This window comes from Gossypium arboreum, chromosome 8 (assembly GCF_025698485.1).
Source record: "Gossypium arboreum isolate Shixiya-1 chromosome 8, ASM2569848v2, whole genome shotgun sequence".
NCBI classification, from domain to species: Eukaryota; Viridiplantae; Streptophyta; class Magnoliopsida; order Malvales; family Malvaceae; genus Gossypium; species Gossypium arboreum.
This window is the reverse complement of record NC_069077.1, coordinates 136,011,957-136,084,045: the sequence shown is the minus strand read 5'-3', so window position 1 is coordinate 136,084,045 and position 72,089 is coordinate 136,011,957. Positions and strand designations below refer to the sequence as shown.

At 33.7% G+C, this 72,089-nt stretch overlaps 5 protein-coding genes and 1 long non-coding RNA gene across 8 annotated transcripts; 3 read left to right on the top strand and 3 right to left on the bottom strand.

Moving 5' to 3' along the window:
* The first annotated feature begins 9,626 nt into the window (after positions 1-9,626).
* LOC108470070 (xyloglucan 6-xylosyltransferase 2-like) lies at positions 9,627-13,399 on the top strand. 2 transcript variants are annotated; one of them, XM_017771269.2, is made up of 2 exons: positions 9,627-11,326; positions 12,960-13,399. In XM_017771269.2, the coding sequence occupies exons 1-2, from the start codon at positions 9,962-9,964 to the stop codon at positions 12,984-12,986; spliced, it is 1,392 nt and encodes a 463-aa protein (XP_017626758.1). In that variant the 5' UTR covers positions 9,627-9,961; the 3' UTR covers positions 12,987-13,399. The 2 variants fall into 2 exon arrangements, with proteins under 2 accessions (XP_017626758.1, XP_017626759.1); XM_017771270.2 differs by lacking the exon at positions 12,960-13,399 and adding an exon at positions 12,004-12,244.
* Positions 13,400-15,212: 1,813 nt separating this feature from the next.
* On the top strand, positions 15,213-17,291 carry LOC108467400 (xyloglucan 6-xylosyltransferase 2). Its single transcript, XM_017767999.2, has 2 exons — positions 15,213-16,729; positions 16,986-17,291. The coding sequence occupies exons 1-2, from the start codon at positions 15,365-15,367 to the stop codon at positions 16,986-16,988; spliced, it is 1,368 nt and encodes a 455-aa protein (XP_017623488.1). The 5' UTR covers positions 15,213-15,364; the 3' UTR covers positions 16,989-17,291.
* Positions 17,292-18,932: 1,641 nt separating this feature from the next.
* On the bottom strand, positions 18,933-19,638 carry LOC108469385 (rapid alkalinization factor-like). Its single transcript, XM_017770274.2, has one exon. It carries the CDS (start codon positions 19,490-19,492, stop codon positions 19,121-19,123), a length of 372 nt encoding a protein of 123 aa, XP_017625763.1. The 5' UTR covers positions 19,493-19,638; the 3' UTR covers positions 18,933-19,120.
* Positions 19,639-24,645: 5,007 nt separating this feature from the next.
* On the bottom strand, positions 24,646-25,446 carry LOC108468600 (ferritin-like catalase Nec2). Its single transcript, XM_017769481.1, has 2 exons — positions 25,422-25,446; positions 24,646-25,028 (listed from the first exon to the last, which is right to left on the bottom strand). Exons 1-2 carry the CDS (start codon positions 25,444-25,446, stop codon positions 24,646-24,648), a joined length of 408 nt encoding a protein of 135 aa, XP_017624970.1.
* A 4,535-nt stretch (positions 25,447-29,981) lies between these two features.
* LOC128296548 (uncharacterized) lies at positions 29,982-30,862 on the top strand. The gene is made up of 2 exons (XR_008287172.1): positions 29,982-30,035; positions 30,670-30,862. It is a non-coding gene; the product is annotated as an uncharacterized LOC128296548 (long non-coding RNA).
* A 13,247-nt stretch (positions 30,863-44,109) lies between these two features.
* LOC108467905 (ferritin-like catalase Nec2) lies at positions 44,110-46,544 on the bottom strand. 2 transcript variants are annotated; one of them, XM_017768722.2, is made up of 3 exons: positions 46,148-46,544; positions 45,852-46,077; positions 44,110-44,619 (listed from the first exon to the last, which is right to left on the bottom strand). In XM_017768722.2, exons 1-3 carry the CDS (start codon positions 46,516-46,518, stop codon positions 44,227-44,229), a joined length of 990 nt encoding a protein of 329 aa, XP_017624211.1. In that variant the 5' UTR covers positions 46,519-46,544; the 3' UTR covers positions 44,110-44,226. The 2 variants fall into 2 exon arrangements, with proteins under 2 accessions (XP_017624211.1, XP_052887861.1); XM_053031901.1 differs by having other exon boundaries at positions 45,852-46,062.
* Positions 46,545-72,089: the final 25,545 nt, after the last annotated feature.

Below are 72,089 nucleotides of genomic sequence, written 5' to 3'. Positions count from 1 at the left end.
TCACTTTGTTTGTGTCACATTACTTATTCACTTTGAATTATATAACCACATGCACTACATCCCCACTTTATACATTAACTCACTTTCATATAACACTTTGCTTTCATAAAACACTTCAATTAAATATTTATTTCACTCTTTTAGCACACTTGGTAATTTTTTAAGATTTTACAATTTAATCCCTAAATTCATGAAAATCCAATATTTACTTTTATAACACTTAGTATCACTTTTCACTCCATTTAAATCTTTAATCACAATATTTATTTCACAAATCAAAATTTACACTTTTTACAATTCAGTCATCTCTATAGTAATTTCACTATTCTACATCTATTCACTTATAAAAATGACAAATAAATAACTTTTCACTTTTTATAATTTAATCCTTAGTTTCATAAAATTCACTAATCACTAAATTATCACTTTATCATTTCTTACATTACTAACATACCTTTAATTACATATTCAAGACTAAATTCAATAATCTTAATTATGTCTTATTTAATTATTTCATATTAAAATTTAAATACTCAAACAATCAAATTAAAATAAACTAACTCGAATTTATTTAAGTACTTACCTATATTTTTACTTGAAATTTTTTCACTTGAAATTAATCATTCTCTTCGCTTTTCAAGCATTCCCTTCACTTTCATCTTTATCTAAGTTGTTTCTGTAACGCCCCTTTACCCGAGACCGTCGCCGGAGTCGAGCATGAGACATTACTAAACTTATTTTAGCATTTAAACAAGTTCAAACAATTTTTGTAGTAAACTGTCCATCTGCATCACAGTCGCTAAAAAAATCATATCTCGAGTTACGAAACTCGAAATCAAATTCCGTAAATTTTCCCTAAAACTAGACTCATATATCTACTTACTATTTTTTTCTATCTCGAATTTGTAGTCCCGAAACCACTATTCTGATTAGGCCGTAATTCAGGATATCACAACTCTCCTCCCCTTTAGGGATTTTCATCCCCGAAAATCTTACCAGTCAACAGGTGTGGGTATTGATTCCTTATAGTTTCCTCGGGCTCCCATGTAGCCTTTTCTACCCCGTGCTTTTGCCACAGTACTTTCACGAGAGCTATACTTTTGTTTCTTAGTTGTTTGACCTCCCGAGATAAAATTTTAACCGGTTCTTCATTGTAAGTCATATCCGGTTGCAACTTGATTTCCGTTGGTGAAATCATATATGAAGGATTCGAACGATACCGACGTAACATAGATACATGGAACACATCATGAATCTTCTCTAATTCCGGTGGTAGTGCTAACCGATATGCTACCGGTCCAATTATTTCAATTATCTCATACAGTCCAATAAAATGTGGACTCAATTTACCTTTCCGACCGAATCTGAGCACCTTCTTCCACGGAGACACTTTTAAAAACACTCTATCACCAACTTGGAACTCAATCTCTTTTCGTTTCAAATCCGCGTAGGATTTCTGTCTGTCCGAATCAGCTTTCAAATAATCTCGAACCACTTTAACTTTTTCTTCGATTTTCTTAATTAGATCAACTCTGTAGATTTGATTTTCTTTAAGTTCGGTCCAATATAGTGGCATCCGACACTTACGACCGTACAATGCTTCATAAGGTGCCATTTTCAAACTTGTTTGATAACTGTTATTGTAAGCAAATTCTACCAACGGTAAGTACCTTTCCCAACTACCTTGGAATTCTAATACACAAAATCTGAGCATGTCTTCAAGAATCTGAATTGCTCTCTCTGATTATCCACCAGTCTGTGGATAGAAAGCAGTGCTGAAATTTAACTTCGTACCTAATGCCTCTTGTAACTTTTGCCAAAACCGCGAGGTAAACTTTGGATCTCTATCTGAAATGATCGAAAAAGGTACTCCGTGAAGTCTAACAATCTCACTGATATACAATTCAGCCAACTTATCAAAAGAATAATCAGAACGTACCTGAATAAAATGAGTTGATTTAGTCAATCTATCAACTATTACCCAGCTGGCATCTTTCTTCCTTGGAGTTAACGGCAACCCTGACATAAAGTCTACGGTAACTCGATCCCACTTTCATTCGGGAATCATGATAGGCTGAAGTAGACCCGAAGGCACCTGGTGTTCAGCTTTTACTTGCTGACAAATCAAGCATCATGATATAAACTCAGAAATATCTCTTTTTATTCCGTTCCACCAATATATTTTCTTCAAATCATTGTACATTTTTGTATTACCCGGATGCATTGACAAACAACCACTGTGTGCTTCGTGCAAAATCTTCCGAATCAACTTATCATTCTTCGATACACAAATTCGATCTTTAAACATCAAGCAACCATCAGAACCGATTCTGAAATCTGATCCCGTATCAGCCTCACATTGCTTTCTCTTGGCTTGCAAATCTTGGTCACTTTTCTGAGCTTCACAAATCTCTTGTAAAAACATCGGTCTTGCTCTCAACTCTGCTAGAATCGAACCATCGTTAGATACCGTTAACTGAGTATTCATAGCTCTCAAATCAAATAACGACTTTCTACTCAAGGCATCGACAACCATATTCGCTTTCCCCGGATGATAGTCAATCCCAAGCTCGTAATCTTTCAATAATTCTAACCATCTCCGCTGTCTCAAATTCAAGTCTTTTTGTGATATCAAGTACTTGAGACTTTTATGGTCGGTATATACTCGGCACTTTTCACCATATAGATAATGTCGCCAAATCTTCAAAGTAAACACTACAACAGCCAGTTCCAAATCATTAGTCGGGTAAGTCTTTTCGTGAGGTTTCAGCTGCCTTGAAGCATAAGCCACAACTTTTCTTTCTTGCATAAGTACACATCCCAAGTCATTTAGAGAAGTATCACTATATACCACAAATTTTTTACCTGACTCGAGTTGTACCAACACTGGTGCTTCAGTCAGTAACTTTTTCAATTTCTCAAAGATCTGTTGACATTCTTCCGTCCACTCGAATTTAACATCCTTTTGGAGCAGTTTAGTCATAGGAGTAGCAATCATAGAAAATCCATTCACAAATCATCGATAATAACCAGCTAGACCCAAGAAACTTCTAACCTCAGTCACATTCTTCAGTGGTTTCCAATCAACAATAGCTGAAATTTTACTGGGATCAACTCGTATACCATCACCCAAAACTATATGACCCAAGAATCTGACTTCTCGAAGCCAAAACTCACTTTTACTGAACTTAACAACAACTGCTTGTCTCTCAAAGTTGCAAAACTATTTTCAAGTGCTCAGCATGCTCTGTCTTATCTTTCGAATAAATCAAGATATCATCAATAAATACCACCACAAACCTGTCCAAGTATGGCCAGAATATTTGGTTCATTAAATCCATAAACACAGCAGGAGCATTTGTCAAACCGAATGGCATAACTAAAAATTCATAATGGCCATACCTTGTTCTAAAAGCAGTTTTAGGCACATCTAACTCTTTTACTCGCAACTGGTAGTACACAGACCTCAAGTCAATCTTTAAAAACCATGTCGCTCCTTTCAACTGGTCGAATAAATCATCAATTCTCGGCAACGGATACTTGTTCTTGACTGTCACTTTATTTAACTACTGATAGTCTACACATAATCTCATTGAACTATCCTTCTTTTTCACAAATAATACGGGAGCACCCCAAGGCGAAAAACTCGGTCTCAAAACCTTTGTCAGTCAACTCTTGCAACTATGACTTCAATTCTTTCAACTCTATTGGTGCCATTCTATACGGAGCAATCAAGATCAGAGTTGTTCCCGGTATCAACTCAATACCAAATTCTACTTCTCTGACAGGAGGCAAACCCGGCAACTCTTATGGAAATACATCCGCGAATTCACACACAATCGGCACTGATTCAACTTTCTTCTCAGATTCTTTTGTATTCAACACATACGGCAAATAAGCTTCATAACCCTTTTTCAAATATCTCTTAGCAGACATCGAAGTAATCACATTAGGCAATGCCTCTGATTCGTCTGGTTCAACCCGCAGATTTTCACCATTTTCACATTTCAATTCAATAACTTTCTGTCTACAATTCACTATAGCATCATGCAATGTTAACCAATCCATACCCAAAATGACATCGAATTTATCAAACAGCAACAATATCAAGTCGGCAGGAAAATAATGACCTCTAATCATCAAAGGGCATTTCTTGCATACTTTATCAACTATAACACATTTGCCTAACGAGTTCGACACTTTAATTATAAATTCCGTAGACTCAATAGGTATACTCATAGTAGACACAAATTTCATGCACACATATGAATGAGTAGAATCGGGGTCAATTAAAGCAATAACATTAACATCATAAAGAGAGAAAATACCAGTGATCACGTCAGGAGATGAAGCATCTTCACGCGCCTTTATGGCATAAGTTCTAGCCGAAGCTCTAGCTTCAGATTTAATCGCTGAATCTCTGACTATATTCTTGTTGCTTGCCTTATTCTCAACTCTTCTCAAAAATCTTCCTCTCGAAACTGCACTACTAGGTTTTGCACTCTAAAATTTTTCTTTCTCATTTATCTCCGGACAATCTTTAATGAAATGATCTGGAGAACCGCACTGGTAACATGATCTATCATTAATTCTACATCGACCAAAATGACTTCTACCACATCTTTGGCACTCGGGTCCAACAAGTCTAGAATTTCCCACACTAGCCATAGAGGTAGCTTGAAATCTGGAATCCATATTTTGCTTCTTACGATCCCCATATGAATGTCCTGTCAAAGCATAAGAACGAGAATACATATCTCTGGATTTTCTAGATTGCAGTGGAAATGTGCTACTCATTGGTCTTTTCTTCAAGTTTCTAGTCTCAGCCTCTGCCTTTCTCTTCTCTTTAACTAGTTCTTCAGCCTTGCAAGCCCGATCAACAAGTACTACAAACTCTTTCAATTCAAGAATACCTACAAATACTTTGATGTCTTCATTAAGTCCTTCTTCTAATCGTCTGCACATTTTAGCCTCTGAAGGAATATATTCTCTAGCATACTTACTCAACCGGACGAACTCCCTTTTATATTCAGTAACTGTCATGTTGTCTTGCTTCAACTCGAGAAACTCTTTATGCTTTTGTTCCACAAATCTTTCACTGATGTATTTCTCCCGAAATACTTCTTGAAAGAATTCCCAAGTCACTTTCTCTTTCGGCACCACTGAAATCAATGTCTTCCACCAATAATAAGCCGAATCTCTCAACAAGGATATGGCACATTTCAAGCACTCTTTAGGTGTACAAGACAATTCATCAAATACCCGAATAGAATTCTCAAGCCAAAATTCTGCTTTCTCAGCATCATCATCAACATTTGCCCTGAATTCTTCAGCCCCTTGCTTGCGAATTCTATCAATTGGGGTTCTATGAAATTTCATCATATCCATAACTTGAGGCATCGGGGGTACTGGTTGAGGAATCGGGGGAGGTGGGGGAGGTTGTTGAGCATTCGGGTTCTTAGGAACGAACTTGGTGTACCATGTATTCATCATCTGGAGAAAGACTTCTCGAGCCCCTTCTCTTCCTCCTTGACCAACAGTAGGAGATGGTTTTCAGTCGGCACCGCCCCTTCATCAGTAGTTGGCGCATTACTCTCTACATCATTGGCCACAGCTGGATCGGGATTCATTTACTATAAAAAAAATTATTTAAAAAGTTAGGAGTCGTCACACTATCACAAAATATATATATGACATGTATAGCAATATTGTACATCCGCCATCTTAGTCTGAGAATCGACTAAACCATAGCTCTGATACCACCAAATGCTTAGTAAGTTCTAGTGAAATGGAAAAATTCTCGAGATAAAAGTGACTAGTTGGTAAGTGTTGTGGAACGGATACTTTGTACAGGTATGTACTTAACCCTCGGGTTGAGACTTCAATATAACAATAATATGGTAAGATCATAAATGAGAAATATGATGTGAATGCTTTGGTGATATTATGCAAATGTGGATTTCGTATTATTGCATGGTTGTTACTTGCTATTTACATGTGAACTGACTAAGCAATTATGCTTACTCCCTCCTCTCTATTCCTCGTAGTTTTGTCAAGCCGGCTAGGAGATCGAGAATGGTCGGAGGCGCGCTCACACTATCAACAAACTATTTCGGTATAATGACTTGTATATTTTGAGAATATGGCATGTATAGCATTATAATAATTTTGTGTATATAATCTTATTATATGGCTCATGGATGGCATGGAAATGTTTGAGAATGATTAGCTATTGGAGTGACTAATCAAGATTATATTTGATAACACGTATGCTTTATGTGCTAATTAATCTATGGAAATCCATAAAATGGTGAAATTGACTATAAAACAGAATCACACAGCAGCAGTGACGTGAGTTTTAAAAATCACTAAAAATAGTAGAGATAGAATTAGATGATGAATAAAATATGGAATTGAAGCTAATGAATTTATTTTCATGTGGAAGAAACAAAATAGGTAAAAGAGTTTTATTTTATGAGATATTTACGTTTTGGTGAAATAGGGTCAGAGCGGTTTCTGGATCCCCTATTCTGACTTTATAAATTCACCATAAATTATGTAAAAATAATTATGACTCACACTTTATATGTATGGATTCCTTATTGAGTTTATTTTTAAGAGAAACAAACGGCATGGTCATTGGATCTCTATACAGCAAGAAATTTTATTCGTAGTGCATAGGGGTCAGAGTAGCCGAACCCTGAAACAGGGGAAACTTTAACTAATAAACTGTACTAATTGCCTTGACCAAAAATTCTATAAAAAAATTAGTAAGTAGATATATGAGTCTAGTTTTAGGGAAAATTTATGGAATTTGATTTCGAGTTTCATAACTCAAGATATTATTTTTTTAGCGACTATGACGCAGATTGACAGTTTGCTACGAGAATTGTTTGAACTTGTTTAAATGCTAAAATAAGTTTAGTAATGTCTCATGCTCGACTCCGGCGATAGTCTCGGGTAAGGGTGCATTACATTTTCCATGATTGAAATATTTTCATATCACTCTAGGATATGAAATTAAGTTTGGTTTTAAGGAAAAACTCAAGAAAAATGTATGGGAGTTTTTCCTTTTCTTTCTTTCCTCCCTTTCTTTCTTTCCCTTCTATTTTTGCTGCCCCAAGCTATTGTTGTTTAGCCTCCCAATTGTGTAGAAAATTCTACACTTTTTCCCTTTTCTTTTTTAATTTAGTCCATTTATTCCATTATCGAATCAAATTTCAACTCTTTTTAACCTCAATTTCCATAAATTTCCGCAAACTTTCCACCTCATCAGCTATGGGATTTTAATGTCGTCATTATGACTCTAAATATCAATTAAAGTTGGAAAATAACATTTAGGTCTATCCTCTATGAAATGGGAAAATTGCATTTTAGTACTCATACTTTTCCACTTTATTCAATTTGATCCCTATCTCAATTTTCCAACTCCACATATCAATACATATCCATATCTATATCACATTCATAACAATATTTATTCAATTTCACCTCATTTTCAAAAATGTTCAATTTGCACTTGTAGTCCTTCAACTTTTTAAAAAATGCAATTTAGTCCTTAATAAATTTCATTATTCATACTTTCTCTCCAAATACTTAATTCACCTTTAAAATACTTTTTAGCTTTGGGGAATTACAACAATTTTATCTAAAATTTCAAATTTTGCCTAGAATATTAGATAACCTCTTTTTGTTCAACAAGAATATTAAATAACTTAAGAAAAGATTGTGATAAGATTACATCTTATATTACGACATCTAGATGTTGTTTAAGAATGTGAAATTATAAGATAACCGACACTGTCATTATAATTTCATTTACTTAATATAACATTACAAGTAATATAAGATTCAATGTAACATTATATTATTATATAATTAATTATTTTCATCGTGCACCATGATGTAAATTAAACCATTTTAATAAATTTTTGAAGGTGTTGTTTGTAAAATGTAATATAATAATTAAAATATGATGTTAATAAAATTTTTAAATTTGTTGTTATTTCTTTCCAATTATTGATATATCATGAATTTGTTAAACATGATTAAAATTAAAGCGATAATAGTAAATAAAAGAAAAATGAGATTATGGCAGCAATCATATCTACTTTTCTCATACATGGAGGAGTAAATAATCCCAATATAATAATATTTTTGAGAAAATAAAACTAATATTATTTGAATAAAAATTGGAGAACATGCAAGAATTCCAGATTTCGAGCAAATAATTTTTTTTTAATTTTAAAATGTCTTATTTTTAAATTTTATTTTAAAAATTAAAAGCGGCAATACAAATAGACATCATGTTAGTGCTAACATGCAAAATAATAATAACACCATGTGTCATGTTGTTTACAACTTGTTATTTGCTAAAGATAACAACCCATTGTTTTTCTTTTGGGGTTAATATAAATTTTTCCTTAGTGAAACTATTTTTTATTTACTTTAATTTTTATATATTTACTACTTAGGTCCTTAAAAATATCACAAAGTTTCTTGTACCATATTCTAGATATATTTTAATCATCTATTAAAAAATAGACAAATTAGTCCAGATATCGTTAGAAGAGTGAGTAAAATCATCACCCAATTAAAATTGCACCATTAAAAATTTATTTTGGTGTTTCTATATAAAGTATAATAACAAATTTAGCTCTCAAAATTTGTACATTTATTTAATTTAACTCTTACTCTTTTATTAAAAGTAAATTAAATTTTTTAAACTAATGAGGCTAAAAGGTAAAAATACATTATCTTAAAAATAACAATATCAACCCATTAAATTCTAATAGTTATAAAATTTAAAAGAAAATTCACCTGTACTCTTTTATTAGGTAAAATAAAACCAATTTAATACAATTTTTCAACTTCTCCTCTTAAAATTTTTTAATTTTATATCAACCATATCACATAATTCTTGACCACTTTCTCTATCATGTTTTCTCAACTTTCATTTTTTATATGGTAATAAATAATCATCTCTGTTAAAATGCTAAATATATAATCAATAAATTAGATGTGAAAGTAGCTTGTAAAATATTGGATGTGGATGAAATATTATAAAATAATAAAAAATTTTAATATAAGATATCGATAAAGGAGAAGATGATAGTGATGTAAAAAAGAGTGATTTACTTGAACAAGTGGAGAGTTAAAAGGTACAAGTAATTGAAGAAGAGGAAAGACAAACTGTAAAGAATTTAAAGTTGTTAAAAGAGTGAGAAATTTGACCCTTACTCATCGTTCTTCATGGTATTTATAGAAAAATTATCTTTTAACCTATAAAGTTATATTAACAATTATGGAATATGGTGAATATGTGATCGGGTTAGGTAACAAGACTATTATAGGTGTGTTATCATAGTTTGAGATGAGAGTATTCTCACCATAAGTGGATGGCCTAATTGCAGGTGATTTATTTGGGTAATGACTAGTTGTGGTGAGAAAGGAAAATTGTCGGGGATGGTGTTTAGATAGCTTCTCATGATACCATGTGTTGAAATTAAATTAAAGTATAATAAGAATAAAATGATAATCAATCGGTGATTATTCAAAGAAAAAGTGAAAACCATAATGGAGGAAGCTTAATTGGTATGTTTAGGTGTCGGTCGTCGACTTTATAAATTTAATTTATGATTCTCTACTAACTTAAGCTCATATTTTTGAAACAGTAGTGGAAGTATGTGAAATCCATTTGTAGTTAGAACTAAAGAAATCTGGAAAAGACAAAAGCAACCCTCCCTTCCCCGACACATCGCATCGGTTCTCCACAGCTGTCTACAACTCTCCCCGTCGGAAATTAAATCACACCCACACTTAACAACGCCATTTTCATCAGAGAAATCTAAATATCTCGCCCCCCCACCCCAATTCCTAGGGTTCTCTCTCAACTCCTTGCTTTCCAATTACGTATTGTTAGTGATTTGAAGCTAGTCCGGATCGGGTAACGAACCGGAAGATGATAGACAATTGCTTGGGAGCTCAAAGATCTAGAAAGATCCAGAGAGCTCTCCGTCATTGCAAGGTCACCATCCTCTGCCTCGTCCTCACCCTCGTCGTCCTACGTGGCACTATCGGAGCCGGTAAATTCGGGACTCCGGGCCAGGACCTCGCCGAGATCCGCGACCACCTCTATTCCCGGAAACGTGGCGAGCCGCATCGCGTCCTCGAAGAAGTCCAAACGATTTCCTTAGATAAACACGACGGCGCCGACACCAACGCCGGCACCAATAACTACAACGAGTTCGACATAAATAAGGTCTTAATTGATGAGGAACCAGACGTCCCGAAACGCGATCCCAACGCGCCCTATTCGCTCGGGCCCAGAATCTCCGATTGGGACGAGCAACGCTCTAGATGGCTTCAAGAAAACCCTAATTACCCGAATTTCATCGGTCCAAACAAGCCGAGGGTTCTCTTAGTCACTGGTTCATCTCCCAAACCTTGTGAGAACCCTGTCGGTGATCATTACTTATTGAAATCGATCAAGAACAAGATCGATTATTGTAGATTACACGGGATCGAGATATTTTACAACATGGCGCTGTTGGATGCTGAAATGGCAGGGTTTTGGGCGAAATTACCGTTGATTCGAAAGCTTTTGCTCTCGCATCCGGAGGTGGAATTCTTGTGGTGGATGGATAGTGACGCCATGTTTACTGATATGGCATTTGAGGTTCCTTGGGAAAGGTATAAAGACTCCAACTTTGTTATGCACGGTTGGAATGAAATGGTTTATGATCAGAAGAATTGGATTGGGCTAAACACTGGGAGTTTTTTGTTGAGGAATGGGCAATGGGCACTTGACATTCTTGATGCTTGGGCTCCAATGGGTCCTAAAGGCAAGATTAGGGAAGAAGCAGGGAAGGTTTTGACCCGGGAGCTTAAGAATAGACCCGTTTTCGAAGCCGATGATCAGTCTGCAATGGTGTATTTGTTGGCTACTCAAAGGGAGAAGTGGGGTGATAAGGTTTACTTAGAGAATTCTTATTATTTGCACGGTTATTGGGGGATCTTGGTTGATAGATATGAGGAAATGATTGAGAATTATCACCCAGGTTTAGGGGATCATCGTTGGCCGTTGGTGACCCACTTTGTGGGGTGCAAACCTTGTGGTAAGTTTGGGGATTACTCGGTGGAGAGGTGCTTGAAGCAGATGGATAGAGCATTCAATTTTGGGGATAATCAGATTCTTCAGATTTATGGGTTCACTCACAAGTCATTGGCTAGTAGAAGGGTTAAGAGAGTACGAAATGAGACGGGTAATCCGCTTGAGGTGAAAGATGAGCTTGGACTGCTTCATCCGGCTTTTAAAGCCGTTAAGGTATCCTCTTCTTGATGATATAGGCTTTGTATGATATCTTATGCTGTTAAATTATAGGTTACAATATTCAAATGTTGTGTATGCAGTGCGAATTTTGTGTTTACGGTCTGGATAAATAGTATTCTTTTGTTCCTCGTCTTGAAATTATGAGTTCTTTATATGCTTTCCGAATGAAAACCTAGCTCCTTGTTCTTTCCACAGCTATTCATTTTTTGTAGCTAATAAGCAAACTTGATTCTGTCAATGTTTTAACATGGTGATATATGTTACTGCATTTGTAATTCAATCATTAGTCTGCAATGTTTATCGATGTTGGGAGCTGGTATACTTTCATACTGCTAGGGTAAGCCAGTGAAACTAGGCCGCTGCAGGTACTCTGTTCTTTGAAACTTTAGCTGGATGAATATATAGTCGGGTTGAAACTTAATTGTTGTGGTTAATTGCTTGTTTTCGTGGTTCAAAAGAAAGTGAGAAACATCTCACTGAATGAGGTAAGCATTGATTATCATTAGTCTCGTTCTCTGTTTCTTGTTTCTTTGATTCGAACTCTTTAGATCCCCATGGAGGAAAAGAGTCGAGGCTTGCTAGGAATAGGATGATAGCGAGCTGCAGTTTCCTGCTTTTATCATTTTAATGGCTGATATTTATGTTGCTCCGAATGTTATTGTCTAACACAGATCCGTATATGAGTGCCGGATATGATCTTCTAAATACATGGAAGAACTTAAAATAGTTGGGACATATATTTGACACACTACTAAAAGCTGTCGATACTCATTTACTCCATAACTGAGTTCACTAGTATTGATGAATCTGTTCAGCAATGGATTCATCTTTACAATAACTTTTAAGTATCAATTTTTGACATCTATGTTATATGCTTGTTGAAATATGAATATAGAGATATGATCATTAAAACTTTGTGTTAACCACGTACCCATGTCCGAATTTATATTCGACACTTGTTTTCAACTGCAATAGCTCTAGATGTCCTAAACAGGGTTATGAATTTCCTAGACACTTAATGACTAAATTGTAATTTTTTTTACTTAAATAATTAAATTAAAAGCTTACCTATATAAATTCATGATTTACCCCTAAACCAAAACATGTCGGACCAGTCAACCTTCTATAATATGGATAGCACAAAATGTCAATATAATATAATAATAAAAATAGAAACAATAAAAATGGGATTGAGCGACTTTTTTTTTTCTTAAAAAGGAAAGACTTTATTAACATTTTCTGGATTTTAAAAAAATGGTCTTAAGTAACACCTTATAATTAAATTTGGTAAGTGCACTGGGCCCCGACCTCTCATGACAAACTCGTGGTCTTCTCCCTCTTTGTGGATGGCGTGGGGTTACCATTTTTTGGAAATTTAACCAATAATGGAGCTATCCATTTTTCATTCTAATGATAAAAATAAATAATAAAAATTATAAATCAGTGCAATTGATTCAATTATTGATTTTTTTTTTGAGTTTTTTGATTTTTATCTATTCACAAGCCATTAATTTATGGTTTAACCGATTTAATCAGTTGATTTAGTCTAATTCTAACATCACTGAGATTACTACTCTATTTTTAAGTTCTGTTTGTATTACTTGAGCTTTTTTTACCATTGTTTCAGGTAAGGGCGTTCAGAGATGAATCATGAAATTTGGGGACTCAAAATATAATTTTACCAATTATATTAATTTGTAATTTCGTAAATTTGTAAAGGATTAAAAAATATATTTACCATTTTGGGGGCAAGGTTACAACCTTCCCCTGTATCTATGCGTTGGTTTCAGGGTGTTGCAGTAAGTCCATCGCCAAAAAGAGCGAGGGACTCAACCCAAACTCTTATCCATCATGTTTTTGCTTTACCCTAATGCTTGCTCCTCAAGGTTATCGACATAAATCTCCCTCTCTTTGCTTTCATGTTGATCTATGTGTAGAAGGGGGAATTGCTCGTCGCCTTCCTAGGTTAGGATTAAGGTTTTTAGTATCTTTTATGTTCGTTTTTATAGTTTATGTTTGAGGTTTATGATTATATTTTTTATAATGTTGTTTCCAATATTTCAACAAGCATTCAACTGCCCAACATTTATTTGTTTTTTTCTTTTGGCTTTTATCTTTTATGGTATTCAACATTTGCTTATTCATGTTCATGTCTATAACCAAAGAAAGTAAATAAATCTAGATAATTTCTTCAACAACATAATGATACATATAAATATACATACATATATTCATCACACTAAAGGGTAAATAATTATAACTCTCACATTAACTTATTGCTGCTATAAAAAAAAATCTAAAATTGGTTAACCTGCTAATCGATGTGTGAACTGATTGAACTAGGTTAAAAAATCAATTGAATTGGTAGTTGAACTTATTTTTATAATTATTTATTTTTAATAATTTATTTGCTTTGAATTGATATCGATTGTTCTGGAAACTAATTGATTGGATTAGTTCAGAATTGATTCAACTAGTTTTTTAACTCAATTCAACTAGTCTGTACTATTTCATGGGTTAATCGATTTTTACCTATCACCAAATTGATACCCCAATCGATTTTTGGTCCGATTGGTCAATCTAGTCCAATTTAAATAATATTGAATTTTGACATTTTTATATTTTAAATTCATTTTATTTTTTCATATTTTTATTTTAAAAATTATAAATTCTTAATTTTTATTTAAAATTTAAAAATAATTTTAAAATTTCTATATACTTTTAATGGGTAATGACCAAATTAATAAAAAATGTAAATCTAAAGTTAAAAATATTATTTTACATTTGACATCATTAACTTTAGTGGCAAATTAGACGGAATGCAAGATTTTTAAAGGGTAAACTATCTATTTAGTCACTGAGTTTACCTATATTCCTATTTTGGTTACTCATTTCAAAATTTTGTTATTTTAGTCAGTATTGTTAGATAAGTTGTCAATTTTAGTCACTTTACCATTAAAATAGGTTTCATCACCAAACATAATACTGATGTGGCCTACTATAATAATAAAATTAGCCCTTAGTATTTACCCATTTAATTAATTTATTCTTAATTTTAAAAAAATAAATTTAACTATTAATATTTACACATTATATAAATTCAGTCATGATTCTAAAAATTAAGAAATATAAAATAAAATTCAAAAATTTTAAAATTAATAAAATATACAAAATACTCAAAAAATTTAAAAATAGTTTTACTTCCCACCTTGTGGCTTTGATGGTTCCCACAGCTGTCGCTTGTGCTGCCTTCTTCGTCAACTTTGGTCATTGGATACAACTTGCAAAATCACAAGTAAAAAACGAAGATGCAAAATTCACACGATAAAAAGGAATTAAAAAGAAAGAGGGAACCTTTCATGGAGCTGCCCAAGGTTACCGCCTATTTTTTTTCTTTATAATTTTCTAGTATTTTATATATTTTCTAAATTTTAATAATTTTTAATTTTATGTTAATTTTAATTTTTTAATTTTCAGAATCATGACTAAATTAGAATATTGTGTAAATATTAAGGGTTAATTTTATTATTTTTTAAATAAAGATCAAATTAATAAAATGGGTAAATATTGAGAATTAATTTTTTATTATACCAGCTCACTTCAACATTCCGTTGTAATCAAATCCACTTTAATGATAAAGTGACTAAAATTAATAACTTATCTAACAGGAGTAACATCTTACTAAATAGAAGTGACTGAAATAATAAATTTTTGAAATGAGTCACCAAAATAGGAACGCGGGTAAACTCAAGTGACTAGGAAGTGTACCCATTTTTAAATATAAAAAAAGTCTCAAAGTTAAAATTATAAGGACTAAATTTTTAATTTTATAAGAGTACAGGGACTATAACATATTTAAACCAAAATAAATCACACCGACACATAACGCCATTTTTATCAGAGAAAAGAGTATCTAAAATCTCCCCAAATCTTCGAAATTTCATTTCCTAGGGTTCTCTCTGGATTCCCTATTTTCCAAATCGGTATTGTTAGGGATTTGACGCTAATCCGGATCGGGTAACGAACCGGAAGATGATAGACAATTGCTTGGGAGCTCAAAGATCTAGAAAGATCCAGAGAACTCTCCGTCATTGCAAGGTCACCATCCTCTGCCTCGTCCTCACCGTCGTCGTCTTACGTGGCACTATCGGAGCCGGTAAATTCGGGACTCCGGGCCAGGACTTCGTCGAGATCCGGGACCACCTCTATTCCCGGAAACAAGGCGAACCGCATCGCGTCCTCAAAGAAGTCCAAACGACGTCGTCAGATAACCACGACGGCGCCGACACCAACGCCGGCACCAATAACTACAACGAGTTCGACATAAATAAGATCTTAATCGACGAGGAACCAGACGTCTCGAAACGCGATCCCAACGCGCCCTATTCGCTCGGGCCCAAAATCTCCGATTGGGACGAGCAACGCTCTAGATGGCTGCAAGACAACCCTAATTACCCAAATTTCATCGGTCCAAACAAGCCGAGGGTTCTCTTAGTCACTGGTTCATCTCCCAAACCTTGTGAGAACCCTGTCGGCGATCATTACTTATTGAAATCGATCAAGAACAAAATCGATTATTGTAGATTACACGGGATCGAGATATTTTACAACATGGCGCTGTTGGATGCTGAAATGGCAGGGTTTTGGGCGAAATTGCCGTTGATTCGAAAGCTTTTGCTCTCGCATCCGGAGGTGGAATTCTTGTGGTGGATGGATAGTGACGCCATGTTTACTGATATGGCATTTGAGGTTCCTTGGGAAAGGTATAAAGACTCCAACTTTGTTATGCATGGTTGGAATGAAATGGTTTATGATCAGAAGAATTGGATTGGGCTAAACACTGGGAGTTTTTTGTTGAGGAATGGGCAATGGGCACTTGACATTCTTGATGCTTGGGCTCCAATGGGTCCTAAAGGCGAGATTAGGGAAGAAGCAGGGAAGGTTTTGACCCGGGAGCTTAAGAATAGACCCGTTTTCGAAGCCGATGATCAGTCTGCAATGGTATATTTGTTGGCTACTCAAAGGGAGAAGTGGGGTGATAAGGTTTACTTAGAGAATTCTTATTATTTGCACGGTTATTGGGGGATCTTGGTTGATAGATATGAGGAAATGATTGAGAATTATCACCCAGGTTTAGGGGATCATCGTTGGCCGTTGGTGACCCACTTTGTGGGGTGCAAACCTTGTGGTAAGTTTGGGGATTACTCGGTGGAGAGGTGCTTGAAGCAGATGGATAGAGCATTCAATTTTGGGGATAATCAGATTCTTCAGATTTATGGGTTCACTCACAAGTCATTGGCCAGTAGAAGGGTTAAGAGAGTTCGAAACGAGACCAGTAATCCGCTCGAGGTGAAAGATGAGCTTGGATTGCTTCATCCGGCTTTTAAAGCCGTTAAGGTATCCGCATCTTGATGATATAGGCTTTCTATGAGATCTTATGCCTACTAAATGATAGGTTACAATATTCAAATGTTGGGTATGCAGTGGGAATTTTATGATTTAGGTCTGGATAAATAGTATTCTTTTGTTCCTTGCCTTTAAATTAGTTAATGCTTTCCGAAGGAGAACTTAGCTCATTGTTTTGTCTTCAGCTATTCATTTTTTTTTTTTGTAGCTAATAAGCAAAATCCTTTCTGTCAATGTTTTAACACAGTGATACCTTATTGCTCGAATATGTTGCTGCATTTGTAATTCGATCGTTGGTGGTAGCTGGTATACTTTCATACTGCTAGGGTAAGCGAGTGAAACTAGGTCGCTGCAGGGATTCCGTTCTTAGAAAGTTTAGCCGGATGAATATAGTTGGGTTGAAACGATTATCATTAGTCTCGGACTAGTTGCGACGAGGTGCTCTCGCTCTGTTGAATCCACTGTTTTTTGGATTTTTTGAATCATTTGTGATAATTGGATTCGTTCCGATTCTTCAGTACTAGTCTAAACAAAATGTAAGTTTTTTCAAAAATATTTTTAAATATTCAAATAAATAAAGATAATGAATACATGTAGTATTTTTCAAAAATAGCTTTTTTATATATAGTATTTTAAGTTATTTTTATTCCATTATAAAAATAGAATTTAATTATAAATTAAATAAAATATAAAATATAAAATTTTAATTTTAATTCATAGATAAATAAATAAATAAATAAATCTATACATCATCGATGCGTATGGATTTTAGTTTCTCAATATTTTGCTTGCTCAGCCCGAATTGAATCAACTACAGTAAATTAAATGGGTGAAATCATAAATTAAATTGATTTAAACAATTTTTCTCTGATATATATATATATATATATATAGTTGAGAAAATACGAGCTCAATAAAATTGAAGTCCGAGAAATCGATCTAACCCAAGTCGGATATAAATCTGATCAATCATAATAGTCCTTAATAATTAGTATAGTTATATGATATTATTTAAAATATAAATAAATGGCAAAGATTTATTTTATAAATATGTATTCGTAAGTACTTTAATTATTTTATTTAAAAAATTCTATTAAATATGTATAACTTATGCTTTTATAAGGCAAATTAAAATTGAATATTTATAACATAAAAATTTAAAATCATTTGAATTTGTTAAAGATCGTCGGTTCGATCTGATTCCAAATCTTAAAAAATCTAAATTTGAGGGTGAGTTTAAATGGACGGTACATTTACGTGCAATTAGTATAAAAATAATAGTGACAGTGATATTAAATATTGTAGCGATAGTGTAATGTGTGATAAAAAAATAAACTAAATATACCGCACCATCCATCCAAACTCATGCTAAGAAAATTGAAGCTTAAACAAATTGTATGAACAAAAAAATCTAACCTAAATTCATCCAATCTAAAAAATTCCAAATCCTACAAGTTATTTTAACTGTTATTTTGGTTGGACCATATATTTTTACTTTGTAGTATTGATGTTTTTTTACCTTCTTTTATTCATAATTTGCCATTGCGTGCTGCAGTTACCAAACACAAAACAGGGTTGACCTCAGTCTCTTCCCCGATCAACCAAAACATGTCCGATCAGTCAACCTTCTATGATATAGAATATAGATAGCACCAAATTTTATTAATAATAATAATAATAATAATAATAATAATAATAATAATAGAAACTATAAAATGAAACGAGATGAGAATTAAAAAAATTATAAACATTTTTGGATTTTAAAAATGGTTTTAAACAACTTATTAGAATTAAAATATTTATTATTGATTTATCACTTAAATCATTAAGTTTCAGTTTAATTAGATCAATCCGCCATTTTAACAATAAATAAATATATTAATAATTCATATAAATGAGTAATTTTAAAAATACATATTAAAATTTATCAACCGGATTAATGATTTTCAATTTTAACAATTTATAAATGATTTGGTTTATATTTGATTTTACATTATCGGTTTAACCAATGATATCATTAGTTAGTTTGGGCCTCCTTTAGATGGATGGTGATTGTAGTGTGATGAAATATTTTATCTCGTAATTATAATAATTAATCTTATCTTTACTGTTATTTTTAACTTTACTGAAAGTAAATATACCGCGTACATCACTGAGTTACTACAGATGGTAAGAAAATCTAAAAGCACGGAAATTAACCAACGACAACATATCTGGATAATTTCTTCAGCAACATATATACACATACATACATACATATATATACATATATATTCATCACGCCAGAGGGGAAGCTACATAATTCTAACACGTCCACTTATTGCTGCTACATACCTATATCTTACAAATTTTTTTAAAAAAAAAGGACGTCGGCGAACAACCTTAACGACGGCAGCGAGTAATGGTGCTGCAACCTCGGGTGTAAGGGTTAGCTTCGGCTCCTGGCCGACAGTTATAATACGAAGCGCCCCTTCGAGAACACGGCACGGTGTCCCTCTGAAGTGCTTTGTAGCTTATGTAAGTGGTGGTTTGCAATATGCGCCTCTTGATCTCGGACCCTATGTCGAACTCATCCTCGTCCACGTTAGCCATGCACTCCGCCGTTGAGTCCTTGCAGCCACCGGACTTGTTCACCGTCGTCGGCACCCAGCTCAAGTGATGCACACCACTTGATTCGGCGGCCAACACGGCGATGATCAGGGTTGTTGTAAGGAGTAAGGAAATGGCGAGCAGAAAACCCGAGGGATTAGCCATTTTTTTTCTTTCTTTTGTTTTGGTTTATTAATGTCGGGACAAAACAAGAATGGAGGTGCCAACTTATTTTTAAGGCTACTGGTAAAAAGAGTCGGAAGAATGACATTGGCTATCTCTTTATTTACTATAATGCCACTTTGCTTTCAATGGAGGTAAAAAAAAAAAACCCTCAATTTTACAGTTTGGTAACTTTATTATTATTATTATTATTAATGTCACTTTATTTACCTTAGTCAATAGATAAATCTGATTTTTAATCATTCTTTCTTACAAATGAAGAAGACTTTTATTTATATTTTTCAATTCACCTTATTTTTTTAGTTTAAAAACATTTTTATCTAAATTCTTTTAAATATTTAATAGTTTCGATCCTTAAATCAATCTATAAACACTTCGCTTATTATGTTTTTTCTTTGTTTAATTTGATACTTATGTTTCGTTTTCATTACGAAATATTACCTAAGATTGATAATGTTAATTTTTCATATTGTCCAATAAATATTTGAAATATGATAAATCCGATATTTAATACATGGCGATAATGTTTGTCATAACGGCACTATCATCTGAATTTTTTTAAAATCTAAAAAATAAATATATATTAAAAATTTTAAAAAACTTAAAAGTTGATATTAATTTTCATAAAATATAAAAAATTTTAATAAAAATAAAATTTATATATTTTTATCAAAATAAAATTCTTTCCTTTTTTTTTCTATTTTTTATTAAAAGTTTGTATTTTTCATCATTTCAACCATTCCACGAGAATAGACTAATGGTTTGAATTTAAATTATTAAATTTTAAAAGTTTTTATTTTTATTTAAAGCTACATAGTTCAAATAAATAAATAAAAAAAGCTTCTATGCAAATGCATTTATCTTCGATTCAATATTTAATTCGAAAATTTTCTTACACAAATTATAAACTTTCCTAAATATAAATTTTCTATTTGAAAAATGGTCGCCACAAATTTTAAAAATAGAATATATTTAAAAAAACATCGTAAATTTAAACATAAAAATTAAATTATCGATTGAGTTTTAACTCGATTGACATGAGATTATTACTAATATAGAAGGACGTGGATTCGAGTATGCTAAAGCGCATTATCCTCCTGTTTATGAGTTGGAGAGATTATAGATAATTTTAGACATTTTATCAAAAATAAGATATATGACAAAAACATATAATAAAATTATTAAAAAAATAAAATCAAATTCGCATTCGAATGTGGCATCCGAATATAAAATAAATAGCATTCTGATACCTAAATAGGTATCCTTTTGAAAAATATTGTACACTTTTTAAAAGAGTAAATTAATTTTAGAAATATTTTGTTTTGTTAAATAAAATTGGTAAACAAAATAGACTCTAAATTTTTAGATAATTATTTTCTGTAAATATAATATATTTTTAATAATTATTAAAATTTCAAATTTTGTTATTATGATGATGTCATAATATTCGTATGATAAATATTCACTGGACCACAAAAAAAGTTAGCATCGTTTGCCCCAAATATTATTTAGTATAATAAAACCAAATATAGATACCAATTTGAACAAAAAAAAACATAAGTACCAAAATAAATATTGATGCCAAACATAGGTACTGAAAAGTATATTTACCCTTCAAAATATTGTAACTTAAAAATGTTCTCATTTTTAATATAATTTAAATTCAGGATTAAAAGTGCGTTTGTTTTGCAGAAAATGAACTATTAAAATGTTTTTTATGTTTGTTTTATGGAAAATAAATTGATGAATAAAAATTAACTTTTTTTAATTAAAAGTGTAAAACATTTTTAAAAAAAACTCTTTTGTGACTAATATGATTTTTAGATAAAATTAACTTGAATCTAACCAAATATTATTATATTAATAATAAGTTTTCAATTTTAATTTTATTTAAAAACATTAAAATATTGATTTCAAATATTATTAAAACAAATATATATTTAATAATATATAATAAGTTATTAATATAATTTATCATTTTCATAAAACTATTCAGTATTACAAATTTATTTTAATAATAAAATTTAACATTAATAATTTTAAATTTTAAGTGATGTTTTAATATTTTATTGACAATACCAACAAGTGTTGGGTGCAGTGAGAAGGTAAATTGCACTCCCATGTTAAGTTTAAATTTTGAAGACGACATTGTTGGAAATGATAACCCTGAAAATAGACCATAAATTTGACATAAAGAATAAGAAATATTTTATTAGAAATATTTTCTATTATTATTTTAATAATAAATATGGAAAATCATTTGATACACCACTAGTAAAAATTGTTTTAGACTTCTCCACAAATGGGTTGAGAGTTTGACAAGTGTTGTAAAAAAATAAATTAAAAACAACTATACAAATAATTGTGACATTCATCACACTCTCAACTTACCCGTAGAGTCTAAAAACTTCATTGACGGTGTATTAAATAATAACCTTAATAAATATATAGATTAGAATTTATAAATATTTATTCATAAGTTTTAAAATATAAAATATAAAATATAAAAACTTTAACAATATAATAATGTGACTATTTGTTTAAATTTTACTTAGGTTGATTTATCCTTCCATCTCCAATATTTAAATTTTTTTCTAGAAAATCAACTATTTTCTAAAAATTCCTTTTCGAATTCTTTTTCCTTTTCAAACTATCACAACATGTATCAATTGATGACTTGGCTACTTATTTTCTTAAGAAAAATCAGATAATGTTAAAATTTATGACAAATCCTCCATGGGCAGTTTTTATGTGAAGTGATATTAAGAAATCCTAGTTGAACCAACAACCTTAAATAGTTTGGCTGTCCTAATCCTTTTCACTATTAACAATAATAATGACAAAGAATAATCACAAGGCTTAACCTAACCCACCAATGGAAGAAAAATGAATTTTTTTTAGTGATATGGTTTACTCCTTTTTTATTATTTCTTTGATAAATCTCATTAGTTCAATTGACTCTTTTGCAAGTTCAAAAACCCCTAGATAGCTATTTAGAAAGTTTAGTTTTTTTTTATAAGAATTTCTAGGAGAATCTTTTAAACCTAATTCAAGAAAATGATTGAAATGGTGACGTGAAGAAACCCTAATTAAGGGTTTCACACAAGAGATCATCAATTGAAATTTCAGTTTTTACATTCTTTTTAATTACAAAGAATGTAATAGTTTGTGAATTTCAGAACAGAAGAATAGGTTGTGGATAATAATATTTGAGATATCATCTTTTAAAAATATTTGTATGAATAAACTGAATTAGGCGCGGCTCAACATTTTTTTGTAGAGCACTATAAAAGGATTAATCGTTACTGTTGACAATGAATACTTAAATTTCGGTGAAAAAATTCAAATTCTTTTATATATTTTTTATTGATTCTAGATGTCTAAACAAATAAATATTATTATATTTGCAATTAAATTTATCCAAAAGTTGATTTTTTTTTGAATAATCTCGTTACAGGTTTTGATTATATTTGCTTTTTTTGATACAATATCTAAAATTATACATAACCCTTCCTCAACTCATAAATAGGAGGATAATGTGCTTCAGTGCAGTCGAATCCACATTCGCCTGCATTGACAATAATATCGATATCAATCGAGCTAATATTCAATCGGTAAAGTTGAATTATTCTTACATTTATTGGATTGGATTCAACCAGTAAAGCTGAATGTGAAATGTTTAGGAACACCAATTTTTTATTTTCAAACTTGTGATGATGTTAACATTAAGCTGATAGATGGTTTGACCAGATTCAGGGTTTGTAGTTTTAAGGATCAATACATGCATTAATGGATGCATTGACTGTGGTCTCAAATAATTATTTTAATCTTATCAAATTCTTGGAAATGATCTTCTTATATTTGAGTTTCAAATATTTATATTAATAAATTTTGTTTAATATCTTTTAATATATTCGTATTTTATATTATCTTCACGTTATTATTTTTCAAAAGGGTTTATTTTAACATAAAAATATATATATCTTGATATTATAATATTAGGTCTATATAAATTACGAGAATATTTTTATTTTATTTTTACATTTTATATAGAATCTTATAAAATAATTTAAATATATATATTTTAAAAAATATATAAACATTTTATGAAACTTGAACTTAGGATAATTTAATTTTAAAAATTCGATCTTACCATTTCAAATAAAAATTTATTTATTTTTATATTAATTTTAAAAATATAATTTTTACATAATTTATTTTACCCATAAGTGTAGTTATAAGTTTGTGTGAATTTAAATTGGAATAATTTTATTTTATTAGATAGAATTGGATTTTCTTTTGTAGATTTATGTCCACATTGGATAGAATTTGAGTCGTTTTACTTTTTGGGCCATTTAACCATTGACAACGAGGGTTGTTTCCTCATGCTTTTGGGCTTCAACAAAAACCGAGTTACTTAAGACGTGGGTTAATTCATCAAACATCCTCAAACTATCACTTAAATTTTATATTAGTCCTTAAACTTTAAAATATTATAATTGAGTCCTCAAAGGTTATGTTAACCTACCTATCCATTTAAGCATTTATTTGGATCTAACTCTTCTATTAACCTACCTATTAATTTAGGCATTAAATGCCACTTTGGATTTAATAGGAAAAATCTTTAAAACACTTATGTAACCTGTCACAAAGATAATTTTTGGATCTAACGTGTTAAAATAATAGGTAGCATAAATAAAATTTAGAACAAATACAATATAATTATAATACATGTACAAATATACGTCGAACTAATTACAATGTAAAATCCAACTAGTATAACGCAAAATGGACGAAGAATTGGATAAAACTAAATCAATTTAGAAAGAATTGGACAAAACTCATCATGATACATAATATATGCACATGATAGGAGCGACAATGACATATTAGTTAGATTAGTTAACTCACCTTAAATGTGAAAAAAAATAATATAAAATGACAAGGGAAAAGAAAAGAAAAACAAATCATGCAAAACAAATGGTAAAATTTAAGATGAAATACAAACCAATACTAGTTTCATGCAAGCAATACATTAAGCCTCCTCCGGAGGCCATTATTTAGATAAATTATAAACAAAACACCCATCTTAAACCATATTATAACATTATCTTAGAGCTTTCAAATAAATCAATTCATAGCCCTCTGAATTTATTATTATTGAGGCATTCTCTAGCAATTCTCCCATTAGCTCCCTTAGGGAAGAACCCATCCGGCCTATGCTCATCACCGGTACCGTACATGATCCTCATAATCTCCTTCGGTGTTCTCGAGTAAGAGAGCGAATCTGGGTCGGCCAGCAACACGTTGCTGGTGGTTTGACTCTCGGCACTATGCTTCAAAGGTACAATTAGGCCTTCATCCTTGACACCACACTTGTCTAGCTCGTTCCTTAGCCTTGAGATCATGTTTGTGAATTCAAACACCATTATGTCGTACGGGTCCACTTTTTCTTCACCTTTCTCATATAACATTGTTCTTAGAACTGCATCTTGTCTAGCTTCCACTCCCAACAACCCTGCAACCAACTATATGACATCGAAAAAATATCTATTAAGCATCTAATTTAAAATTAAAGAGATTTGGCTTGAATATAAGATCTCATAAGTAATTTAAGGTTAAATCGATTTATGATCATTTTGATGAATCTCAAACTTTCAATCATTCGTAGGTAGAGATAGAGTAGCCAATTACGTGACAAACTTGATTATAACATTTAGGCAAAATTCAAAAATAATATTTTCTTTACCCCAATGAAGTCAAAATTAACCTCAATTATTTAATTAATTAAATTTTATAATATATATTTAAAAGGTACTTTATTGAAAAACATCAATAGGCTCACAATCATGGGAGCAAAAAGGGGTTGGTGTCATGAATGGTAAGGAAAATAGGAAGAGAAGTATAGCACAGCAAAGCGACGATGGAGTAGCCATTTTACTAGGTATGTAAGATAAATTTAGTCATTAAAGTTTATATATTTTGTTAATTTAGTTTTTATTTTTTAAATTAAATTTTATCTTCAATCTTTTAAAAAGAATCAATTTTGACTACCAATCTTTCAAAAAGAGTCGAATGGAAATACTAACCATTAAACTTAACAAAATGCATGCAATTCATGTGTATTTCATGTTTTATTTTAAAAACATTCATGAACTTTTTATAATTTTATGAAATATGATTTTTTTAATTTTAAATTATTTGTTGACATGACATATAAGATAAATAGTGTCATGTCAACATAAAGTATCGTTGACTATCATGTAGATTGTAACACCAATATCGTTAAAAATTAATGTTTTATTCAAAATATCTGTACAAAATGATTTGATTCTTTTGAAAATTTAAAAATTTAATTAAGAAATGAATAAAGACTAAATTAAAAAATTGTAAACGTTATTAACTAAATTTATCATTATACTTAAATTTTAAAACTTTAATTTATATCGAAACAAACCCTAAATTTAAATAAAAGAAATATATTTTAAGGCTTTTTAGATAAATAATCTAATAATATTAAAAAATTATGAAAATTGACCTTAATTCTAGATTATTTAGGAAAATGACCTTGTTTCTACCGTGTTAATGAGCACCACCACTTCCTAAGGTAGCATCACCTCAAAATGTGCTAGCATCATTGCCTTTAATTTACAAAAATCATTAGATATAAAAAAATTCTTTTTTTTTTTAGAAGCCTGTCACTTCCTAAGGCGGCACCCATGTAAGTTTTCTAAATACATTGTATTTTCATGGGTATTTCTGGAGGTAAATGAAAAAATATATATTTTATTAATTTTTGGTGTCATCCCCTTTAATGGAGGCACCAAATTGGATTAAAAAAATATTTGTTGGTGCCGCCTCCTTCAATAGAGGCACCAATACCAATAACTTTTTTTCTTTCTAGTGTCACGGGCCAAAGTTCCAAACCCGTGACCATGGCACAAGATGCGCCCCATGGAGGTCAATCGATTAGATGGGGATCATTCAGCTCACAAGAACTGGCCCGATTCAAAGAATTGTTGGAGAAGCCTGTCAAATTGAAGCCTGGGTGGCCCAATAGCAAAGATATGGCAACTTAGGCTATTTTGGGCAACTAATCTTAAAAGATAGAGAGAATCATATCTTGTAAAGATTAGATTAGATTTGATAAGGTATATCTTGTAAATCCCTTAAATCATGGGATATCGTTAATCTCGTCCGTCGATTTAAATGTATCTTGACCGTCGGTTCTGGGGGAGCTCAACTATAAATAGAGAGCCTCCCCCTCATTTGTAAATCATCCATTGTATGTTGAATTCTTAAGAGTAATAGAATTCTTGGACATTTACTCAAACACCTTGTGTGCATTCTTTCTTGGGCTTTCTTTTGCTTATTTGTAGCTTTTTTTGGCACAATCGCTTCCGCTATACAAATTGGTGCCTTGGAGAAGTTCTTAAGGAACCCTCATCTTTGGGTGTAAAGGCTGACTTGGGCGAGTTTGGACGAGCAAATTGCCTAAGGCAGCAAAGATTGCGAGATGAAAGATCCATCCCCGTGACAAGTGGTATCCGAGCTATTGGTTCCAAGGCACTGTTGGGATGTCAAAAGAAGTTGTAGCGACGTAAAAATTTTAGCTTAGCTTGGTCGCTAATTGTGGCGATTTATTGAAAAAAAAGTGTGAAATTTGACGTTTGATTTTTGAAATAAACAGGGAGTCGCCACCGATCCTTTTTCCTAGGTGTGATCGGACACCTGTTAGATCTCTTATTAAAACAAATAAAAGCTGAGTTTAGGTCTACGTTAAAATCCAGAGAAAATTTAGGGTTCGGGAGTCGGTTACGCGCGAGGAAGGTATTAGCACCTTCGCAACGCCCAAAATTGGTATCTTATAAACAAGTGTTGTCTTAATTTTCAAAATTGCGAGTTCAAAGTAACATTGAATCGTGACCGAGTAAAACACGAGAAATTTCAAGCTTCGTTTTCTTTTGAGAAGGATATACCGTTTTAACACGATTCGATTGATATTCACCCAACATAGCGATGAAATCGATGACATAGTGTTTAAATCGGTACGTTGCCTTGCTTATTGAAATAAAAACACGAATAAGTATGTTCGAAACAATGTAAAGCAAATTAATAAATAAAAATAAGCAAAAAGACAGATCTAGAAGCGTATTGAAGCAAATATAAGTGTGACAATAATATTACAAACAATGAAGATACATGTGATGCTAGAATAAAACATGAAATAGAAGTAATGAATATATACTCATGATATTAAGAGTATGTATGTAAACTATATATAATGTTTGGAGTGTATACCTAAGATAGTAAAAATATAACTAGTAACAATAAAATATTTACATAATATATACATATATATATATATATATATATATATATAAAAACAATATTTAAAAGGTATATATATACGTATGATAAAACAAATGTATTAATATTAATAATAAATATAATAGGGTAAAAATAAATATATACACATAATATATAATAATATAGTACTAAGAATATATATATACATATACAATATAGTATTTAAAATATATACATAATATTTACATATATATAAAATAAATATTGAAAAATGTATGCACATAAGAAATATATACACCAATATATAATAATATAAAAAAGAAACAAATAATACAAAATATTGGAATGAAATGATGAAAACTACTATATATACATATACACGTATGTAATAATAGTATTAATAACAATAATAAGGATTATATAAAAATACATACCTGAGATAGCATGAGAAATGTAACGCCCCAATTTTTGGGAATTCTGTGAATGTTGACAAAATTTCATGCTTTAATTTTTGTCATTTGTGAGTGAAATTATGAAATAGGAGCTATGTGAAAATGTTTGAAAATGCTATAGGCTAAATTGAAGTGACCAAATAAATAGGAGTGCAAAATAGGAGGATTTGCATGACAAACCTCCCATTTTACATGAAGTGGCCAGCCATCATGTTGTTGTAGACAAAATGTACACTTGATATCCATAATTTATGGTACAAATTGATACAAATTGATAATAGGTTAAGTAAATGTTCAATGATAATAGGTTAGGTAAATGTTCCATGATAATGGGTTAGGTAAATGTTTCATGATAATGGGTTAGGTAAATGTTTCATGATAAGAATTTCATGTCTTTTGTATTAAAGAATTAAATGGATGAAATATGAAGTTTTATTAAAAGAAAAAGGGGTGAAAAGAACAAAGTTTTGTCCATCTTTGTTCATCATAGCTGAAAGTTAGAGAAGAGAAAGGAGAGGAGAAAACTCTTGAGTATTTGGTCATTAGGAGGAGGAAAATTGAAGGTAAGTTCTTGGTACCTTGCTTCTATTTTGAGGTTCATGAGTTCTTCTTGATTCTACCTTAACTCTTGAAGTATATTTTGATTTTTAGTTGTGTTGTGAGCATTTAGTCATGAATTAAAATGAAGGAAATGGTTGTTGTTTCATGTTCTTTTGATGAAAAATGGAAGATAGGTGAAGTTGAGCCAAACAAATGAGCATGCATGTGCCTTAGATGTTAAAGGAAAAATCAGCTAACATGTTGTGCTTTAAAATGATGAAATGGAGATTATACTTAAGTAAAATCATAGATATGTGATGATTGATTGGTGATATACATGTTTAAATAACATGCATGCAAGGTATGTGTGAAAGAGTGATTTGGTAATAAATCTGCTTGGGACAGCAGCAGTAACGTGACTTTGGAAAATCACCATAAATTGTGGGAGATGAATTAGAAGCTGAATAAATTATGTAATTAAAGCTTATTGAGTCTAGTTTCTAATGAAATAAACAAGAACATATTTTGAATTCTGTACAATGAGAAATTTGATTCGTAATGAAGAGTGGTCAGATTAGTCAAACAGTGAAACATGGGAAATTTTAAGAAAAATCTGGTATTGATTGGCGATACCAAAAATTCTGAAAATTTTATGGATAAAAGATATATGAGTCTATTTTCAGGGAAAATTAACGGCACTTGATTTGGAGTTTCGTAGCTCCAGTTATAAATAATTTAGTGACTGTTGCTCAGGAAGACAGCTTGCAGTGAAATTATGATTATGTGGTAAACATTGACAAAAATTTGTTAATGAGTTGCTTATTGATTTCTTATAAGCTTACTATGATCTGTAGGTGTGGTTGGCCGAATATTGTAAGGGGTTAATACATAGTTTGTATTTGAATAGTTAGATTAACGTGTTAGTAATCCAATTGTAGGCGGTTCGTGTGTGGATCTCGTCAAGATATCGTCAAAGCAAATGTGTAAATCGACACCCTTTCATAGACTAGATTGGCAAAAGCCGAAAAGCCGAAATGCCGAAAAGTCGATATTTTGGGAATTTGCGAGTGTGCGAATGCTCGTAAGATAGTTGGGTTTGTATATTTGGTAATCTAAAGTAATAAACTGCAGACGCTGCGATTTCAGACATTTTGATAATTTGGGCTTAATGGGCCAAAGATCGAGTTCATGGGCCAACGGGCCCAATTCGGTAAGTATGCGCGGTAAGTGTTCTGATAGTACGTAAATAGTTAGGATATGCATGAAAACGCTAAAAGTAGCTAAATTACTATAATACCCCTATGTATGAAAATTACCGTTATACCCCTAGGTGTAAAATTACCGTTATACCCCTAGGGTTAATTTTGACTGAAAAGCATGACGATCTGATTCTGTATGATGTATGCCATGATTATATATCTGTTGCATGGGGACATGGGTTATATTATGGAGGAAGCGTTCTGGTGGCTATGCCACAAATATCGATCCGGTGGCTCGCCACATATATTTGTTCTGGTGGCTCTGCCACGATTATCTCAGATCTGTGACTCGTCACATTATCTGTTCTGGTAGCCATGCTGCAACTTCTGTGCTGTGTAGCGGTTGGGTAGGTCGAGTTGTCTCCCCACATGGTGTAAGGTTGGTATGGGGGTGTATACGGTTGGATATGGTTGGGTTTCTGCATAAACATGTAATATCATTACGTTACGCTATGGGCCTATGGGCTTTATTCTCAATTACTTGCGGGCTAAGGCCAACTTATTCTATTTCTGTGGTTTGAGCTAATTTAGACTATGGTTGGGTTATTTTACACACTGAGTTTCCCCAAACTCACCCATTTTATTTTCATCCACGCAGGTAATCCCCAACCATAGTGGGCTTGGAGTTGTGAGAGAATTCGGAGTGGCCACCCATTCTGAAAGTTTGATTTTCTTCTGGTGAACTGGACATCCTTTTATTTACGTTTGAAGTTTTGGGTTTTTAAATGTAATAAGGCCGCTTAATTATTTTTGATGGTTTTAATATGTATTACTAAGATAGGTATTACTTATTTTAACTGTTGAAATTGGATAGCTTTAGGCACGTTTTCAAAAACAACAATTGATTTCAAAATAACACGACAACAAGCAAAGCTTCCGAATGAAAGTATTTTCCAAAATTAATCACTTTTCCTAAAATGACTTAATCAAATCGGTTTCCTAGAAATATCCATGACGTTAAGGTGTGGCAATGGTGGTATGCATGTCTAGGATTGGATTGAAGGAGCTTGGTACTTATGCGGTCCGATGGACTCACCACCTCTTTTCCGCTTTCCTACGGTGCATGACTTCCATTCACTTTAACCCTTAATGAATTATTCTTTTGAACATCAAGTACGACTTTCTGGACTTAGAATGAAATTTTTTTTTTTATATTTTTGATGTGGCATGCCGGATCTGGCCATAACTTTTGGGCCGGGTTTGGGGTGCTACATTTTATGGTATCAGAGCCTAGGTTACAACAACTCGGCTGTGGAATGGGTTTACAAAATTTAGATCTTTGAAAACAAAAATTTTATAAAGAAATGCGAAAAACTCGATTTTCAAAATCTAGATTTTAGAAAGTGGCATTCCGAATCTCCGACTCAAGCCTGTAAATATTACTCTGAACTCTTCTGAATATTTTTCTGAATTATCTGTCTGTACTGAAACCCTACTAGGATACTCTAGATAGGATGATTCTGAAACCATAGGAAAATCTGATAAGAGACTGAAACTGTAGCTAGACTTCGATTTTGCGAAAACAAACTTTGAAATTACTGTCTGATTCATAAAACATCTGTAATAAACACTGGAATATTGAATTGATGCATAAAAATTCGTAATCAAGATAAATCGATATGAGTACGAGAGCTACTCAGGGAAGAGGCCGTGGTCGAGGCCGAGGTAGTACTCAAGCTGGATCTTCGTCTTCTGAACACATACCCACTGGAGTAGCACGACCACTACCGACGGATGAGAATGGGCCGTATGATAGAGCCGCCGAGGATGATGCCCTGTCACAGGCAATGCTTCGTGTTCTGGAAAGGGTTGCCGGAGCAAGTTCGGGCAACGAAATTTATGGATCTATTTTTGAATGACTTCGGGACTAACGGAACAGAGATCTTTAGGGGTGTGTCTGGTATCGCCTCTAATGTGGCAGAATATTAGTTGGAGGCCACAGAACGAATTATGGATGACTTGGATTGCTCTGTGGAGCAGAAGCTGAAGGGAGCCGTATCGTTGCTACGGGACGAGGCTTACCAGTGGTGGCTCACTGTGAGAGAAGGAACCCCAACTGATAGGGTAACTTGGGAACTGTTTAAGATGGCCTTTAAAGGGAAGTATGTTGGGGCGAGTTATGTGGACGCCCGCAGAAAGAAATTCTTGAATCTGATGCAAGGAGGTAAAATAGTTACTGAGTACGAGGCCGAGTTTCTGAGGCTGAGCCGGTATGCCGTGGGCATAGTCGCTATGGAATATGAACGAAGTGTACGTTTCGAGGATGGTCTTAGAGTTGATCTTAAGGTGTTGATTGCTCCGTAGAGGGAGCGAGACTTTGCGGTTTTGGTGGAGAAGGCTAAGATAGCTGAAGAGGTAAAGCGTACTGAAAAGCAGAATCGGGAGAAGGATCGAAATCGTTTCCAGAGGGATTCAGGACCCTCGGATGGTGCAAACAAGATTATTAAGAGAGTAAGAGTGGAGGAACCAGTTCGAGCAGTGCCGATGAATGTGGACAGACCATCAATTTGTAGAGACTGTGGTAAGGTACATTTGGGCGAGTGTAGGAAACGCTCTGGTGCTTGTTTCCAATGTGGATCTATGGAGAATAGAGTACGGATCGCCTCGAAAGTCGATCGGTTTCAAGTTGCTGAACAGAGGATTGTTCAACCCGTAAGGGGTAGACCCCAACCACCGAGAGGATGTGGACAAGGTAGGGGTGGAAATGGAAACGGTCGAGGTCGGGGGGCACCTGGTAGGGGTGTCGAAAATCTTTGAAGCTCGACGACCACTTTGGTGTATCTGCAATGTCGTCGAGAGGAGGCGACATATCGGCGTCATAACTGGTACGTTCTTGGTTTCTGGTACGCCATATACTACTTTGGTGGATATTGGATCTACTCATTCCTATGTTGCATGTGCCATATCTGGGTTGTTGGGTGTGCACTCGAGAAGATGGTGAGTGGGGTATCGTGTTAAGTCCTTTAGGTCGTTCGGTTAGGGTAGACAAACTATATAGGATGTACCTTAGAAACTCAAGGCAAGGTTTTCCACGGAGATCGATGGAGTTACTGTTCAAGAGTTTGACCTCATTCGGGAATGGACCGGCTTGTTAAGCATAGGCGACTTTGGATTGTGCTGCAAAACGAATGGTGTTAAGGACCACAGAGAGTGAGGAGGTTATGATGATAGGCGAGCGAAGGGATTATTTGTCCAATGTGGTGTCAGCATTAAGAGTCGAAAAGTGGATTCGGAAAGGTTATGAGACCTATTTGGCATTTGTAAGTCAGTCGGAAGGGGAGGGATTGTCAATGGATAAGGTTAGGACCGTAAAGGAGTTCCAAGATGTTTTTCCGGAGGAGCTTCCAAGATTGCCTCCGAATCGAGAAGTTGAGTTTGGAATAGACTTGTTGCCTGGAATGGCGCCTGTGTCTATCGCACCGTATAGGATGGCACCGAAGGAGTTAGTAGAGTTAAATGCTCAAATTCAAGAGTTGTTGGATAGGGGCTTTATTAGGCCAAGCGTGTCTCCATGGGGAGCACCGGTGCTATTCGTGAAGAAGAAGGATGGTACAATGCGGATGTGCATTGATTATCGCCAGTTGAACAAACTGATAATTAAGAATAAGTATCCACTGCCAAGGATTGACGATCTATTTGACCAGATTAGAGGAGCTTCTGTATTTTCCAAGATCGACCTTCGATCTGGATATCATCAGTTAAGGGTCAAGGAGGCAGATATCCAAAAGACGACATTCAGGACTCGGTATGGTCATTACGAGTTTCGGTTATGCCATTTGGATCGATTTAACGCTCTGCGGCATTTATGGATCGATGAATCGTGTGTTCCAACCATTTTAGATCGGTTCGTAGTCGTCTTTATTGACGATATCCTGGTATATTCTGAAACTGAAGCGAAACATGATGAGCATCTCCGTATAGTGCTGCGAGTGTTAAGGGAGAAGGAACTCTTTGCCAAGTTCAGCAAGTGTGAATTTTGGTTGAGGGAGGTAACCTTCTTAGGACATGTGGTCTCTGCCGAAGGGATTAAGGTGGACCCTTGAAAGATTGAAGCAATTTTGGAGTGGAAGCCACCTAGGACGGTGTCAGAAATTCAAAGTTTCCTAGGACTGGCAGGATACTACAGAAGGTTTGTGGAAGGTTTTTTCTGTGATGCCAGCACCTCTGACAAAACACATAAGGAAAGGAGTACCATTTGTATGGACTAAGAAACAGCAGGAAGCTTTTGAGAAGTTGAAGAAAGTTCTAACTGAAGCACTTGTGTTAATTCAGCCGGAGTCTGGGAATGATTTTATTGTGTATAGTGACGCATCACACGTGGGTTTGGGCTGCGTGTTAATGCAAGAGGGCAAGGTGGTTGCATGTGCATCACGATAGCTTAAGCCTCATGAAGGAAACTATTTGACTCATGATTTAGAGTTGTCAGCAGTGATATTTGCACTTAAGATTTGGAGACATTACTTGTACGGAGAAAGGTGTATTATATACACTGACCATAAGAGTCTTAAGTATTTGTTGACTCAGAAGGAGCTGAACCTTAGGCAAAGGAGATGGATTGAGTTGCTTAAGGATTATGACTGTTCGATCGAGTATCACCCAAGCAAGGCTAGTGTGGTAGCCGATGCTCTAAGTCGTAAAGCTGTATCTGATCTGAGAGCAATGTTTGCTCGTCTGAGTCTGTATGATGATGGAAGTCTATTGGCTGAGTTGCAAGTGAGGCCAACCTGGGTGGATCAGATTAAGGAAAAATAGTTGAACGATGAGTTTTTGGTCGCTCATTTTCAACAAGTTAAGGAAGGGGAAACTTCTGAGTTTGGGAGCCAGAAGAGACGATGCAACAGCAATACCCTCATCTGTTTGGATTAGGTAAATTTCGAGGACGAAATTTCTTTAAGGAGGGTAGAGTTGTAACGCCCCAATTTTCGGGAATTCTGTGAATGTTGACAAAATTTCATGCTTTAATTTTTGTCATTTGTGAGTGAAATTATGAAATAGGAGCTATGTGAAAATGTTTGAAAATGCTATAGGCTAAATTGAAGTGACCAAATAAATAGGAGTGCAAAATAGGAGGATTTGCATGACAAACCTCCCATTTTACATGAAGTGGCCAGCCATCATGTTGTTGTAGACAAAATGTACACTTGATATCCATAATTTATGGTACAAATTGATACAAATTGATAATAGGTTAAGTAAATGTTCAATGATAATAGGTTAGGTAAATGTTCCATGATAATGGGTTAGGTAAATGTTTCATGATAATGGGTTAGGTAAATGTTTCATGATAAGAATTTCATGTCTTTTGTATTAAAGAATTAAATGGATGAAATATGAAGTTTTATTAAAAGAAAAAGGGGTGAAAAGAACAAAATTTTGTCCATCTTTGTTCATCATAGCTGAAAGTTAGAGAAGAGAAAGGAGAGGAGAAAACTCTTGAGTATTTGGTCATTAGGAGGAGGAAAATTGAAGGTAAGTTCTTGGTACCTTGCTTCTATTTTGAGGTTCATGAGTTCTTCTTGATTCTACCTTAACTCTTGAAGTATATTTTGATTTTTAGTTGTGTTGTGAGCATTTAGTCATGAATTAAAATGAAGGAAATGGTTGTTGTTTCATGTTCTTTTGATGAAAAATGGAAGATAGGTGAAGTTGAGCCAAACAAATGAGCATGCATGTGCCTTAGATGTTAAAGGAAAAATCAGCTAACATGTTGTGCTTTAAAATGATGAAATGGAGATTATACTTAAGTAAAATCATAGATATGTGATGATTGATTGGTGATATACATGTTTAAATAACATGTATGCAAGGTATGTGAAAGAGTGATTTGGTAATAAATCTGCTTGGGATAGCAGCAGTAACGTGACTTTGGAAAATCACCATAAATTGTGGGAGATGAATTAGAAGCTGAATAAATTATGTAATTAAAGCTTATTGAGTCTAGTTTCTAATGAAATAAACAAGAACATATTTTGAATTCTGTACAATGAGAAATTTGATTCGTAATGAAGAGTGTTCAGATTAGTCAAACAGTGAAACATGGGAAACTTTAAGAAAAATCTGGTATTGATTGGCCATACCAAAAATTCTGAAAATTTTATGGATAAAATATATATGAGTCTATTTTCAGGGAAAATTAACGGCACTTGATTTGGAGTTTCGTAGCTCCAGTTATAAATAATTTAGTGACTGTTGCTCAGGAAGACAGCTTGCAGTGAAATTATGATTATGTGGTAAACATTGACAAAAATTTGTTAATGAGTTGCTTATTGATTTCTTATAAGCTTACTATGATCTGTAGGTGTGGTTGGCCGAATATTGTAAGGGGTTAATACATAGTTTGTATTTGAATAGTTAGATTAACGTGTTAGTAATCCAATTGTAGGCGGTTCGTGTGTGGATCTCGTCAAGATATCGTCATAAAAATGTGTAAATCGACACCCTCTCATAGACTAGATTGGCAAAAGCGAAAAGTCGAAATGCCGAAAAGTCGATTATTTTGGGAATTTGCGAGTGTCTGAATGCTCTTAAGATAGTTGGGTTTGTATATTTGGTAATCTAAAGTAATAAACTGCGATGCGCGATTTCAGACATTTTGATAATTTGGGCTTAATGGGCCAAAGATCGAGTTCATAGGCCAACGCCCAATTCGTAAGTATCTTGTGATAAGTGTTCGATAGTACGTAAATAGTTAGGATATGCATGAAAACGTTAAAAGTAGCTAAATTACTATAATACCCCTATGTATGAAAATTATTTTATACCCCTAGGTGTAAAATTACCGTTATACCCCTAGGGTTAATTTTGACCAAAAGCATGACGATCGATTACGTATGATGTATGCCATGATTATATATCTGCTGCATGGGGACATGGGTTATATTATGGAGGAAGCGTTCGGTGGCTATGCCACAAATATTCGATCCGGTGGCTCGCCACATATATCTCTGATTCGGTGGCTCGCCACGATTATTCATATCTGTGACTCTGTCACATTATTCGCTCGCAGCCATGCTGCAAATTCGTGGTGTGTAGCGGTTGGGTGGGTCGAGTTGTCTCCCCACGGTGTAAGGTTGGTATGGGGTGTATACGGTTGGATATGGTTGGGTTTCGCATAAACATGTAATATCATTACGTTACGCTATGGGCCTATGGGCTTTATTCAATTACATTGCGGCTAAGGCCAACTTATTCTATTTCGTGGTTTGAGCTAATTTAGACTATGGTTGGGTTATTTTACACACTGAGTTTCCCCAAACTCACCCATTTTATTTTCATCCATGTAGGTAATCCCCAACCATAGTGGGCTTGGAGTTGTGAGGGAATTGAGTGGCCACCCATTCGAAAGTTTGATTTTCTTCCGTGAACTGGACATCCTTTTATTTACGTTTGAAGTTTTGGGTTTTAAATGTAATAAGGCCGCTTAATTATTTTTGATGGTTTTAATATGTATTACTAAGATAGGTATTACTTATTTTAACTGTTGAAATTGGATAGCTTTAGGCACGTTTTCAAAAACAACAATTGATTTCAAAATAACACGACAACAAGCAAAGCTTCCGCAATGAAAGTATTTTCCAAAATTAATCACTTTTCCTAAAATGACTTAATCAAATCGGTTTCCTAGAAATATCCATGACGTTAAGGTGTGGCAATGGCGTATGCATGTCAGGATTGGATCCGAAGGAGCTTGGTATAGCATCCGATGGACTCACCACCTCTTTTCCGGTTTCCTACCGGTGCACGACTTCCATTCACTCTAACCTTTAATGAATTTTTTTGAACATCAAGTACGATTTTCGGACTTAGAATGAAATTTTTTTTTACGCTTTTGATGTGGCATGCGGATCCGCCATAACTTCGGCGGGTTTGGGGTGCTACAAGAAATGTACACATAAATTAGCATATGAAACTAACTAATAGAGTATAGACATATACATATATATAATAAAAATGTATGTACCCAATAAAATAAGAAAATGATACATTTATGATAAGTACATGAAAACATCTATACATATATGTAAACTATAACAATAACATTAAAAGTAAGTAATAATAGTGAAAATAATAAGAATAATATGGTATTAAGAGTATAAGAATATAATATTGAGAGTATATGTACATATAATAAAACACACTAAAATTAATACTAATAATAAGGATAATATAGAAAAATATATATATGAAATAGTACAAAATGTATAACTAATGGTATTGAAATATATACATAATAATAGTATTACAAAGTGTACACATAGCATTAAAAATATATACATAATATGGCGATGAAAAATACATACGTAATATAGTATTAAAATATTTACATAACATTTACATATTAGAGATAATAATGTTGAAAGTACCTATTAATAATATTATACAAATATAATAATAATTAATAATAATAATAACAATAATAGCAATAATAATAAAGATACAAGAGAAATTATGACATAATAATAAGGTAAGGAAAGTAAAATATAATATATTAAATATAATAAGTATAATAGTAAATATAATAATGTTAAAAAATATCATACATAAAGAGTATATATATACATATATAATAAAATATACACTAATATTTATAAATGATAATCAAATAATATTTAAAATGAAACAAAATAACGAAAATAATACGAAAATAAACTAAAATCTAAAAAAGGACTAAATTTTGAACAAAAACAAAGTTCTGGGGCAATTTTAAAGAGAAATAAAGAAAAAGGATCGAAATGTCATATGCGCATAACCTAGGAGGACTAAAATAGAAAATATTCCTTCCCATTAAAACACAACATATCAGTGGGGACTAAATTGAAAAGTGCGACAACTTCCTGGGGCAAATTTAAAAATAATAAAAAACTTGATTGCAAAGGCTTGAAAAAACGGAGGGGCTAAAAGTGCAATTAGCCCCTCCAATGAAAAACATGACGATCCTTGGAGCGGGTCGGGTCAACAAACGGGTTAGGCTGAAACGTCGTTTTAGGGCTTAAGTGTAGCCCTCAAAACGACGTCGTTTTGGAGGGCTATAAATAGGCCCATTTTCAGAAAAAAAAATCATTTGAAGGGAGAAAAGAAAAAAAAAGAAAGGAGAGGAAGAGAGAGGAGGGAGAGGGGAAAGGAGAGAGGGGGGCTGTCGGCCAAGGTCGGTCATCCGGTCCGATCACGGACCGTCACGGCGTCGGCAAGACCGCCACCGCTGCAGTGGTGGAAAAAGGTAATTTTTTTTTGTACGTTTTATAATATTATTCCTTTATTTATTTTTATGTATTTACAGATACAGAAGAACTGATTTCGAAAATAAAATGAAAAAAATAAAAAATTCACCTTAGGTTTTAGTTTGATTTGATGCTATTCTACTGCTTTGATGTTTGGAATTATTCTTGTATTTGTTCTGCTAGTGTTTAAAACAAAGAAAAATCCTTTGTATTCATAGCAAAAATTCCCCCCTTTTGTTTTGATTTCTTCTCGGCTTTATACCCGATTACAACAGTAGAAAAATATTATTTTTCTTTGTCATTCTCTATTTGTCTGCTTCTGTCTTGGTGCTTGCTTCACTTTGCAGGTGTCAGATGACCCTCAGAGGCGTGGTGGCATGCATGGTGGCTCCGCATGCGAGGGGCGTGGTGGCCGACATGGTGGCATGGAGAGCTGGGGCGCCAGGGTATGGGGTTGATGGCTGGTATCAGAACAAGTGGAAGCCGAAAATGGGGCTAGGGTTTCGGTTGTAAATGGGCTAGTTTAGGTAGGCTTGGGTAGGTTTAGTTTGGGTTAATTTGTATTGCGTTTTAAGGGGTTTGAGTAATTGGGTTGTATTTGGGCCAAAATTGGCCTGCAATTGAAGTTATTGATCAGAATAAGCCAATGCAGACCCGTAGGAGGGGTAGAAAAGCAAGTTGCTCAAGGGACATGCTGTCAGTGTTGGAAAATCGAGTTGTTAATCTCGAGGAGTCTTTCGGGAACATGAAGGAGACGCTTGAGTTGGTCGAGGGACGTACAGATGGGTTTGACTCAATAGAGGAGCAACTCAGAGATTTTGTGTTGGATTCTCTCAGTGCCAATGTAGAAAAGCTGAATGAGTTAGTGAACTCCACTACGGAAAAGCTGGCAAAGAGGGATGAGAATCTCGAGGATATGATGTTAGCCATGAAGAAAGAAATCGAAGAGCTTAAAAGGGAGCTCACGATTTATAAAGCTGCTTTGATTAATGGGATGTTATCTTCAAAGCCGAAGCAACAAGCAATGGATGTTCCCAAACTGAAGTTTAAAGGTGCAACGTCCGCAAGAGACGTGGACAACTTTTTGTGGGAAATAGAGCAATACTTCCGAGCGATGGGCATCGAAGATGATACAATTAAGGTAAACACAGCCTCAATCTATTTTACTGATGTGGCTCTCTTGTGGTGGCGTCGTAGGTCCACGGATGAGAAACGTGGAGGGAACGCAATTGGGACTTGGGAGGAGTTCCAAAGAGAGTTGAAGAAGCAGTTTTACCCACAGTATGCCGATAATGAGGCTCAGGCTAAATTGCACCGTCTTACGCAACAAGGCACTGTTCGGGAGTATGTTCCGGCATTTAGTGAGTAGATGCTTCAAATCTCCGACTTGAGTGAGAAAGAAGCGTTCTATTGGTTCGAGGATGGGTTAAAACCGTAGGCAAAACAAGAGTTGCGTAGGTAAGGGATCACCGAACTTACTGTAGCCATGGCTGAAGCAGAGTCCTTTGTTGAACTTGGTCTAACGAAAGACAAGTTTGAATCATCTCAGCTCAATGGAAAAGGCAATAGTGAGAGAAACCATGAGGAAGATGAAGAGGGACATAGCAATGATGGCCACAGTAATGATAGCACAAGTGGCAATGAGAAACCGCGATGTGCGAATCGGGGAACTGATAGCACAAGTGGCAATGAGAGACCACGAGATACGAAGCGGGAATCCAACAACCCAAGGGACAAAGGGAAGAGAATAAAATACTTCCTTTGTCAAGGACCACACATGTTGCGAAAATGTTCGAAGAGATCAATGATGTCGACTATCCAAATGAAAGTTGAGCCGAAAGAAGAGGAGAAGCCTATGGAGGGAAGAACATCGAGGGTTGGTTCGATGGTTCTTATTCCCAAAAAAAAAAAAGAATAATAGAGAGGGGTTGATGTTTGTGGACATCAACATTGCGGGTCAGAAGCGGAGTGCTCTTATTGATACGGGAGCGTCGGACTTGTTCATATCAGAAAAGGCTGCCAAGAAGCTTGGTCTATCGATTAGGAAATTGAATAAGAAGATCAAGACAGTAAATTCTGAGGAGGCCCTAACTGTGGGAGTAGCTCGTAATGTGGAGCTACAAATCGGCGAATGGAAAGGCAATGAAGATTTTGAGGTAATCCAATTAGATGATTTCGATTATGTGCTTGGTTTAAACTTCTTTGATAGGATTCAGATAGTTTTGTTTCCATGGGCCGATAAAATCCATATTGTCATTGGGCCGTCATCAAAGATTGTTGTGCCAGTGCATCGAGATATGAAAGTTAGGACCAAGGTGTTGTCGTCAATCCAACTAATCGAAGATGTTTTGTATAGGAGAAGCGTTAACTCGATAGAGCGGAAAGCTACAAAAGCCCCTTCGAAAAAGTTAGTGGAGCGTGAGTTTGATATGAGACCTGTGGAGTCGACTGTGAAGACGTCACTTTTGGGGAAGGTGGATTGTGCATCAGACTTCGATGAGAAAGAAGAAATACAAAAGCAGTCGAGAAGAGTGAATGTCGTGAGTAAGGTACATTGCAAACACACTGATAGTGTTTTGATTCCTGACTTGTTGGCTTAGCAAGATCATAAGAGCCCTTTCAAAGTTCGTAAGCAAAAAGGCCGAGGGACTGTGGGCGGAACAAAGCCAAGATGTGCGAATCGAAGGGATTCCAATGGGACCAAGTCAGAATTGGGGCAAGTTAAAGTGGAGACTTCTTGCCAAAGAGAGGTACCCACGAGTGCAACGGTTCAAGTTAAGAGGTGACGAAAGCCGAGGCAAAGGTTCCGAAGAAAGGAACAACCTGATTGCAAGGCAAGTCGGGAAGAAGTTAAGGCAACGAGAGAGTTTCGAGATGAATCAAGTCAGTGCCATTCGGAAGTCGCAACGAGGGCGTTGCAAGAATGGGTGGGGGAGAATGTCACGGACCAAAGTTCCAAGCTCGTGACCATGACACAAGATGCGCTCCATGGAGGTCGATCGATTAGATGGGGATCATTCAGCCCACAAGAACTAGCCCGATTCAAAGAATTGTTAGAGAAGCCTAGGTGGCCCAATAGCGAAGATATGGAAACTTAGGCTATTTTGGGCAACTAATATTAAAAGATAGAGAGAATCATATCTCGTAAAGATTAGATTAGATTTGATAAGGCATATCTTGTAAATCCTTTAAATCATGGGATATCATTAATCTCATCCGTCGATGTAAATGTATCTTGACCGTCGGTTCTGGGGAAGCTCAACTATAAATAGAGAGCCTCCCCCTCATTTGTAAACCATCCATTGTATGTTGAATTCTTAAGAGTAATAGAATTCTTGGGCATTTACTCAAACACCTTGTGTGCATTCTTTCTTTGGCTTTCTTTTACTTATTTGTAGCTTTTTTTGGCACAATCGCTTCCGCTATATAAATTGGTGTCTTGGAGGAGTTCTTAAGGAACCCTCATCTTTGGGTGTAAAGACTAACTTGGGCGAGTTTGGATGAGCAAATTGCCTAAGGCCGCACGGATTGCGAGACGAAAGGTCTATTCTCGTGACACTAGTGCTTACTCCATATGTGACGGCACTATAAATTATTTTTAGAATTTTTTGGTGCCGCCACTTTACATCGAGTCACCAAAAAAGGTTAGAAAAAATTCTTGGTCCCTACTTTGGATGTGGCGGCACAAGGATTTTTTTTTGAATTTTTTGGTCCCCGAGTCACCAAAAATAGTAAAAAAAAATTCCCTCGGTCCTTACTCCAGATGTCTTTTGAAACTTTCAGTCCCATCACTTCATATAGAGTCCCCAGAATAAGTAACTCAATATTTTGGCACCAGAATTTATCGGCATGAGTATCAGATTATATGGAACAATACATTTTTCTCATCAACTAAACATTTTTTCCTTCCACTGATTGTATTTTATATATATAACTAACAGATTAAATATTGCTTAACACAATAACATTTCAAATATTGTTTAACACAATTAAAATTCAATTAAAAAAATTATTGGTGTCACCACATCTAGACCAGGGACCAAGAAATTTTATTTTTTACTTTTTTGGTGACTCTATGTGAAGTGGCAGCACAAAATATTCCAAAAAAAAAAAAAATGGTACAACAACATCTAGAGTAGGCACTAGAGAGAATTTTTTTTATTGGTATTGGTCCCTATATTGAAGGAGGTGGCACCAACATATATATTTTTAATCCAATTTAGTGTCTCCATTGAAGAAGGCGAAATCAAAAATTAATAATATATATTTTTTTCATTTATATTCGAAAATATTAGTGAAAATACAATGTATTTAGAAAACATATATAGGTACCGTGCCGCCTTGAGAATTGGCAGCACAAAAAAAATAATTTTTTACATCTAATAATTTTTGTAATTATGAGACAATAATTTTGTCACATTTTGATGTGGTGCAGCCTTAAGAAATGGCTGCACTCATTGATACCTTAAAAATAAGGTCATTTTATAAATAAATTGATACTAAAATCATTTTCATAAATTTTTTATATTATTGGGTTATTTATCTAAAAAAGCCATATTTTAAATAAGGATAAAGTAGTTTTCTAGAATGTCTTGGTGATACACGTTTATGCTCTGTCTCTATATATATTGGGTAATTAAGTAATTTTCTTTTTGTTTTTTTTTTATTTTCCTTAGTAGTGAAAGCAATCGTACGTTAAACCAAAAAATGAAAAATGAAGTGAATGGTTAAAAATGGGTTGCGTTTAGAATTAGATTAAAGTAAAATGGAAAATATGCTTCATATATATATATATATATATATATATATATAAATACTAGTTTCATGCAAGCAATACATTAAGTCTCCTTGGAGATTATTATTCAAATCAATTATAAACAAAGCATTCGTCTTAAATTATATTAAAACATAATCTTAGAGTTTTTAAATAAATCAATTCACAGTCCTCTGAGTTGATCATTATAGAGGTATTCTCTAGCAATTCTCCCATTGGCACCTTTAGGAAAGAACCCACCTGGCCTATGCTCGTTACCGGTACTGTACACAATCCTTAGAATTTCTTGCGGTGTTCTCGGGTAAGAGAGCGAATTCGGGTCTGCCGACAGCACGTTGCTGGTGGTTCGATTCTCGGCACCGAGCTCCTTGGGTACTATTAGGCCTTCATCCTTGATACCACACTTGCCTAGCTCGTTCCTTAGCCCCGAGATCATGTTTGTGAATTCAACCACTGTTATGTCGTACGGTTCCACTTTTTCATCACCTTTCTTATATAACCATTCTCTTGTAACTGCATCTTGTCCAGCTTCCACTCCCAACAACCCTGCAACCAACTATATGACATCGGAAAACATCAATTAAGCTTCTGATCTAAAGTCAAAGAGATTTGGCTTGAATAGAGGATATCGTAAGTAATTTAAGGTTAAATTGATTTATAATCATATTAATAAGTCCGAATCATATGTAGGTAGAGATAAAGTAGCGGATTATATTACATATTTTAAAGGAGAATAACATATAGACAAAATTCAAAAATTATAATTGATATTTTTAAAGTCAAACTTTTTAAATTTTAACCTCAATTATTTTAATTAATTAGATTTTATAATATATATATATATTTTAAAAGCCACTTGATTGGAATTTTATATATATATTTTAAATTTGCATAACAATAAAAGCTCAAAGTTGATAAATCTTAATTATTAAAAGTCAAAATGTGACAAATTTAGTGAACAGGGCTTTCACCTCCTTAACTAAATAAAAATATTGCTTTCTGGCCCCTCCAAAAAATCGAGACATTCAATTTAAATCTCTTTAGTCTATGATTAAATAGAAAACTTGTATTTTTTGCTGCTCTATAAAATTATTAGTTTAATTTAGGTCTTTTTATAACAAAATGTTTAGCTTTTAACTCTCCCAAAATTTTGTAAGGCCCTTAAACAAATTCCTAACACCACCCCTAGTGGCAAAGTTGGCACCAAAGATAGTGGTCCAACCCTTGGTAATCCATCTTCTTCCCAATTTTGTAATAATTCTTAAAAAAAAAAAAACGTTTTAATTGGGTCCATCATGATAAAAGAACTTATCATGCCATAAACTTATATAAATAATCTAACAGAAATTAGAATATGATACCATAAAATATCTAACATAAAAAAATTAACTATATATTAATTTCATGAAATTTTGTGTAATTTTATACATGAAATTTTAATTTGATTCAGTTTCCACAAATCACTATCAACATTTTTGAATTAGCACCATTTTATCTTGATATATTGTATACGCATACAATTATATAAATTCAATATGAAAATAAATGTATGTATTCATTTATTTAAATGTGTACAATTGAATAAAATCGAAGTTTCATGTATACATATGAAACAAAATTCATATATAAATTTGATACTTATCCCAAAAAGAATTATCAATTTAAGAAAAATGAAGTTACTTAGAACTGCAATAACACAAACTACTTAAAATTAAATCCATTCAAGATTTAACCAATATGATTAATATATCCTTTATGTCCGTTTTAAGGATAGAAGTTTTTATTTACCTGTTTTGAAGAGAATCTTTTGAGGCAAGGGGTTGTACCAACATAGCCATTGAGTCCCACATAGGGGATAGCATATACTGCTAGCATATACTTGATGGGATCTTCATAAGGATCAAATGGAGGATCCAAATTGTACCCTGCTGCTTTATCAAATAATTTTGCAAAGTTTTGAGAGCTAATATCAATCAAAGGCCTTGGAATCCCACCGGTTCTTCTCACAATTTCCCTACCAAGGTAACCCCACATCTATAAAACCTTAATCATCAAATTTATATATTTTCGTCCAGAAAACTTACCTGTTATGACCGATTTCTTGATAACCGAATTCCTCGATGATTCGACGAGTAAGGTAGTCAAGATTGGCCCGTCTGCCACCGATCGGAGGTGGTCCGCCTTTAGCAAGTTCGGGTTCAAAGGCGTCGAGGCCTTTGCCAAGTGCACCATGCAAGAAGAACTCAGCTTCAAGGAACTCTAAGTTTTGAGCAAAATGAAATCGATCATTGTCATCGGCATCAATAGGCTCGCAATCACCGGGGCAAGAAGGGGTTGTTGTTGCCATGAATTGTAATGGAAATAGGAAGAGAAGTATAGCACAGCAAAGTGTTGATGGAGTAGCCATTTTTCTATAACCAAATTTGTTACTTAAAATTTTGTTTCCTTCCTGCATGAAATGAAAGGACCACTAGCTATATATATAATATTTTTTGTTTAAAGGGTAACTAGACATTTGCATAGGTTAGTAGTTTGGATCATTTTTCCTATTCAAACTATATCAGATTAAATTTTAGGCGGGATGATAAATTTAGTCATTAACATTTACATATTTTGTTAATTTTGGTCTTTATTCTTTTTTTAGCTAAAATTTATCCTCAACCTTTTAAAAACTCAAATTGTTGTTCTTTTAACGAAAACACTGACCATAAACTTAACAACATGCATGCAATCTATGTGTATTCTATTTTTTTAAAATTATTTATTAACATGACATATAAGATAAATAGTGACATATTAATATAAAGTACACATGGGATACTAGGCAAATTTCAGACCAATATTTTAAAAACTATTGTTTTATTCAATATTTTATTAAAAAATAATTAATTTTTATCAAAACAACCCAAAAATATAAATATAAATAAAAAATGATTTAGAATAAGGAAAAGTAGTTTTCTAGAATGTGTTGGTGATAATATACATATTGGGTAATTTAAGTAATGTTTTTCATTTCAATTTAATTTTTTTTTATTCTTAGTAGTGCAAGCAATCGTATGTTAAACGAAAAAAAGAAGGAAGTGAATGGTTAGAAAATGGGTTGCGTTTAGAAATAGATTGATGTAAAATTTGGGTTGGGAAAAGTATGCTTCAAATGACCAAATCCAAAACCTTTACTTTGAAACGCAAGTCATTGCTTGAAAAAGGAGATTTAAAATTGAAACTAGCTAAAAATTAGACCAAATTCTTTCAAATCATTAACTTTTCTTTCGTTAAGAGTTGGTGGCACGTAGGCATTGAAGTTACAACTTTGGTCAATTATTTGAACATCATCAATTTCTTTTTATGTCTTAATCCGTACCAGCTCTATCAACTCTCAAGGTAAATGAGATAAGGTCTTGGATTTGTTGGATTCTACTCTCATATTTTATACACAATTGATTATGCGTTTAGAGTTTTACTTGGAGAATAATTTATCATAATTCGGTAAGTAGTAGACTCTATTTTAAATTCGATTCACTTGTCTAGTTGCAACTTCACTCTTATATTTATACTCTTTTTTTTCTTAAAATTTAGTTGTCGATTGATGAAATACTCAACTTGTGGAGTGCTTGTAGACTCCAAAAGCTGGTTAATGATATGACAATTATCTCATTTTTCAAATATATCTTATGAGACATATGTCACATCTTTAACTTATTTGCGGACTTTAAAATACTCTACAAGCTTGCCAAAAACTTAGTGCATTTTACATTAAGCTTGTCAAAAACTTAGTACATTTTACATTAATTTTCTGTTTTTATTTTTATTTTTTATCAAGTCAAATAATTTAGTTTCATATTTTATAGAATTGTGTAGCACCCCACCCACGGCCTGAATGTTATGGCCGAATATTGAGAAATTACATAATTTCATTTTAAACACAAATTTTGAATTCGAAAACGTGAATTTTGAAAATATTAACTTTGGTAAATTGCTATCCATTTTTTAGGAAAATTCTCGTTAAAACTATTTGTTTATTTTTTTATAGAAAAACACCTAAGTGATTACTTTATTGTGCAGCAGAAATTTCATAGTATTAAATTTTAAAAATCATGACTTTAATTTTTGAAAACATATAGCTTTGTAGTTACGATAAAAATATTTTATAGTCCGACAAAACCAACCAAAATGAGAATTAAAGTCTAAAATAGTTTACAGTCCAAAAAGTCTGAAAAATTCAGAATAATTTAAAAAAAAACATAAATCGTCTTATTTATTTAACTAGAGAAACAATTCGAGCTCTCGTGCACCGCTTGATTCTAAGTTTGTTTATTACCTGAGAAGTCAGAAAAACTGGGTGAGCTTATAAAGTTTAGTGTGTAACTCAGCCCGTACACAAATAGAACAGATGTTAACTTCACCCAGAAGTAAAAAATCGAATAGAATACACTGCATGATATACCATGTATTGCAACATAATAATAAGATCAGATATAAATGGCATGGCATATCATGCGATGTAACACTTATTACATAATAGATACATATCCTACCCCCATCCACTACACACTATCTCTGTCCATCATTACATACCAAATAGGGTAATAAACACCCATCCAACCCTATACACTAATAAGTGAGTGTATGTCACTATATAGAATAGTGCAGTCAAAGCTGCCAGACAATAATGCAATAATCCGTCAGAATTAGATAAGTGTGGTTAAGCCACCAGAACAGATATGTGGTTAAAACCACTAGATAAAGTAGATCATTAAACTACCCACACTTCTTCCATCACATCATAAACCTACCCCAATGTACATGCAATCACTATCCATATCTCTAGATACACACAAATCATACATGCTTTACACATTAGAACATGCTAACATGCTTTCAAAAGTTACAAATATAGAAACAGAATATCAAATTTTGTATATATAAGCTATACGTATCACATAACAGACCCAACTGGGTGATTAACCTTGAATTGCACATAATATATAACCCTAACTAAAATTTACAGAAAATGGGCCCCCACGACCATGTAGCCCACATTGCCTATCTGGCTGAGCCTGTGTGGCCCACACGGTTTGACACATGACTGTGTGGCTCACAAATTCTGGCACACGACTGTGTGGCATTGACAGTTGATTTTACGGCTTTACGTCGTTCACTTATTTTTGGGATTATCGTTACACACCTGATCATTTTTCGATGCCAATGCAACAACAACAATACCAACACCTAAAAATGACATTCAAAATGAACTATTTAGCAAATGTCATACTAAATCCGACCACTAAATTGGTCGTAATGCTAAACATTCGAATTGATTTTTTTAACACTAAAATTTAGACTTAACAAGGCATCGATCATTTACCCAAACAGAAGAGGAATTTCGTAACGCTTCTAATTTTTCGGAAGACTAGCCGCTTCTAATTCTTTACCTAAATCACATATTTCCAACCATTCAAACTAATATCGCCTAAAATAAGAATTCATATCCAAGCATATGAAAAACAACTCATTTTCAGAATACAAGTCTTAAATCAACATCCTTACCACTCACAGCCAGCAATCAAGAATGAAAAGGACGTTGGCACAAAACAACTCAACAGTAGAAGAAACGAAAAGAAAAGAACCGACAAGAGGGCAGAACAATATGCGACTGTGACACAGTGGCAAAAAACATCTTCAAAGAGAAAGAAAAAGAGATTGGTTATAGAAAAGATATGGAACATAATAAAAAGAAAAGAAAACCAACAGAGAAAGAGTGACCAAAACTTATTGAAATCCCCCCTCAAAAAAAAGAAAACAGGAGATTGAGAACTAGACAGAGAGGGACAGTAGAAAGTGGAGAGATTTTAGAAATATTTCTTTGGGAAATTTTCAAAAAAAAAAAAAGAATTTAGAAAAGCTACTTGCATCCCAACTAACTTTGATTAGTTATTATTATCAAATTTTTCTAACATAGGACCTCGTTTTGTTATTAATAGACTAGAAAAGAATAACTGAAAGAAAGAATTAGTTATTCATCAAAATTTCTTTTATTCAATGACCAGAATTAAACGGGGATATATAGTTCGTAGACGTCGAAAAAAATTATTTTATTTGCATCAAGCTTTCGAGGGGCTCATTCAAGACTTACTCGAACTATTACTCAAGAAAGAATAAGAGCTTTGGTTTCGGCTCATCGGGTAGAGATAGGAAAAAAAGTGATTTTCGTCGTTTGTGGATCACTAGAATAAATGCAGTAATTCGCGAAGTGGGGGTATCCTATAGTTATAGTAGATTAATACACAATCTGTACAAGAAATAGTTGCTTTTGGATCGTAAAATATTTGCACAAATAGCTATCGCAAATAGGAATTGTCTTTATATAATTTCTAACGAGATTAGAAAATAAGGAGATCTTGATAATAGTAGGTACAATTCAAATAATTTATGCAGCTTCAACATCTCTTAGTCAACGGAATTTTAAAAAAAAAAGAATAGCCTATTCCTCCGTATCTTATATGGGTTTCATAATTATAGGAATTGGTTTGATAACTGATACGGGACTCAACGGAGCTATTTTACAAATAATATCTCATAGCTTTATCGATGCTGCACTTTTTTTCTTGGCAGGAAAGAGTTATGATAGAATGCGTCTTGTTTATCTCGACGAAATGGACGGAATGGCCGTTTTGATTCCCAAAATATTTACGATGTTCAGTATCTTATCCATGGATTCTCTTGCATTACCGGGTATGAGTGGTTTTGTTGCAGAATTGATAGTCTTTTTGGAATAATTACCACCAAAAATATTTTTTAATGCCAAAATACTAATTACTTTCGTAATGGCAATTGGAATGATATTAACTCCTATTTATTCATTATCTATGTCACGTCAAATGTTCTATGGATACAAGCTATTTAATGCTCCAAGTTCTTTTTTTTTATTCTAGACCACGAGAGTTATTTGTTTCGATCTCTATCTTTCTACTAGTGAACTAGCACTGAACTAGCAAGGTAATTCTTGTCAATAGTTGAGCGAGGACAGGGGTTGGAACAAAAATTAATAAAGACTGAAGGGAAGGGATTTGAACACAAGACCTTAGGCATATAAACATAACTCTTAACCACTAAACCAAATCAATTCACTTGACACCATTCCTACAACAGTTGTTCTAAAACAGGGCGTGACCTCTCTTGGTTCAACAACCCAATTTCTACTAACCCAGCTTTTGGGATGTGACAATTTATTTTAAGTAATTGCACTTTTTTAGGGGCAGTTAGTATTTTTAGATTATAAATCTACTATACTTTGTTGTATTTTTTGTTAAGTTCAAAATCAATTCATCATACTTTCTCCAGTTTATTTGTACTACTATTTTATTCCATATTGCAGCTGTCGAGACCATTTTTAAAATCAAGTTTTGGAAAATGGGAATCGACTTTAAGAAAAAACGAAAACGGGAGTCGCCATCAATCTTTTTAAGTGCGATTGGATCACTTTCGTAACATTTTGTTTTAAAATCATTAGTTTTGGCCTACGAAATCAGAAAACGGGTTCGGGAGCCGGTTACGTACGAGGAAGGGTTAGCACCCTCGTAACGCCCAAAAAATTGGTACCTGATTAATTACCAAATGTCTTTAATGTCGGAAATTCAAAGATTTCAAGATGTAATCCTCTTTAAAATATTTTGATTTTGAAAATTAGGGTTCACTCGTATCAAAGTATGGACACTAAGTTAGCCCTTTTTTTGAAAATCCCTATCTCGAAATAGCAAAACGCCATATCCAATAAGTTAGGACATATTGCTTTGAGATTCCAAGACAATTGCTTATATTTTGAAAATCTCAAAAAACTTAGAAGGATATTTGACCATTCAAACTCAACGAGAAAAAATTGCAACCCAATAAGTTAGGGCACTACTTTTTTCGAAGCTTCCAAATACCAAGCATTGCCTTTTTATTTTTGAAAATTTTGAAGTCTTGTTTTTTAAAAATGATGCGTGGGGAATCGTATTGTATTATAAATCATACATGGTAACATATTATTGTAGTAGGTAAATAATACATGCATTTAAACAAAATGATGGCAATAATATAAAGATCGTGCATTAGATACATATATATAAAAATAATATATATATAGCAAATATTAACAATATGCATACAAAGATATATATATAGCATGTATTGAGAATGAATAAACAAAACGCATACAAACATACAAAGTAATAATTAAATAATGTATGATATACAAAAAGTAATAATTAAATAATGCATGACATACAAAAAGAGTAATACGATATCAATGTACATGTTCATGAAATGTAATATCAAATAATAAATATAAAATAACATATAACACATGACATATGACATATGCAAAAAAAATGAAATGAGTTATTGTTAATAAAATATACATATAATACAAATAAAGACAAAATATTTAATAATAATCTTAAAATAGTATTTGCTATACAATATATAAAACATAATAACAAAATATTTAAAAAGAATAATAATTATATATAAAATATATTGGGTTTAAAAAATATATAAAATAAAAGTATGTAAAAGAATAACACATAACATGAAAATATCATTTTAAAATAATGCATAATAAATAAATAACTAATAATTTAATATGTGTATAATATGAGTTAAAATATAATTTAATTTACAAATTTTAAAATTTTAAATAATATAATGAATAATATAAACATAAATAATATAATAGATAATATATGATATATATGACATATAAAAAATAAGTAATATAGAATAAAATAAAAATACAATAAATGTTATATAATAAGATATAATTTAAATATATAGGAAATAAGAAATATAATAGATATAATATAAAACAATGAAAATATATATGTAAGAACAATATATATATAAATAATTAATAAATATATAATGCAAGTAAATTATAATAATAATATAAAGATAATAATAATAATAATTTGTGAAAAAATAATATATAATAAATAATAATAATATATATAATAAAATAATCTTATAATGTATAATATAAAAGTAAGGTAAAAAATAAAACAAATAAAAATATATAAAAATATATATATAGAATAATAAAATAAATATAGGGCTAAATTTAAAGTTTAGCAAAATTACGGGGCGAATTTAAAAGAAATAAAACTGAATTAAGGCCTTAATTAAAACGTGCGTAACACAAAAGGGACTCATTGGGCAAATTGCCCTATTCCCAAAAAGGCGACGTTTCCCAGAATGTAATTGAATAACCGTTGGGACTAAATTGAAACAATTGTAAAATATGAGGGCCAAATTAAAAAATAGAATAACACGTAATTATAAATTAAAAGAGGTGGAAAGACTAATTGGGTAATTAACCCAATTCTAAAAATCACGCGGATCCTCCCCAGGTAATCGGGTCAACGCACGGATCCCATGGCTTAATACGACACCGTTTTGAGCTTATTAAGTTAAGCAGAAACGATGTCGTTTCAAGGAGGCTACATAAGCCAATTTTGCAGCTTAAAAATCATTTTAACACCAGTCTTAAAAAAAAAAGTCTTGAAATGCTCTGCAGAGGGGAAAAAAGAGGTCCCCAGCTCTGGCCTCAGGCCACGGTGCAGTGCTTACACACGCGCCTCACGCACCGTCGTACACGGTGGTCTGAAGGCTTAAAAACCCTCGTCCTTCCACAGGTAATCTCTTTTCTTTTAGATCCTTACTCGTACATGCTAGAACAGTTCATATATGTACAAAATAAAGTACGAGATATGCGATTAAATCACCCTTTGAGAGACTGTTGGTATTTCCTTGAACGAATATGTGTAAGTATATTTCTCTCTTTTTCAAAAAAAAAAGTCCTTTTACACTGTTTTGATTCGGGCTTTTATAGCCACTACTGTTATTACATAAATTGGGAAAGAAATTGAAGATTTCTTTCCATTTCTTGTCTGCTGTATCCACCATATCTTTGATTGTGATCTGCTGAAATCTTTTTATTTTAGTTTCCTTTTTTGTTTTTTTCGTATCTGCTCTGTTTCCTTTTCTTTTGCAGGCACTTGCGAGAAATTTGGTGGTGACGAGGGCTGGTGTCGATTCGCGTGTTGATTTCAGAGGTAGAGTCACGGCGCTGATGGGGGGTCATTGGAACGTCATGAGAGATGAGCAGACGCGTCTGTTGAGATGGCTTCTGGAATCTTCCATTTGCGGCACGAGGAGAAAAAGCTAGGGTTGGAAACCCTAGCTGGTAACTTAAGTTTTGGGCCTCTGCTATTTGGGTCTGATTTAGGTTTGGGCTTCGGGTGTATTTGGGTTGAGGTTGTAACTGTAATGGGTTAATGGTGTAAACGGGTTAAGGGATAGTTTTAGGCCTGCTAGGTAGTAACCGGTCTGTTTATTTTTGAATGGATTTTAATAAATAAATATTTATTTATTTATTATTTTGCTTTTGGGTTTTAAAGCCCGGTCAAATTTAGGCTACTACAGCAGCAATGTTTTTTTTTTCTTTTTTTATTTCATGGTATTAAGAGCTGTGTTGAAGTTTGATTTACTTGCACTTTCTTTCTTCTTGTCTATCAAATGTTCTTTGTCTTGTTGGAGGAGATCGAGAGTTGGGAAAAAGAGATGGAGTTAGAAAATGTAGAAAACAATTCAAACGCACAATACGGTGTTAAGAAGCTTGTAGGTACAAACTACAAGTATTGAAGAATGTGTTGAGAAGAATACCTTCAAGGTCAAGACCTATGGGATTTGGTTGCAGGAGCTAGTGATGAAATTCTCGCAGATACTGTAGAAAATTCCAAACCACATAGGAAATGGAAGATCAAGTGCGGCAAAGCTCTCTTTGCATTGAGAACTTCAATTAGCAAAGAGTTCATCGACTTTGTTCAGGATATCAGCTCCGTAAAAGAAGTGGAAGACACTTAAGATGCTATTTTCCAAAAAGAGAACAATAATATTGCAATTGTTGGTGTTAGAATTAAGTGACCCAAATTCTTATTTAAATAAAATACGATGGAAAATAAAATAAAAGTAAAATCCATATAGAACTAGACTTCTTTTATTTTATTTTAGAATAAGGTTTTTTAAACCTTATTAAACTCCATCTATTTTATATTGATTAGGATAAGGTGTTTCAATCCTACTAGAATATGACTTTACAAGCCTATAAATAGACATAGTCTATTCCTCTTGTATTGATTCAATTTTTCGACATAGTGAATTTTCTTCTCCTCCGCCCGTGGTTTTTTCCCGAAAGGGTTTCCACGTAAAATTTGTGTGTTCTTTATTTTATTTTATTTTTCACAAATTGGCATCCGAGCTTCTAGGTTATTCATCTCGATCACAGTAATGGCGTCTTTGAAGTATGAAATTTCGCTGTTGGATCGCAACACCAGATATGCATTGTGGCAAATTAAGATGCAAGCAGTTCTTGCACAAATGGATTTGGAGGATGCCCTGCTAGAGATAGATAAGATGCCTTCGACATTAACAGATGAAGAGAAGAAGCGTAAGGATCGAAAGGCATTAACACAATTACATCTACATTTGTCCAACGAAATTTTGCAGGATGTGATGAAAGAGAAGATTGCCGCTGCATTATGGAAGAGGCTAGAACAAATATGTTTGTCGAAAACTCTAACAAGAAAGTTGCATATGAAGCAGCGTCTTTATGCTCATCGTTTGGAGGAAGGTGCGTCTGTACACGAACACTTAACAGTGTTTAAAGAAATTCTCTCAAACTTGGAGGCCATGGAGGTTCAGTATGTTAAGGAAGATCTAGGGTTGATTCTACTTTGTTCGTTGCCCCCGTCTTATTGAACCTTTAGAGACATGATTTTATATAGCCGCGAGTCTCTCACAGTTGATGAGGTTTATGATTCTTTAACCTCGTATGATAAGATGAAGCATCTTGTGGTTAAACCCAACTCTCAGGGAGAGGGTCTCATTGTTCGTGGGAGATAAGATCGAAATGCTGATGATGATCGTGGTAGGACACAGAAACGGAACCCTCGTCGTAAATCTAAAGGTAGATCGAAGTCTTCAAATAGAGGTAAAACTTGTAACTTTTGCAAGAAGAAAAGGCACATTAAATCTGAGTGCTATAAGCTACAAAATAAGATTAAAAGGGAGGCTGCGAATCAAAAGGGAAAACAACCAGAAAATTTCGGTGAAGCTGATGTTGTAGAAGATTACAGCGATGGTGAACTTCCAGTTGCTTCTATCAATGATTCTAAAGTAAGTGAGGAATGGATACTTGATTCAGGCTGCACCTTCCATATGAGTCCCAATTGGGATTGGTTTACAACTTACGAAATAGTGTCTAAAGGTGTTGTTTTGATGGGAAATAATGCTTCGTGTAAAATCGCAGGTGTTGGAATAGTTAAAGTTAAGATGTTTGATGGAGTTATCAGAACACTTAGTGAGGTACGGCATGTTCCAGAATTGAAGAGAAATTTAATTTCATTGAGTACTTTTGATTCAAAAGGGTACAGATAAACAGCTAAAAGTGGAATTTTAAAGATTTCCAAAGGTTCCCTTGTTGTGATGAAGGGCAAAGAAAAATTTCCAAGTTATATGTTTTGCAGGGCTCTACTGTTACTGGTGATGTAGCTGTCGCTTCCTCTTCCTTGTCAAATGATGATATTACTAAACTTTGGCATATTCGCCTAGGGCATATGAGTGAGAATGGCATGGTAGAATTGAGTAAAAGAGGACTTCTTGATGGGCAAGGAATTTGCAAACTAAATTTCTGTGAGCACTGTGTTTTGGGGAAGCAAAAGAGAGTTCGATTCACTAGAAGAATCCATAACACGAAGGGAATATTAGAGTATATTCATTCTGATCTGTGGGGGCCATCCAGAGTGCCTTCGAGAGGTGGAGCTAATTATATGCTAACCTTTATTGATGATTTTTCTAGAAAAGTTTGGGCATTTTTCCTGAAGCAGAAAAGTGATGTGTTTTTCGCATTTAAGTCTTGGAAAATTATGATTGAAAAACAGACGGGAAAACAGATAAAATACCTCCGCACAGACAATGGCTTAGAGTTCTGTTCTGATGAGTTTAATAGATTGTGCAAGTCAGAAGAGATCATGAGACACTTGACAGTTCGTCATACTCCATAGCAAAACGGCATTGCAGAATGAATAAACAGAACGATCATGGAGAAGGTTCGATGTATGTTGTCAAATGCCAACTTATCGAAGTCATTTTGGGCGTATGACCTCATCGCATGTTTTTAATCAACCGATCTCCATCCGTTGCCATTGAAAAAAAGACTCCACAAGAGGTATGGTCTGGTAATCCTGCTAATTATTCTGATTTAAAGATTTTTGGGTGTCCTGCGTATACTCATGTTGATAATGAAAAATTGGAACCGAGATCCATTAAATGCGTTTTTCTTGGTTATAAAACTGGTGTAAAAGGGTATAAGTTATGGTGTCCTGAAAATAGAAAAGTTGTGATTAGCAGAGATGTTGTTTTTGATGAAACTGCTATGCTGCCTAACTTATCTCTTAAAGACTCTTCCAATAAAGAAAATCAAAAGCAGGTGGAGCATCAGATTAATACAGAGTCAACTCCTCAAGCTAGAATAAAAGTTGAGAATAGAGTTGCTTCTTCACCACAATACTCTATCGCCAAAAATAGAACTAGAAGAGAAATTAAACCTCCAAAGAAGTATGCTGAGGCTGATCTAGTTGCTTATGCTTTAAATGTGGCTGAAGGTATAGATGCGAATTAAGAGCCATCTAATTATTCTGAGGCGGTTAGTTGTGAAGACTCACAAAAGTGGATGTTTGCTATGCAAGAAGAGATGGAATCACTCCACAAAAACAGAACATGGGACCTTGTGAAACTTCCTAAAGGTAAAAAGGTTGTTCGTTGTAAATGGGTGTTTAAAAAGAAAGAAAGGGACTCTAGGAGTTGAAGAACCCAGATATAAAGCAAGGCTTGTTGCAAAGGGTTACAGTCAAATTCCAATAGTGGACTTTGCTTGGTATTATGGCCATGCATGATTTGGAGCTTGAGCAGTTAGATGTAAAAACTGTATTTTTGTATGGAGAACTTGAGGAAGATATTTACATGCAACAACCAGAGGGTTTTATAGTCTCAGAAAAAGAGGACTATGTTTGCTTGCTGAGAAAGTCCCTTTACGGTTTGAAACAGTCACCAAGACAGTAGTACAAGAGGTTTGATTCCTTTATGACTTCTCATGATTTCAAAAGAAGTAGTTTAAACAGTTGTGTTTACTTTAAGAAAAACAGTGATGGTTCTTTTGTGTATCTACTTCTTTATGTTGATGACATGTTGATAGCAGCAAAAGATAAATGAGAGATAAGAAAGGTTAAAGCCCAACTAAGTGAAGAATTTGAGATGATAGATTTAGGACCAGCAAAGAAGATACTTGGTATGGAGATTCTCAGAGATAGAAAAGTAAGTAAATTGTACCTAAGTCAAAAGGGGTACATTGAGAAAGTTCTTTGCAGTTCAATATGCGAGTGCTAAGCTCATTAGTACTCCTTTAGCGACCATTTCGGACTTTCATCGGCCTTGTCTCCTCAATCAGATGATGAGATTGAGTACATGTCACATGTTCCATACTCTAGTGCAGTGGGAACTCTCATGTATGCTATGGTTTGTTCACGTCCAAATTTATCATATGCAGTTAGTGCAGTTAGTAGATATATGGCAAATCCGGTAAAGAACATTGGAAAGCAGTTCAGTGGATTTTAAGATACTTACGAGGTACTACTGATGTTTGCTTACAGTTTGGAAGAACTAAAGATGGAGTTATAGGGTATGTTGATGCTGATTTTGCTGGAGACCTTGATAAAAGAAGATCTCTCACAGGTTACGTCTTTACAATCGGAGGTTGTGCAATTAGTTGGAAAGCCACTTTGCAAACTACAGCCGCTTTGTCTACCACTAAAGCTGAGTACATGGCGATTACTGAGGCTTGTAAAGAAGCTATTTGGTTGAAGGGACTATTTAGTGAACTCAATGAAGACCTTCAAATTAGCACAGTATTTTGTGACAGTTAGAGTGCCATCTTTCTTACAAAAGATCAAATGTTTCATGAGAGAACAAAACACATTGATATTCGGTATCATTTTGTTCGTGATATTATTGCTCGTGGTGATACTAATGTGAGCAAAATTAGTACTCATGAAAATCCTGCAGATATGATGACTAAGTCACTTCCTATAACCAAGTTTGAGCATTGCTTAACTTGGTTGGTGTTCATTGTTGAAGTTAAACCCTTAACGGGTTTTATGGAAGAGGTGGAGAACTTGTTTATTGAAAGTTCGCGATGAAGAACTTGTTCATTGAGAATTTGTGTCAATGTGGAGATTGTTAGAATTAAGTGACCCAAATTCTTATTTAAATAAAATACGTTGGAAAATAAAATAAAAGTAAAATCCATATAGAACTAGACTTTTTTTATTTTATTTTAGAATAAGGTTTTTTAGGCCTTATTAAACTCCATCTATTTTATATTGATTAGGATAAGGTGTTTCAATCCTACTAGAATATGGCTTTACAAGCCTATAAATAGACATAGTCTATTCCTCTTGTATTGATTCAATTTTTTGACATTGTGAATTTTCTTCTCCTCTGCCCGTGGTTTTTTCCCGAAAGGGTTTTCACGTAAAATTTGTGTGTTCTTTATTTTTATTTTATTTTATTTTTTCTCAGTTGGAAAATGAGTTGGCATCAACTCAAGAGAGTATGTCTATTTTTGAATATTTCTTACGAGTTAAAATTATTTGTGCGAAAATTTTAGAATTAGATATGGATGAGAAGATTAGTGATACTAGGTTGTGGTGATTTCTCATTCAAGGATTGAAGAAGTAATACATTTTGTTACCTCCATTCAAGTATGGGCGAGGTAACTTTTAGTTGGAAAGTTAAAAAGTTTACTTTCTAATCAAAAGGCTTTAGCAAAGCAAATGGCTAAGGATTTAGACATAGATTCTACCCTCTTTTCCAAAGTGAAGCATAATAAGGAAAACACATCACCAGGGAATAAAAAAAAAAGGGTCAAGTATAAGAAAAACTGTTGATGGTGGCTCACAAAATAACAACTCTATTAAGTGCTACAAGTGCGACATAATTGAGCATATCAAGAGGAATTGTAGAGTCAAGCTCTCCAAAGCAAATGTTGCAAGTGAAAATAAAGGACAAGATCAATTCAAATGGGAGCAGTGATTCATCGTGGAAATTGTTGAAAGTAGTAACGCAAAATCAACACTTGCTCAAGATCTCTTCAGCCGTGAAAATTGCAAAAAAGAGTGGATCATTGATTCAGACTACTCTCATCATGTAACTGAAAATGATGAGCTACTTTCAGAACTACGTCAACACAATAGAGAGCGGGTTATTGTTACAATAGATAATTCAACTTATCTAGTAGAAAAAGGAGTGGTGAAGTTTGGAACAGATGAAAGGAGCATAGTCAAGCTGAATGACGTTTTTCACATTCTAGTTTTGAAGAGAAATTTAATATCAATTTCAAAAATTACATTTTCTGGAAAGTATGTTTTGTTTGGGCCTAAAGATTTAAAAGTGCTTGATCACGTGAAAAATACATCTGTTGATGTTGTTACCTCTGGTGAGAGGAAATGTTCTTTATTTGTTATGATAACAGGAGAAGCCTATGTAAAGAAGACAAGCCAGACTGAAAGTGTAGCGATTTGGCGCACTTGGTTAGGTCATTTAGGCTATCAACTATTAAAGAAAATCTCTTCAAACAAGTTGGTGGACGACATACCATCATTGAAAAAAGTTCATGAAGGTGTAATTTGTCAAGGGTGTCAATTTGACAAGTCACATCATCTTTCATTCACAAAGTCATCAAATCGCAGATCTTCCATACTTGATTTGGTCCATACAAACCTGATGGGACTAATAAGAACACCAAGTTTCAGTGGGTGTTGCTATGTAATGTTGTTAGTAAATGACTTCTCAAGGTATAGTTGGGTGAAATTCTTAAAAGAGAAAAGTATGACTTTAACAAAGTTTGTCGAATTCAGAGATACTGCAGAAAAAGAATTTGGGAAGAATATTAAATGTCTTCGGAGTGATAATGGCAGAGAACTCATGTCAAATGATTTTTCCAATACTACATTGATAATGGAATTTCACGACAGATGACGTGTCTGAATACGTCTCAACAGAATGGCATTTCAAAAAAGAAGTTTACTTATCTTGTCTCTATGAGCCCCTCGTGGCTGCATGACAAAAATCTTCCTCGAGAGCTGTGGGTTGAAGCTATATAATGTGCATACCATGTAATAAATCGTCTCCCTCTATGGCCAGGTAAAGAGAAGTCTTATTTTGAAATTTTACATAATGTCAAGTCAAATGTAAATTATTTTCGGGTATTTGGTTCATTTTGTTATGTTCATATTCCAAAATCTAACAAAACCAATCTTGACCCAAAAGCAAATAAGTGTATTTTTGTTGGCTATGACCATTGTAGGAAAGGATGGAGATGTATGAATCCAGAAATAAAGAAGTATGTCATTTCCATAGATGTTTTCGATACAGTATCATCCTATTATCAAAAGTTGTTCATGATGATGAGAAAAGTAGCTTACAACTACTAATTGAAAGCAACATGGAAGCTCTAAATGATGAAGATCCTCTAACATCTAATATCTCATATGTGGAAGGTGGTGACTAAGAACCCCAAAGGAAATCCACAAGGGAGAAGAGACAACCACAATACCTGAAAGATTATGAGGTGCAAACCAACAATTGTTTAATTACTTCATGCTCCTTTATCGGAAAAATGGATGAAGAAGAACCAATAAGTTATGAGGAAGCTAAAGATAAGCCAAAATGGCAAGCAACTATGCTAGAATAAATTAAAGTTTTAAACAAAAATCAATCTTGGGAGTTGGTGCCAAAACCAAATAATTACGAGCCTATTACTTGCAAGTGTGTGTATCGTTTAAAAAGGAAATCAGATGGAACTATTGATAAATGCAAAGCTTGACTTGTTGCACGAAGATTTTCTTAAAGCTACAGGTTGGATTATGAGGAAACATTCAATTTGATTGCAAAAACGGCAATACTAAGAACACTTTTTCTCTTGCAACCTTTAAGAGGTGAGAACTATGACAGCTTGATGTAAAAGAATTTGTTTCTTTATGACGACCTAGATAGTGGAGTATTCATGGAATCATCTGGAGTCTATGTTTCTATGTAGCATCCCCACTATGTCTACAAGCTCAAAAAGACGTTGTACGACCTTAAGCAAGCACCACGTGCTTTATATGGTAAAATGGCTCAATACTTTATATTTTGTGGTTTTAAAGTTTCAAATGCAAATTCTAGTTTGTTTGTTAAACTAGAATCAGATTTACACTTGTTGGTTTTGTCGTACATGGATGATATGATAATTATTAGAGATAATGAAGCTGAAATTTTTAAGTTGAAAAGTGATTTATCTATTCGATTTAAAATGAAAATCTTGGGAGAAGTTGGCCGCTTTCTAGTCTAGAAATTAAAAAAAAAAAAGATGATGGATATTTCATCTCCCCAAAAGCTTATGCGAAGTGTTACGCGGAAGCGTGTGAAAGAGTAAAATTATTGTACTGAAAAATCACACTAAGTTCAATTCTCAGGAAAGAGAGGTAGATCACGAAGATCACTTAAATACCAAGTCTTTCCTAGCCAGAATATCCCTCTATCGTAATTTAATAGCACAATAAATCACTACAATCACATTCACAAAATATGCAAAACAAATAATAAAGAACACCAGAATTTTAACGAGGTTTAGCAAATTTTTCCTACGTCCTCGGGCACTACCAAATATATTTCACTCCAAAATTACAAGTGAAATTTACAAATAGAGAGAGAGAATAATGCCTTAAGTAGAGAATGGCAATTATGGGATGAAGAAAGTAAGCAATGGTTAGGCTATTTATAGTTGAGGTTCAAGGATCAACTTGCAATGTCCCTATACAATTAGGGACCAAAATTGCAATTATCTCATGCCAACTTTTAACCCAACTTGCCAACCAATATTACTTTCTACTTTCGGTGCCCACCCCATTTGACTTTTCAAACATTGGTGGGTTCCAATAATCTCCACCTTGAAGATTTGATTACGATAATCTTATCTTCACACAATTCTTTCTGCTTTTGACAACAATACTTGATAGTGCCTTCTTCAACTGTTAAACTTGCAGGATATTAATCAAGTTCAAACAATGTTCGAACTTGGTTGCTGTTACCACCTTGGTCATCATATCTGCGGGATTATCTGCAGTCTTGATCTTCGAAGACAAATTTTCCCTCTTCAATAATTTCCGCACAAAATGGAATCGTACGTCGATATGTTTTGTACGTGCATGATAGACTTGATTCTTTGCTAAATGAATAGCACTTTGACTATCACAATACACGTTAATATGCTCCTGAACCAACCCCAAGGTTTTAGCCATACCTTGTAACCAAATAGCCTCCTTTACAGCCTCTGTTACAGCCATGTACTCGGCTTCTGTGGTTGACAATGCAACTGTAGACTGTAGTGTAGACTTCCAACTTATTGGTCCTCCAGCAAGTGTAAACACATAACCGGTGGTTGATCTTCGCTTGTCCAAATCACCGGCATAGTCAGAATCAACGTACCCAATAATACCTTTACCAAGTGTATTATCCTGCTTGAACAGTAATCCAACATCCACGGTCTTCTGAATATACCGTAGAATCCATTTCACAGCTTGCCAATGTCCTTTTCCAGGATTATGCATATACCTGCTCACTATACTAACTGCCTGTGAAATGTCGGGTCTTGTACACACCATTGCATACATCAAGTTACCCACTGCATTAGAATACGGAACTTGCAACATGTATTCTCGTTTCGTATTCGTAGAAGGAGATAGTTGTGCAGAAAGCTTGAAATGAGAAGCCAACGGGGTACTTACAGGTTTTGTCTGCTCGTTCATGCCAAACTGCTGTAGTACCTTTTTCAAATCGCTTACGAGACAAGCTAACTCTATCATGAGCTCTATCTCTCCATATTTCCATGCCGAGAATCTTTTTAGCTTCTCCTAGATCTTTCATCTCAAACTCAAGATTGAGTTGAGTCTTCAATCTTTCAATCTCAACTTTGCTCTTAGATGCTATTAGCATATCATCAACATATAAGAGCAAGTATATGAAAGTTCCTTCTTGTAGCTTCTGAAAATACACGCAATGATCAAATTTACTTCTTGTGTACCTTTGCCCTTTCATGAACTGATCAAATTGCTTGTACCACTGCCTCGGAGATTGCTTCAATCCATAAAGCGACTTTGTCAGTTTGCAAACCCAATTTTCTTTTCCAGCAACCTTGAATCCATCTGGCTGAGTCATATAGATTTCCTCTTCCAAATCACCGTGTAAAAGCGGTCTTCACATCAAGTGAACTAGTTCAAGATCATATTAGCAACCAAGGCTAGCAAAATTGAATAGACGAATGCTTCACAACTGGAGAAAACACTTCATTGTAGTCTATTCCTTCTTTCTGAGCGTAACCCTTTGCTACTAATCTAGCCTTGTATCGAATTTCATTTTTATCAGGAAATCCTTCCTTCTTTGCATATACCCATTTGCATCCAATTGCCTTCTTTCCTTCGGTAGTGTCACCAACTCCTGTGTCTTATTTTTATGAAGAGACGCATTTCTTCATTCATTGCTTGCTTCCACTTTACACCATCGGGGTTACTTATTAGTTACTGTAAGTAGAAGGAACATCATCATCTGCAATTGGAAGTGCATAGGCCACTATATCATCAAAGCGAAGAACTTACGAATCTCTCTTCTTAGCCTTCTATATGCAATTGAATCTTGTTCTTGTAGAGGTTCTTGGTAGGAACCTCTTCATCATTTGTCCCTTCAATATTGGTGGATCATCGTTAACCTTTTCAAGCTCCACCTGCTGCAAAGTACTACTGGTTTTGTCATCCTTTTGTGAATCATTGTACTTCAACATGGTTGATTCATCAAAAGTCACATCTCTACTGAAAACAATCTTCCTTGTATCAGGACACCAGAGACGATATCCTTTTACTCCATCAGTTATACCCAAGAATAATGCTTTCTTTGCTCTTGGGTCTAACTTAGATTCTTTTACATGATAATATGCAGTGGAACCAAATACATGCAAAGAATCATAATCGATGTGATTTACAGATCCACATCTCCATAGGAGTTTTTCATTTATTGCGGTGATGGCAAGCGGTTAATTAGATGGCACGCATATGTAATCGCCTCATTAAATTCTTTGCCTAATCCAAGATTGGACAACATACATCGAACTTTCTCGGTATAGTTCGATTCATGCGTTCTGCCACCCCATTCTCTTGTGGTGTATCCCGAACGATGAAGTGTCGCACAATGCCCTCATCTTGGCATACTTGTAGAAATGGATCATTTTGTACTCGGTACCATTATCGATCGAAGTCGTTTGACCTTTCGACCATCCGAGTCTCCACCATCTTCTTCCATTTCGAAATGCATCCAAACTTCACTTTTCTTTTCATTAGATACACCCATACTTTTCTTGAATAATCATCAACAAAAGTAACAAATAGTGCATACCTCCCAAAGAAGCTACTTTGGTAGGTCCCCACACATCACTTGTGAACGTAGTCCGAATTCCTTTCGTATTGTGAATTCTTTGGACCAAATTTTACCCTCTTCGCTTGCCCGAACACAATGTTCACGAATTCCATTTTGCAAGAATTTGCACCTTTCAATAAGCCTTGCTTCACCAATGTCTGCAAAGCTTTTTCACCAACATGTCCCAATCGTATATGCCATAATCTGGTAGCCTCTGAATCTACATCTTTTGTAGAAACTGTTGATGTTGATCCAATAAGCGTACTTCCATTTAAAAATACAAGTTATTTCTTCTTGTGCCTTTCATCACCGTCGGTTGCCCAGACTACTACTTTTAGTAATCCATCTCTCAAAGTGATTGTGAGCCCTTTAGATTCTAGGGCCCCTAATGAGATGAGATTTTTCTTCAGGCTAGGTACGTAGCGAACATCTGTCAAGACTTGGATTGAGCCGTCGTGATTCTTGAATTGGACTGTACCCACTCCCATTGTCTTACAAGCACTATCATTGCCCATAAGAACAATTCCACCTTCTAGCTCTTTAAGACTAGAAAACCAGTCCTTATTAGGACACATATGGTAAGTACATCCTGAATCCAAAATCCACTCATCTGTTTGACATGCCATTGCCATGCCAACCAAGCTAAAGTCTGACTCCTCATCATGCTCCGCTACACATGCATTAGAAATAGCCTTGCTCTTTTGTAGCTTAGGACAATTCTTTTTCCAATGCCCTTTTTCACGGCAAAAGGCACATTCATCTTTGGCGTGTCTCCCTTTGGACTTTCCCTTCTACCAGATTCTTTGTTGTGTGAGCGACCTCTTCTTCGTTAAGACTTACGTGGTTGTATCTCTGTGATCTCTTTTATCTTTCTTTCGAGTCTCAGATCTATACAACGCACTACAGACTACATCAAATGTGATCGTGTCCTTCCCATGAATCAGTGTGGTGGTAAGATGATCATATTCATCAGGAAGGGAATTCAACAACAATAATGCCTTGTCTTCATCTTCAAATTTCTCATCCAAATTTAGCAAGTCTGCTAAAATTTTATTGAATGAGTTCACATGGTCATTCATCGACATACCGGGGTGCATACGTGAATCGATAAAGTTTCTTTTTCATATAAAGCCTATTTTCAAGACTTTTCGTTAGAAAATTTTCTTCCATGTATCCCATAACTTCTTCGATGTCTCCCTCATGACAGATAGTATACGCTCTTTGGCCAAACATAGGCGGATTGTACCACACGCTTGTCTATTGATCTTGGCCCACTCCTTGTCATCCATCTTGTCGGTTTTTCTTCAAGGGCTATATCTAGCTCTTGCTGACATAAGACATCCTGGATCTCACATTGCCACATACCAAAATTATTGGTACCATCAAATTTCTCTACTTCAAATTTTGCATTTGTCACGATAGTCCTTGCGATGACGATCTTTGCTGCCATTTTTCTCCTCAATCCCAACTATTGTATCGTGAACGATCAGATATCGTGAATAGTTTCAGATATGTGAATAGTCTTGTATCGTGAATAGTACCGTAAACGATCGTATTCCCCAAGTACGAATCTGGCTCTGGTACCAATTGTTGCGCGGAAGCGTGTGAAAGAGTAAAATTATTGTACTGAAAAATCACACTAAGTTCAATTCCCAGGAAAGAGAGGTAGATCACGAAGATCACTTAAATACCAAGTCTTTCCTAGCGAATATCCCTCATCGTAATTTAATAGCACAATAAATCACTACAATCACATTCACAAAATATGCAAAACAAATAATAAAGAACACGGAATTTTAACGAGGTTCAAAAATTTTGCCTACGTCCTCGGGCACTACCAAATATATTTCACTCCAAAATTACAAGTGAAATTTACAAATAGAGAGAGAATAATGCCTTAAGTAGAGAATGGCAATTATGGGATGAAGAAAGTAAGCAATGGTTAGGCTATTTATAGTTGAGGTTCAAGGATCAACTTGCAATGTCCCTATACAATTAGGGACCAAAATTGCAATTATCTCATGCCAACTTTTAACCCAACTTGCCAACCAATATTACTTTCTACTTTCGGTGCCCACCCCATTTGACTTTTCAAACATTGGTGGGTTCCAATACGAAGAAACTCTTGCAGCGTTTTGGCATGGGTTAGTCAAAAGACAAAGCAACTCCAATGGAGCTACATCTCAAGTTGATGAAAGATGAAGGAAAGTTGTTGCAAGATGCTACAAAATTTCGGAAACTTGTTAGTAGTTTAATTTATTTAACTATCACAAGACCATAAATTGTCTATTCTATTAGTGTAGTCTCACAATTTATGCAATGTCCAAGGAACACTTACTTAGATGCAGCAAAGAGAATCCTGTGCTATGTAAAAAGCTCTATGGATTATTGTTTAATTAATGGAAGAAGTGAGAATTTTGTGGTAAAAGGCTTTACTGATGCAGATTCAACAGGAGATGCAAATGATAAACATTCAACTTCAAGTTATTGTTTCAATACTGGTTCAATTGTGATATCTTGGTGTAGCAAGAAGTAGAATGTGGTTGGTTTCTCTATCTAGCAATAAAGCTGAATATGTGGCAACAACCATGGTTGTTCAAGAATACATGTAGTTAAGGATTTTGATGGGCGATATGTTGTGCAAAGTTGAGTATGTTGTACAAATCCAGTGTGATAATGAAAGTGTTGTTAAACTTGCTTCTAATCCTATCTTTCATGCTCGAACAAAGCATATAGAAGTTTGTCATCACTACATTTGAGAAAAAGTGTTGAATTAAGAAATTGAGCTGCAAGGGATCTCTACAAATAAGCAAGTGACAAACATTTTCACAAAAGCACTGAGAAAGCCTAAGTTTGAAGAGTTTAGAGCTACACTTGGAGTTGTTGATTGTAAGCATGCACTAAGGGGGAGTTGTTGATTTTTTTACCAAGTCAAATAATTTAGTTTCATATTTTATGGAATTTGTTTTGAGTAGTTTCATTTTGTAGGGACAATATTTGAGTAGTTGGACTTTTTAGGGGCAGGTAGTTAGTATTTTTAACTTATAAATTTACTGTGTTTTGCTATATTTTTTACAAAGTTCAGGAACAATTCATCAGTCTTTCTCTAGATTCATACTCCTATTTTATTCCATTTTGTAGCAGTATTTTTTTTTCTTTTTATTTCAAAGCTATAAGATAATTTTCCTAAGTTTAATATGACTTGTTAAAATACAATCTAACTGTCGATTGAGCCTTCCTTAATAATTGGCTTGATACTATATGTTTTCAGTAATGAATTGTTAAAAATTTTCAAATAACATAATTAAAATTTTAAACAATTTCGATCAAAATATATTAAGTAAATAAAGCAAGTTATAATGACCTGCAAAATGTTACTCAATTTGTAACTAACGTTGCATCTAGTAATTGTAATCCGCAAAAGTAATATATATGAATAATCTATGATTTTTTTTTTAAAACCAAACAATAAATTTGTTACCTCCATAACCAAAATCAAATCAATAAAAGCAAAATTGAACATACGTTATGATTAGATATGCTCATGAGTTAGGTTAGGCTGAATTTTGGTCGAGTCTAAGTATAATATTAATATATTTTATTTTTACCCAAGCTTGGCTCGACTCGAAATATGGATTTAAAATTTTGCCCAAACCCACCTATTTTTGCAAAAGACTAATCCAAGCTCATTTTAGGCCCATTCATATTATTTTATTTTAATATTTAATTATTTTATATATTTTTTATTTATTGAATTTTTTTTATATAGTCATCTTAATATTATTTTAATGTTTACATTAGAGTAGTATTATAAATTTAGTATAAGTTTACTTTTTTAATGTGTTCTAAATCACATAATATAAACTATTTTAAACTTAAAAATGGGTTGGTCCGGGTCAGGCTTGGGTTTTAAGCCTTGAATGTTCAAGTTCGAGACAGACTTAATTTATTTTTACTCAATCCCATTCTTCATGTCTAATATTTTGTCCAAATCCTCTCAAATTTTGAACAAACCTTCAGATCTGAACAAGTCTAATTGTGACTCAAATATATTTTCCTAGCTTTTTTTTCTTAATCATAATAACTTATCTATAAATTCATATAAGAATATGGATATGGAATATTTTTTTGAAAACATACATTTTATTTAATTTATATGAAAATGTTTTCTTGATTTGGAAGTTAATGGGTGAAGTAAAGAAATAGAAAATAAAATACTGTTCTGATTTTTATTTTTTTATTTTTTATTTTGCATTCCAACCAAACTTTAAAATTTATAATTTTTAAACTTAATATTAGTGTTTATTGTTTAACCTTTCAATCTCATTCTTTCTTGTAGTTAATTGATATTTTTATGATTTTAATTATTGCAAAATAAATAAAATCTTCAATATTTAAAAATTAATTCAATTAATATGTAATGCAAACCATCCCTAGGGACTCTCCATGTAAGAATTAGAAGTTAGAACCTACTCCTTCTATTTCTGGAATTCAACAAAACCAACTAACAATCAAGATCCAACTTATCAACCAACAGTCTTCATTCACTTTCTTTTATACATGTATATATACAAATATTTTAACATTAATAGTTTAAAATAACTTTATATATATAATAACATTAATATTTTAATATCCTAACCAAAAATTCATGATGTTTATAAGTTTTCGATTCAATTTAATATATTTATCGTATTGATCCAGAATTTTTTTATTATAATATATTTATTTAATATCACTTTAAATGTGAAATTGTCATGTATCTCCATATTGTTGGTCGTCGGTGTTACATTACATTTTCTAAATTTAAGTATTTGTTAGGTCAAAAATTTCAAATATCAATTAAATACAAATAACCGTTTTATTTCAAATATAAAAAATTTAAATTCCAAAATTACATCTCACTTATAATGTTTTAGTGTTCCAAGCTCTATTAATTCTTTGTATTGTTTTGGTAATTTATCGTTGTATGGTTACAAACTATTTATAGAAATGCTTAAAAAATAAGAAAAGTAATGTTGTACAGCCCAATTTTGGGACCCAACAGAAATCCCCACAACCCAATTAAACTCATTAACCCCAAAACCTAGCCCAAAACCCACCAAATAAAACCGACAAGCCCAATGCAAACCCAAACTACCCACTACACACGAAACCTACACAAACCCCAATCTAACCCTAAAATTTGAGGTTTCAGAATTTGAAACCCTAAATCGCTTATCCCACCGCCCCAGTCACATCTCCTGCAAGTGGCCTCTGCTCCACCGCCTCTTCACCTGCAAGCATTAAACGAGAGTAGACAGAAAGCAAATGGCAAAAATGGCTATTTAAAGCCAAATCTAAAACCTTTGTACATTCGGCACAAAAGAGAAATGAAAAAGGAAGCATTTTGATTGTAAAACAAAAAATCAGTGATTCAAAAAACACAAAGCAGCCAATCGAAGAAAAAACTAAATCGGGAAACAAATATCAAGAACCGAATACCTAAAGAACTAAGGTGATTACATCCCGTGCGTTTTTTGATTCGTTTCTTTTTCTTTTCCATTTTTCAAATGTTCTATTTGCATATATATATACCTATATTATAAACACTTAAAACAAAGAAAAAATAACATAAAAAAAGGGAGAAAATTTTACCATTTTCGAAACTGCACGGTGGCCGGCGACGGTGGCGCACGGCGTTCGGCTGACCGTGGGTGATGAAGCCCCCGCCGAATCGCCTCTCTCCTCTCTCTCCCTTTTTTTTCTCTCCTCAGCAGCTGAAATGAAGTTTTTTTAGGAATTTTCAGGCTTTTATAGCCTACCAAAACGGCACCGTTTTGGTGCCCAGTTTAAAACGCAGAAACGACACCGTTTCAGGCAATGACCCGAGGACCCGACCCGCCTATGCCCAGGGTCCGCGTGTTTTTGGACTGAGGGGTTATTTGCGCCCTCAGTCCTTCCGCTTTTCCAAGGCTTCACAATTGAGTCTTATTTAATTTTAATTTGGCTCTAAAATTTACTTCGTTTTCAATTTGGTACCTTTGCGAACTGTGCCGTTTTGGTAGATCGAGATATTTACTCCTTTGGTCCCTCCTGGTTGCTCGCGTGTTCAAATTAATCCCCTTTTTCTTTCATTTATTTGAAATTCGCCTCAAAATTCCACGGTTAATTCAATCTCATCCTTTTTTTGCTTTTCCTCATTTTTCTAATTTAATTTTAATATTATTTATAATATCATATTTCATTATTGTTGTATTTTTATTATCATCATTAGCATATTTTATTATTATTTAGACATTTTAGTTTTAATTAATACTTACATATATTTTATATATATTCATATAGTTGTTTTATTATTATTCCTAATATGTGTTTTATGTATGCATATTCAAATATTCTATTATGTACATTTTGTTATATCTATTTTTACCTCTATATTATTAATAT

What these genes read in the sequence shown, in the direction of transcription:
- LOC108470070 (XM_017771269.2), top strand. Translation starts at nt 9,962, where the DNA reads ATGATAGACAATTGCTTGGGAGCTCAAAGATCTAGAAAGATCCAGAGA. An exon ending in CGGCTTTTAAAGCCGTTAAG is followed by an intron (nt 11,327 to 12,959) that starts GTATCCTCTTCT and finishes CCATTGTTTCAG; the next exon opens with GTAAGGGCGTTCAGAGATGA.
- LOC108467400 (XM_017767999.2), top strand. Translation starts at nt 15,365, where the DNA reads ATGATAGACAATTGCTTGGGAGCTCAAAGATCTAGAAAGATCCAGAGA.
- LOC108469385 (XM_017770274.2), bottom strand. Translation starts at nt 19,492, where the DNA reads ATGGCTAATCCCTCGGGTTTTCTGCTCGCCATTTCCTTACTCCTTACA.
- LOC108468600 (XM_017769481.1), bottom strand. Translation starts at nt 25,446, where the DNA reads ATGGCTACTCCATCGTCGCTTTGCT. An exon ending in TACTCCATCGTCGCTTTGCT is followed by an intron (nt 25,029 to 25,421) that starts GTGCTATACTTC and finishes AGTTGGTTGCAG; the next exon opens with GGTTGTTGGGAGTGGAAGCT.
- LOC108467905 (XM_017768722.2), bottom strand. Translation starts at nt 46,518, where the DNA reads ATGCAGGAAGGAAACAAAATTTTAAGTAACAAATTTGGTTATAGAAAA. An exon ending in CAAGAAATCGGTCATAACAG is followed by an intron (nt 46,078 to 46,147) that starts GTAAGTTTTCTG and finishes TTACCTTGGTAG; the next exon opens with GGAAATTGTGAGAAGAACCG. An exon ending in AAAGATTCTCTTCAAAACAG is followed by an intron (nt 44,620 to 45,851) that starts GTAAATAAAAAC and finishes GATGTCATATAG; the next exon opens with TTGGTTGCAGGGTTGTTGGG.